The sequence below is a fragment of the Cryptomeria japonica genome, chromosome 10 (assembly GCF_030272615.1).
Source record: "Cryptomeria japonica chromosome 10, Sugi_1.0, whole genome shotgun sequence".
In the NCBI taxonomy this organism is placed as follows: Eukaryota; Viridiplantae; Streptophyta; class Pinopsida; order Cupressales; family Cupressaceae; genus Cryptomeria; species Cryptomeria japonica.
The window spans coordinates 631919771-631991859 of record NC_081414.1 but is presented as its reverse complement, the minus strand read 5'-3'; positions in this window follow the sequence as shown (position 1 = coordinate 631991859).

Below are 72089 nucleotides of genomic sequence, written 5' to 3'. Positions count from 1 at the left end.
CGATTGAAGGGAATTTTCCAAAGATATATTGGAGAGAAGTTGTTAGCACTATTGTTTACACATTCAACCAAGTGCATATAAAAGGTGATACCAGTAAGACTCCTTATGAGCTATGGTTTGGTCATGTTCCTACTATGAGATTTTTCAGAATTTTTGGTAGCAAGTGTTATATCAAGAGAGATTAGAATATAGGAAAGTTTGATGCAACAAATGATGAAGCAATTTTCTTGGGATATTCAACAAAGAGAAAAGCCTACCAGTGCTACAATAAGAGACTGAGAAAGATAGTGGAAATTGCAAATGTGAAGGTTGATGACAACTATGGAAAAGAGATCAGAGCATGTGGATATGATGATGGTCAACATATTATTCTAACACAAAATTCAGACTGAATAATTGAAGCAAAATGATCCAGTAGAGATTGTTAATCCTGATATTGGTGTTGTCAGTGGAGAGGTGTAGGAACTTAAAAATCAGAATAATTAGAAGACTCCAAGATATGTAAAGATTGAATCATTCTAAAAAATTAGATTATCGGTGATAAAAATAAAGGTGTAATGACTAGAAGAAGGCTAGTTGTTGAAGAGGTGTGTTTGATTTCCAAAATTGAACCTAAACGTGTTGTTGAAGTTTGTAAAGATGACAACTGGATAAAGGTTATGGAAGAAGAATTAGATCAGATTGAAATGAACGACACATGGGAGCTTGTGCCTAGACCTAAAGATAAGAATGTGATTGGTACTAAATTGGTATTCGGGAACAAATTGAATGAAGCTAGTGAAGTTGTCAGAAATAAAGCTATTGATGACTGACACTGACTTGGGATCATGGTGTTGTCATTGATGGCAACACACATCATTCTGGGTTGGATACTTATATGGTATTCACCGATATTCAAGGATTGACATCTGACATTTAAGGAAACTTACATATTGAAGAGCAAGGAAAACTGACAAACTAGGTACCGATATATGGAGGCCGACATAGAAGAAAGATTTGGTAAAAGGATAAAGTGAAAACGGTCATAAAGATTAATGCTTATATTTTGTTTTGAGTCGACATGTATTTATCTTTTGTAATATGATTGTAAGATGACATAAGGCATTCATGTATGTAAGGGTATATAAGACAGTCTATTAGGTCATTTTGGGATATAGGTAATGCAAGATTTTATGAGCGAGATCTTGATCAACAATATGCGAATGTTATGATCTGTAGTCGGTCTTGGTTGTTTGTCAAGAATATTGAGAAATGAATTGATACCTATAAAGAAAGGTGACTGTGTTAACCGATACAGTCTGTTCTTAAAACCGGATCTCATCCAACATACCAGATGCACATTTAGAGTTTAGTTTTTTATTGTAATTCAGTAGTTTATCTGTAGTCAGTGAGGCTCCGTTGTGATGAGCAGTGCACTCAAGGAAGTGTACCTTCCTGCATGTTCAGCCCTCATTTATGTAATATTTATTCAACTGGCCAGTGGATAGATATTGTGGGTCACAAATCCCACCGTGGTTTTTCTTCTTTAAAGTTTTCCATGTATAAATCTCTGTGTTATGGTGTTGATCTTTGTTGTTGCATTATTATTACTTGTTATTTTATTTTATGCTTACCGGTTACTAAGTTGTTGTGTTAATAAGGTTAAAATTAATCATACTAGGAGAACAGTGATTCACCACCCCCCTCCCCTCTTTGTGTTCTTGGATTCCAAGAAAAGAAAGATTGGTATGCAAAGGATATTCACATAAAGAAGGAGTTGATTATGAGGAGACTTTTACTTTGGTAGCTAGACTTGAAGATGTTAGACTATTTCTTGCATATGTTGCTTATAAAGATTTCAAGGTATATCAGATGCATGTCAAGTCAGGTTTCCAGAATGGTGATCTTGAGGAAGAAGTCTACATTGAGAAACCTGATGGATTTTCATTATCAGATGATGGAGACATGGTATGCAAACTGAAGAAATCTCTTTATGGATTGAACCAAGCCCCTAGAGTCTGGTATGCTAGATTGGATAAGTATTTGCTGAAATTGAGATTTAATAAAGGTATTACTGATAGTAATCGATATTTTAAGATATCGAGAATGATAACATCCTAATTGTTGAATTCTGTAGATGATATTATCTTTGGAAGAGATGATAACTTGAGTATGAATTTTTCTGGTGATATGCAGAAAGAATTTGAGATGTCTATGATAGGAGAGATGAAATTTTTCTTAGGATTGCAAATTTCACAAATTGGAAAAGGTATTTTTATATCTCAAACTAAGTATGTGAATGAATTGTTGAAGAAGTTTGGGTTAGGTGACTCCAAACTGGTTGGAACTCCTATGATGACTGACTGCAAATTATCTAAAAATGATGAATCTCTGAAAGCTAATCAATCTTTATATAGATCTATGGTCGGTGGACTACTATATCTTACTTAGACTAGACCAAATATTATGCATGCTATGTGCATAGCTTCTAGAGATCAAGTTGATTTGAAAGAGAGCCATGCCACTATTGTAAAAAGGATATTTACTCACTTGAAAGGAATTATGGATTATGGTTTGTGGTATCCAAGGAATGATGATTTCATGTTATGTGCTTATGCTGATGTTGATTAGGCTGGTGATGTTGATGACCGGAAGAGTACCTTCGGTGGTACTTTCTTTTTGGGTAAGAAATTGGTTTCTTGGGTGAGTAAGAAACAATTTTCAGTGTCCCTATCTACTACTGAAGTCAAGTACATCATTGTTGCTAGTAACTACACTCAAGTAACTTGGATGAAGTAAATATTTAAGGATACCAGAATTATCTATGATGAGCTTACTATCACATATTGTGATAATTCCAGTGCTATTAATATGCCAAAGAACCCAGTGCAACATTCAAAGACTAAACATGTGTCAATCAAGTATCATTTCTCAAGAGAAAAAGTCAATGAAGAGGAAGTGAAGCTAGAGTATGTGTCTATAAAGGGACAACTTGCTAAAAATTTTACTAAGCCTTTCCCTATAGATACATTTATTTACTTGAGAGACAAGTTAGGGGTATCTACCCCTCCTGATAGGAACTAGATGCATTGAGTTGCATCAATCTAATGTACCTCACAGTCTTATCTCACAATCTTAACTCAGAAGCTGCGACATTATATACTGACCCATTCTATGAAGCTAATAACAAAGATAGATCCACTAAAGTATTTGCTAAATAAGTCAACTTTGACAGGCAGATTAGCCAAATGGGTTATGATACTGAGTGAATTTGATATAGAGTGTGTTGATCGAAAAGCTATCAAAGGACGGGTCATTGCTAATCAATTAGCCAAAGCACCTTTACAAAATGACATACCATTGCACATTGAATTTCCTGATGCAGACATTCTGATAATAAGTGCAAAATTTTGGGAATTGTACGTTGATGGTTCCTATACATAATATGGATTAGGCGCAAGAATTTTGTTCATCACACCTCATGGACACACAATTCCAAAATCCTATAGACTATGGTTTCCATGCAAAAACAATATTGCAAAATATGAAGCATTGACTATTGGGCTCCAAATGGATATTGAATGGAATATCAAGGAATTACATATTTATGGTGATTCATAGCTTATCATTGTTAGGTCCCGGAGACAACTGAGAGTGGGGGGTGCATCAGTTGTCAAATAAGTTCAAACCAAAAACAACTTAACCAACTTAATGCTTAATACCAGTAAACATGTTCAATATGTCGATAGACAGTTTTAATAGTTAATTGCTATACCAGTTAGGATTAGTGCATGAAACATAGACACAAAGTCATCCACAACACATAACACCAATATTTGTACGTGGAAACCGTTGGCATATGCACACTCCAATGAGACATTGTAGGTGATTGAAGGTTTTGTCATTGATGGAAACCTTACAATCCTATGTCATTGACAAGGCAGTTCACTAGCACTAGCAAGATCAGACTCTACACTAGCACTCAGATCACCGGCACCGGCAGTGAAAGGTAGCATAATGGCACAGAGGCCGACGGGATTTTTGTTGTAATATATTTTGTTTATTATTTGTAAAATCATTGTAAGCCAACTTGGCAAGTTGTAAAATAACTCTTATATAAGAGAGATTATTGTAGAACATTTGTAAGTAAGAAAAAGGAATGTAATTAGGCGGAATAAGGTAGACCTATAATGTGAATTATAGGTTAAGGGTTTATGTAAGAAGCAAAGCAGAAACCAATACTAGATCTAGCATTATAGATGCTATTTTGAAGCAGTACAAGACACTGGATTTATATAATCCATTTTGTAAGTCAGTGAGACTTCCTATTTTGTATTTGAGTAGTGAGCTCTAGGCAGTTGGCCTTCCTGCATGTGCAGGCCCCTCTTGTAGCAGTAATATTCTCTTATTGGCCAATAAGTGAATATTGTGGGTCACAAATCCCACCAAGGTTTTTCCCACACCGGGTTTCCTTGTTAGATCCTTGTGTTATGGTGTGTTTTTCATGTGGTTATTTTTATCTCTGATTATTGCATTACTTTCTGCTTACAAGTACACAATATTAATATGCTCTACATGTTTTAAGTTAAGAAAATATATTTACCAGTTAGATACTGATTAACCCCCCCTCTCAGTATCTGTGGGAATCCTAACAAAAACCCTATAAGGGGAAAAACCATGGTGGGAAACCTTACCCACAATTAGATGATACTACTGCAGATAGTAAGTGTACATAAATGGGGTCTGCACATGCAAAAAGGCCAAGTGCCTAGAGCTCACTGCTCAAACACAAAATGGGAGTCACACTGACTATAGTTGGATGGTTAAATCCAATAAGAATGTACTACACAAAATAGCATCTTCATATGCTGAATTCAGTATCGGTGTAGTTCTGATTGTCTTCATAAAACCCTCCTTCAGTATTCAAATGATTTCTGCGTGTATAGCTCTGCTTATTCTCACATATACCTTTACACAATCCTTTTTCGCATTCCACATCTGATCTTACAAATAAGATCTTATATTTATACCATAACCTAAGACCAATTTTAGTAGGTCGGCTCTACAAGATATTACAATAAAAACATTTTATAAACAATACAATATTCGATGCAATAACCGATTGAACATGTCGGCTTAATGCATTTACAACAATAATTAATCATCTCCATAGCGTGCCATGCTGATCTAGAAAAGATAAACCCGCTGGTGTAACTCTGGACCTATTTGCCGGTAACAACAAATATGCAAATATGAATATACCAATAAACAAAATTCCAGGACAAAATGCCCAAACGATGTCTTCGACATTACCAAGTATTTTCCATATCATTCCAAGTGTCGGTGATCATTATATCTTGCTAGTGTACTAGATACCGGTGACTGTGCATGAGTCACTTGCTTGCCGGTGAATGTTGCTGATTCTCCAAAGTGCCAGAGTTGGTAGGTGTTTAGTAGGTGTTGACATCAATGACAAAACTATACCAAAATACCAACAATCTCCCCCTTTGGCATTGATGGCAACACAAGATGGAAAAACCATCAAAGTGCCAAAACAGAAATGCCAAATACCCAAAATGAACAATCTCCAAAAATGTCATAACCAGAAATCAAAATACAGATACAGAGAGTAATAATCTCTCCCAAACAACAATCTCTCCCCCTGGGAGAAACATGTTTTTTCCTTGTGTTTTTCCATACCAATCTCTCCCCCTTTGACATCAAATGCCAAAGTTACAACAATACATCTTACCAAACCAAGTTCATATACAAAATACCAATCAATTCAATATGCCAACTACTCCCCCTTAGAAGTATCTTCCCATCAAGGACCAGAATAAAAGATTTCTTTGTTAATTCTACCGGTTGATGTCAATCATCAACTTCGTAAGTCTCTACCAGTGGGGGTATGACTCCAAGCTGATCTCTGAGATATTCAAAAGTCTCCTTAGGCAAAGGTTTAGTGAAAATATTTGCAATCTGCTCTTTAGTATTCACATAAACCAGTTTTATCTCCTTTGCTTCAACATTTTCCTTTAAAAAATTTAGTTTGATAGAAACATGTTTGGTTTTAGAATGTAATACCGAATTCTTAGATATATCAATTGCTGCAGTGTTATCACAATATATAGTAATAGGTTCCTTGCATTTTACCTTTATGTCTTTCAACATTTTCTTAAGACATAGTACCTATGTACAGTTAGTTGCTGCTGCAACATATTTCGATTCTACTATTGATAGAGATGTACAACTTTGTTTCTTACTTAACCAAGAAACTAATCTGTTTACAAGAAAGAATGCTCCACCGGTGGTGCTTTTTCTATCATCCACATCTCCTGCCTAATTTGAATCTGTGTATGCACATAATTCAAAGTTTTCATCTCTAGGATACCATAATCCAAGATTTATAGTGCCTTGTAAGTACTGGAAAATCCTTTTTATTGCTGATTCATGATTTTCTCTAGGATTACTTTGAAATATTGAAACAACACATACTACATTCATAATATTAGGCCTAGTTTGTGTCAAATACAGTAAACCTCCTAGCATAGATTTGTATCTAGTTGGATTAACAAGTGTGGATATATATCCCTTAGTGATAATTTGTCATTTCTTGTCATAGGTGTGCTTACCGGTTTAGAGTTATCCATCCCAAATTTCTTTAGTAACTCTTTTAAGTATTTGGATTGACTCAAGAATATACCTTTATCAGTCTATGAAATCTACAATCCTAAAAAGAATTATATTTCTCCATTCATAGACATTCCAAATTCTTGCTGCATTTTAATAGAAAATTCTTTACATAATCCATCTTCTCCTCCAAAGATTATATCGTCAACAAATACTTATATAATCAAGATGTCATCATTAGTTATTTTGTAATATAAATTGTTGTTTGCATTTCCTTTAGTAAAACAAATCTTTAAAAGATACTTATCCAGTCTTGCATACCAAGCTCTTGGAGCTTGTTTCAATCCATAAAAAGCTTTTCTTAACTTGCAAACCATATCATTGTCATCTGTCAAAGAAAATCCATCAGGTTGTTCAATGTACACTTCCTCTTCAAGATATCCATTTAAAAATGCACATTTAATATCATTTGATAAACTTTTTAGTTCTTGTGTGCTACAAGAACCAAGAATAATCTGACTGCCTCAATTCTAGCTACCTGTGCAAAGGTTTCATTGTAATCAACTCCTTCCTTCTAAGAATATCACTTACACACTAGTCTTTCTTTATTTCTGACAACCTTATCATCTTCATTAAGTTTGTTTCTAAATACCCATTTGGTTCCAATTACATTTTTATCTTTAGGCCGGGGAACTAATGTCCAAGTGTTGTTTTTCTCAATTTGTTCTAATTCTTCTTCCATAGCTTTAATCCAAAATTTATCTTCCCATTCCTCATTAACAGATGATGGTTCAATTTGAGAAATAAGACATACCTCTTCATTTGCCAATCTTCCTCGTGTCATAACTCCTTTAAACTTGTTTCCAATTATCTGATCTTCAGAATGATCCAGTCTTACATACTGAGGTGTCTTTGTTTGTTGTTGTTCCTCAGTTACTGTAGAATCCTTAGATGATACTGGGACAACTGGATCTTCATTATGTATCGATGGATTCAGTGTAGTTTCATTTGTCAAAATTTCTATTGCCAGTTCAACATCTATATACATTGAAGTTCCTTTGACTTATTCATCAATCTTTACATTTGTACTTTCAACAATTTTCTGCAATCTTTTGTTAAAATATCTATATGCCTTGCTCTTAGATGAATAACCAAGAAATATTCCTTCATCACTTCTAGGATCAAATTTTCCAATATACTCATCTCTTCTGATATAACATTTACTTCCAAAAATTCTGAAATACTTAAGAGTAGGAGTATTACCAAACCATAGTTCATGAGGGGTCTTACCGGTTTCACCTTTGATGTGAACTTTGTTGAATGTATACAGTGTATTGACTACCTCTCTCCAATATACATGTGGTAGGTTTGCTTCTGATAACATACTTCTTGCTGCATCCAAGATAGTTCTATTTTTTCTTTCAACAACTCCATTCTGTTGTGGTGTCCAAGGTGCTAATAGTTGTCTTCTGATTCCATTCACTTCACAAAATGTATTAAATTCCTTAGATGTAAATTCTCCTCCTTGATCTGATCTTAGACCTTTGATTTTCTTACCAGTTTCATTTTCTACCATTGCTTTGAACAGTTTGAACTTTCCAAGTGCTTCTAATTTTTCTCTGAGAAAAGTAATCCAACACATTCTAGAATAGTCATCAATGGTTAGCATAAAATATCTATCACCTTGTAAGCTTTTAGTTCTATCTAGACCACATAACTCAGTGTAAATCAAATCAAGAGCATTATTGGATTTTTCTAAAATACTTTTGAAACTAGCTCTAACTTGTTTTCCAAATTGACATTCCTTACATACTGTATTATGAGGTTTGACAAATTTAGGTAAATCTCTAACTGCCTTAGTAGTATTGATCTTCACCATGCAATCAAAGTTTACATGATAGAGTCTCTTATGCCATAACCAACTTTCATCTATATGTGCAATTAAGCATGTCTTTTCACTGTTATTCAAATGAAAGATATTAACTCTAATTTGATTATAGATTGCAATTTCCAAACCAGTTCTATTCATGATTTTGCATTTTCCATTTTTGAATTGTAACTGAAATTCTTTCTCAACTAATTGACCAACACTCAAAAGATTATGCTTTAATCCTTCAACATAGCAAACATTATCAATGTTATGCTTACCATCAAGAGATATTGTACCCTTACCTTTGATTAAACAAGCTTTGTCATCTCCAAGTCTCACTAAGCCTCCATTGTATTCTTGAAAGTTAAGGAATTTACCTTTGTCTCCTGTCATATGATGTAAGCATCCTGAATCAATGATTCATTCATCCTTTACTTCAACTTTAGCTACCAAGGCCTATTCTACTGGTTGAGCTGTAGGTGTCAGTTGATCTTCTATTATAGCAACAAAAACCCATCCATTGTTTGCTGGATCCTCATCAGAATCATCAGTCACACCTTCATGAGCAATGTAACAAGATTTGTCTTTATTCTTCTTAAATCTGTATCTCTGATATTCAAGGTTAGGCTTATATGTTCTTCTAGCTTCTTCTCTTAGTCTAGCATGTCTATCAAGGCATCTTGAAGCCATATGACTAATATTATTGCAGTTAAAACATTTAAAGGGTGCTTTACCTTCATACTTCCTTCCAACTGGACCTTTAGGCATTTTCCTTGCAAATAATGCTTCAAGTTCTTCAAGTTCTTCATTTTCTTTCTTGCTTTCTTCATGTTCTCTTGCATAAAAGGCTTTCCAATTAGATTTTCAAATGATGGAGCAGATGATGTTGATGCTTTGAAGGCCAAATCTATCTTTATAGGAGCAACAGGACCAAATTCTTCAATTTCAAAAGCTGAAAGTTTCCCAATTAATGTATCCCTAGTAACTGATGTATTAGGCATTGTTCTTAACTCATTTATAGCAGTGACTTTCATTTTATATGTCGGTGGCAATCCTCTTAAAACTTTTGAACCAATTTCATCCTCACTTAAGGTTCCTCCACAACATTTAATACCCAAAACAATTTCATTTACTCTTTCCATAAAAGTAGAAATCCTTTCATCTTCTTCCATTTTTAGATGTTCATACCTGACCCGGAAGCTTTCAAGTTTTGCAATTTTGATTGTGGAATCTCCTTCATTTAGTGTTTCCAAATGATCCCAAATAGCTTTAGCAGTAGACCTATCTGATAGTCCCATGATTTGTTCATCTGATAATGCACTCAAAAGTGCTTCTCTTACTTTGCAATCATTTTCCTCATCTTTAGTTAAGTCGGGTGGAGTGGGGTGACTCTGAGTAGGAGCAATATAACCATTCTTTGTAACATCCCATATGTCTTTTCCAATGCAATTTAGATGTGTCTCCATTCTGATCTTCCATATGCCATAGTTGGTTCCATCAAGTTTAAGACTGTCCTTCCTGAAATAATTAGTAGACATTGGATCTCATCAAGCTATTAAACTTCTGCAAAAGAGGACTAGACTCTGATACCAATTGTTGGGTCCCAGAGAAAATTGAGAGGGGGGGGGGGGGTGAATCATTTGTCAAATAAATTCAAACCAAAAACAACTTAACCAACTTAATGCTTAATACCGGTAAACCAGTTCAATATGTCGGTAGACAATTTTAACAGTTAATTGCTATACCGGTAAGGATTAGTTCATGAAACATAAACACAAAGTCATCCACAACACATAACACCAATATTTGTACGTGGAAACCCTATACGGGGAAAAACCACGATGGGAAACCTTACCCATAATCAGATGATACTACTATAGATAGTAAGTGTACATAAATGGGGTCTGCACATGCAGAAAGGCCAAGCGCCTAGAGCTCACTGCTCAAACACAAAATGGGAGTCATACTGACTATAGTTGGATGGTTAAATCCAATAAGAATGTACTGCACAAAATAGCATCTTCATATGCTGAATTCAGTACCGGTGTAGTTCTGATTGTCTTCACAAAAACCCTCCTTCAATCTTCAAATGATGTCTGTGTGTATAGCTCTTCTTATTCTCGCATATACCTTTACACAATCCTTTTTCACATTCCACATCTGATCTTACAAATAAGATCTTACATTTATACCATAACCTAAGACCAATTTTAGTAGGTCGACTCTACAAGATATTACAATAAAAACATTTTACAAACAATACAATATCTGATACAATAACCGATTGAACATGTCGACTTAATGCATTTACAACAATAAAATATCATCTCCATAGCATGCCATGTTGATCTGGAAAAGATAAACCTATCGGTGGAACCCTAGACCTATTTATCGGTAAACACAAATATGTAAATATGAATATACCAATAAAAGAAACTCCAGGACAAGATGTCCAAATGATGTCTTTGATATTACCAAGTGTTTTCCATATCATTCCAAGTGCTGGTGATCATTATATCTTGCCGGTGTACCAGATACCGGTGACTATGCATGAGTCACTTGCTTGCCGGTGAATGTTGCTGATTCTCCAAAGTGCCAGATTTGGTAGGTGTTTAGTTGGTGTTGACATCAATGACAAAACCATACCAAAATACCAACAATCATCAACCAAATAAATGATGATTATGAAACTAAGGATGACAAGCTCATGCTCTACAAAAAGTTGGTAGAAGAGTTTAAAGAACACTTTGCAGAAATATCATTTACTCAAATCCCAAGAAATGAGAATAAAGCAGCAGATGCAATGGCTACAATAGCATCTCTCTTGCAGAATTGAGAGAATCAATAGCATTATGAATTCCTCGTAGAAGATATCTTAACTTCTACCATTCAATTCCAACATACCTACATGATTTGTCATATATCAGGGATCAATCAATCCTTATACGGCCAAACCTATCAGTACTTAAAAGAGAATATCCTTCCTCCTGACCTATCCCACAATCAAAGAAGAAATTTTATCCATCAATCATCCCATTGTACTATTATTGCTGATACCTTATATAGGTGAGCTCTAGATAGTACTTTATTGAGATGTCTTGAACAAGAAGAATTTGAAAAATTTCTTAATGAAGTTCACACAGGTATTTGTGGCACACACTCAAGTGGATTAACATTGGCTAAGAAACTTCTTCGTATGGGTTACTATTGGCCTATTATGGAATGAGATTCATTCACATATGCCAAAAAATGCAAACAATGTCATATCCATGGGAATCTCATTCATGCAACAGCATAAGAATTGTATCCTATGGCCAGATCATTGCCATTTTCTCACTGGGGCCTTGATTTGGTAGGAAAGATAAATCCTTCATCTTCTAATGGACATATGTTCATTCTGACTGCTATTGAATATTTCACTAAATGGATTGAAGTAGTACCTCTGATAAAAGTGACAGGAAAACAAATATCATCATTCATCTTGAATTATATAATCTATCACTATGGAGTTCCTATGACCATTATCACTAACAATGGACGACCATTTAAGAATCCAAATATGAAGGAACTATGTGAGCAGTTTCATATCCAACATAGGTTTTCTACTTTGTATTATCCACAAGGAAATGGTCAAGTTGAGGCATCAAACAAGACTATCTTGAAAATCTTGAAGAAAACAATCAATGAAATTGTAAGAGACTGACACATTCAGCTAAATCCTGGTCTTTGGGCATACCAAACCAACATCCACAGAGCAATGGGGCAACTCCATATTGCGTAGTCTATGGATCAGAAGCCATCTTACCCGTAGAAGTAGAGATACCTTCTCTACGGGTTTCCTTGAAAGGTCTTATACCAGAGGAAGAACATCGAGTCTCTAGACTCCAAGAACTTGAACTAATCCAGGAATGTTGCCAAAATGCAATAGATCATTTGAAAGTATATCAACAAAGAATGGCAAGAAGTTATAATCACAGAGTCAAACCACACATTTTTTAGATTGGAGATATATTTCCAAGAGAGAATCCAATAAATCAGCAAGACTGAGAAAAGAAGGGTAAATTTAAACCAAATTGGCTAGGACCTTTTATCACAGTAGCAACATATGGCTTAGGAGAATACAAGTTATCTACCCCTGAAGGTGATTGGTTTGATGAACTTATCAATTCCATCCATCTCAAGAAATTCTATGCTTGAGATATAAAGTCTTGAAAAAAATCAATAAAAAACATATGAAGTCCTGAAGAAATCAATAAAAATTAGAAAAGCTAGAAAATCTCTAAAAGGGCATAAAATAGTAAAAATCAAGAAAAAAAAGAAAAAAAGGAAAAAAATGATATAAATTTAGATGGTGAAAACCTGGTAAATAGGAGCTATCTAAAAAATGATTTTCTCCATCTATGAGATCGTTTTGTGCACCTATCCACTCCATCCTATCGCATCTATCATTTCCATCTATCCTAGCTTATCCATTTCATCTTCCACATCCATTGCTTTGAACCATTTAGCAGGAAATATGTAGCTTACCAAAAATTATCAATCTTTGACAGACTTGTCGTAGTCACTGTCTTAGATATTATCAGAATCAATCAATCTATATTTGTATCCCGCCATGGTTTGGATCTTTATCAATTCATACATCCATAATAAATTTTTTGTCTCTGCTGGGGGCAAAATCCTAATTCCTTTTGCTAAGGTGATCTTTTGAATCTTCGAAAATCCAAAACATTCGAAAAACTTAGAAAATCCAAAAACACCTAGGGTTTTGAAACAGATAACAAGCAACAAAGTAGTGAATATCAAGACATTTCATAACAACTGAATCGTGACACTTAGAAAATGAAGAATTAACCAACAAGTAATAAAGGATTATCAAAGATCATTTATCAAGATGATTATATTAGTTAATGACCATTAGAACATGTGAATGACATGCGAGATTCAGTGTTTATATCTTGATTTTATTACTAATCATGTACTTTATGGGACTCAAGGATGTCCATGACTAGAGAAGCTATGATGGGGCATGATTATTTTTCTTTGATTGATGTCTATGGTTTATCTCTTACTAAAATATGTACCTGTCTAAGGATATGATCCGTAAAAGATCAAGGAGGACATTCCAAGTCATGAATGAAAGGAGATAATCCTTGTCTGTTCTACAAGACATGCTCAGGTCAACTTGATTCATTATATTAAGTTGCTTGTATTAACTTGCTATATCAAAATCCATGTAAGAAAAAATCAGGTCATCTTGGATCATTATGTCAAGTTTCTTGTATTTTCTTACAACATTTTAAAGCTAATGATGAAATCAAGCACTATTACAAGACAAGCATATGAAGAATGGTAGTATCATTTTTAGTTAGATCATTTTTAGATTAGCTCATTATCTATCTGCATTATAAGCATTCATTGTCAGTTGCATTATAAGCATCTCATTTTCATTCACAGATCAGTGGTCACAAATAAAGATTGAGTATACTTGGACAAACAAAAACAATTTGCATTTGATCATTGTAGGTGCATTCATTTTTTGAATCATTTTTATTCATCATCCATTCCATTTTTAGTTGCATTCAATTAAGTGCATTTCATTAATCATGTAGTGTATCGTCATTATTATTTACATTATCATTAAAGTTTATTAAAGATCATTTAGTTGCATCTTTGCACTTAGATTCATTATAATCATAAGCATTACATATACAAAAATCATCATTCATTTGCATTCCCATATATATCATTGCATTTGCATCATTTGAGTTAATAATCATTTTCATTTGCATTTTCAAAATTAAAAGCATTTATCATTGCATCATCATATAAAGCATCATAATAATGAAGAGAAAATATCATCACATCATGCATATAATCCATGCATATGGATCATCATCATAAAATAGAGTGAAATGCACAATAAAATATCATCATCATATAGAGTCCATGTTGGCATATAGATCATCATAAAACAAATAAAAGTCCAAGTATACAATGATATCGGATAAAAACTAATCAATAATGTACAAAGTCTCATCAATACAAATCAAGTCAAGAATCATGACTACATCTCGAGCCTATGGGCCTAACACTTGGATCACCCATGACACTTGCACTAGCATCATCATCTAATGGAATCATTCTTCATCATCATTTAATATCTTCATCATTCATTCAATTATCATCTATCATGTCTTATACAAGATGTATATTTCCTGAAACCAGACGTTTTGATCATCTATCAAGTCTTATACAGGATGTATATTTCCTGAAACCAAACGTTTTGATCATCTATCTTGTCTTATACAAGATGTATCTTTCCTGAAACTAGATGTTTTGATAATCTTTTGTCTTATACAGGATGTGTCCTTCTTAGAACTAGACTTGATCTTAATCTAATTAATCTTATCAATCTAACTCATCCAATCAATCTTATCAATCTAGTCCATCTGATCAATCTACAATCTATTCACTCATCCATCTTTTAGATAACATTCTTCTTCTATCGAGAGATCATTCATGCCTTTAATTCATAAACAATCTCTCGAGGGGGCATCACCATCAAATCAATATCCAAAAATCAATATCTGGGACACATAATCAAGATTTTTATCTCCATCATGCATATTATCGAGACTTGATTTAATATTTGAAACAATGTTGTCTCGACATCATTTCAAAGAGGCAAAATTTTTACACATAAAAATGGCTATGAGCAATTAAATAATATTTAATATTTATTCTTCTATTAAATAGTTAATTTGAAAAGATTAATTTATTTAATTAATTTCATGTCTTTTTATTAATTAATTTAATTGAAATATATTAATTAATTCATTTATCATATTCCTCTAATTAATTAAATATATAAATATTTAATTATTTCCTCCAATTATTTGAATATCTAATATCTAATGATTATTCTTCTATCCTATAGTCTCGAATGTTAAATAATTTCTAAATTATTTAATCCCTCATCCAACTCACCTTCCATCTCCACTTCATCTTCCCTTTGCCAACTCATCAACATGTGGCTAAAGATATTAATATTTCTTAAATATTAATTCATCATTTATCTCTAAACTCCAAATTTAATGAAATATTGTGTACGTACACATATTTCTTAAATTTCCTTCTATATTCCCTCCAACATCCCTACATATTAGGAAGGACTTGAGTCCACTTGTCCTCTCATGCCTAAATCTTCTCCAACCATCCCTAGATTCCCTCAGTCAGCAACCCAGTCAAGTTGAGATGAGTGACACTTGTCTTCTCCTTCCTCCTTTCTCTAAACCTTCACCTTTGCTCACAACCATCCAAATCTATAGATCTGATCATGACCATTGATCTAGGCTACATCATCTTATCCTCTCAAAGTCTATCAAATCAAGAGTTTGATTTGAGAGAGAGTTAGTCTTCAAGTGAGTTTTCAAAGCTAATCATTTGTGAAAACTTATGCATCCGTGAGTTTTAATCTTGAAGCAATTAGTATAATCATTTAGCATAATCATTTAGCATAGTCATTTAACATTGCATATCATAGTATCAATTAACTATCAGTTATCAGTCCATTCTTCATATTCCATCTTGGAAGCTATTAGTGCTTGTTTGAGAGCACACCATCTGCAACTAGGAACTGTGGAGTTAGGACACAATGAGACATAAATCATGAAGGTAATAATAGTGTTTTTATTTTATATCAGTTCCATGTAGTTTCATTGGTTGAGTTTGGATTTCTTGTAGCAATTTCCTTTGTATTTTGTGAAACTAACATGTTGCAGGTAGTATTCTAATGATGAAATTCAAGTCGACACACCTACTATATTGGGAATACCATGGCTAGCTACTGCAGATGCTTATATATGATGTAGGTTTGGAGATATGACCATTTCGAATTGCAATACCACCAAGAAGCTTGTTCTTTTTCCTCCAACCAAGCCCAATGAAGAGAATGATACTGTAGTTTGGCTTGACTTGGGTGATGATGTTGAGGAGATTAATTCTCTATAATCGTTGATCATAATTGGTAGGATTTATATCTTACACTTTCAAGATGATGATGAAATTTTATCCCAAATTATTCAGAATAATTATGAATTGGGAGCTGAAACAAAGAATCGCCTTTCATGTCCTTTGCAAATGTTGTTACCATCACCCTCTACTCCTGAATTCCAAGACCAGTCACACCTGCAACACACATTACTACCACATGAAGTGAGTACCCCCACTATTATTCCAACATCAATGATAGAACTAGCTGAGCAATTAGAGGTTTCTCTAGGAAGATTCGTAAATATTAACAATAAGTTGACTAGAACCCAACATGACTCTTTGACAACCCTTCTAAAATCCCACCAACATGCTTTTTCTTGCGACTATCATGATATTAAGGGGTTGGATCCTATTATTTGTATGCATAAAATTTATATCAACAAAGATTGTAAACCAATCTGACAACCATAGAGGAGAGTGAACCCTACAGTCAAAGAAATTGTTAAATAAGAATTGCAAAAATTGTTAGATGCAAGCTTCATCTATCCTATCTTGGATAGCCAGTGGGTATCTCCTTTGGTCATTGCACCAAAGAAAGGAGGAAAGTGGAGAGTATGTGTTGACTATAGAGAATTGAATGCAACCACTAAAAAGGATCACTTCCTATTACCTTTTGTTGATTTGGTATTGGATAATCTATTAGGGTACATGCATTTTTCCTTTATGGACGGGTTTAGTGGATATAACCAAATTAAAATTGCTCCTGAGGATTAGGAGAAACTACCTTCACATGTCCTAGGGGTACGCAATCTTATTTAGTTCTTCCTTTTGGCTTGTGCAATACCCTTGCAACATTTCAAAGGGCAGTCATCAGTATCTTCTCTAATATTTCTCTTAACAATATGAAAATATACATGGATGATTTTACAACCTATGAAAAAATATTTCATGGAGCCCTTTCCAATTTGAAGAAGGTTTTGTATAGATGTGAAGATCATCATTTATCCCTCAATAGTGAGAATTTTTTCATGATGATGATAGAAGGTATAGTTCTAGGCCACTACATATCTCAACTAGGTATTAAAGTGGACCCTACTAAAATAGATGTTATTAAAAATATAGCAATACCTACAAAGAAAAAAGATGTAAGAAACTTCAAGGGTCATGTAGGCTATTATAGTAGATTTATCCAAGAATTTAGCAAAATAGTTGGACCATTGTATGGACTCTTAACAAAAGATGTTGAATTCAACTGGACAAATTCTTGTGATCAAGCATTCTCCACACCCAATAATGCTTTAACTAAAACACCTGTTCTCTGAGGACCCAACTGGGAACTTCCATTTCATGTTCATATAGATTCCTCTAACTGTGCAGTTGGATATGTCTTGGGTCAAAAGGAAGGAGCCAGGGAACATGCCATATATTTCATCAGTAAGAACCTGTCGGGAGTTGAGTTAAACTAAATAGTGACACAAAAGAATATGCTATCTGTAGTTTATGCATTAAACAAATTTAGACATTATATCATTGGTTATCTAGTGTTTTTCCATACTAATCATGTAGCCATCAAATATCTCATGAACAAACTTGTGGTAGCAAGCATGTTAGCTAGGAAGTTATTATTACTGCAAAATTTTGACATTACAATAGTGGACAAGCCAAGAAAGGCCAATGTGGTAGCAGATTTTCTTTCAAGGCTTACAACATCTAGCTCTAAACTTGTCTTTGATGATTCATTTTTGAATGAGAACCTATTTAGTATCAACACTTATACTCCATGGTGTGCAAACATAACAAACTATCTGGTTTCAGGAAAAGTTCCCCCAATTTTTCCCCAAAAGAGAAAAGGTTGCTAGTTGAAAAGAGTTTTCCATATTCTTGTATTGTAGGATGTCTATAATATACTAGATTAGACCATGTGATGTGCAAATGTGTTAGAGAAGATGAAACCTATGACATTCTGCATGTCTGTCATGATGGGCCTTATGGAGGACATTTTGCTACTAAGCGAACCTTTATGAAGATCCTCAATATTGGTTATTATTGGCCAACCCTTCACAAGGATGCCATCAAATATTCCAAAAAGTATGACTGTTGTCAACATATGGGGAGACCAACTAAATCTGATGAGATGCCTCTATAATCACAAGAAGTTTTCACTCCATTTGATAAGTGGGGAATGGACTTTATTCATCCTATTGATCCTCCATATAATGGTAAATATTATATCCTTGTTTGTACTGATTATGTTACCAAATGGGTGGAAGTTAGAGCTATGAAACATGCTAGGGATAATAAAGTTCTAGAGTTCCTTTATGAAGAAAGTTTTAATAGGTATGGAGGCCCCAAAGAGCTAGTAACTGATCAAGGGCCACAATTTACTTATAATTTAATAACAACCCTAATGAATGACTATAAAATTTGTCAAAAAAAGTCAATTCCATACCATCCCCAAGTCAATGGCCAAGCAGAGGTCACAAACAGGGAGATTGAGGCCATTCTCACAAAAACAATAGGTCTCCATAAGGACTTGGTATTTAGGTTACCTGAGGTAGTTTGAGCTTATAGAATAACATGGAAGACAACTATTGGCTTCACACCATTTGAGCTGCTTTATAAAAAAATAGTTGTTCTTCCAATAGAATTTGAATATAAGACTTTGCGGATAACCCTTGATCTAGATATAGATATTACTAAAATACAAAAGGAACGTATTATGCAGCTTAATTCCCTTGATGAATATAGAAGGCAAGCTCTCCATCATACAAAACTCATCTAGTAGTAGCAGGCTCGATGACATGATAAGCATATTAGAAATAAGAAATTTGCCCCTAGAGATTGGGCACTGTTATATGACTCCAAATATCAAGATACCCAGGGCAAGTTGCAGACACGTTGGTTGGGACCATATGAAGTTGCTGAGGTCTATGACAATGGTGTTGTATGGATCACCACTTTAGATATAGTCTATTTCAAGTTGTTAGTAGATGACCATAGGATTTTCCTTTATCACGGACCTAGTTCAAAACATGAGTTGTAGCACTCGCCAAAAAACCCCAGTGAAACTTACTACAAATAGTACAAAAGAGGGATGATTTTTCTTTTGTTTACTAATAAGGTTTACGTTTAACTCAACTAGACATTATATATTTTTTGTATTAAGTATCATAGAACAATTACAAACTTTCTGCAAATACGAGCTCCCTTCGAGCAATCTTATTACAAATACTAGCTCCTTTCAAGCATAAATACAAGATCCTTTCAAGCACCAAACTAGAAACAACAATTGGAAGACCAAGGGTCACAACTTAGAAATCCACTTTAAACAATGTGACAAATACAACCAATGGAAGACCAAGAGTCACAACTTAGAATTCCACAAAGATGTCCCTCTTGGGAGTTGAACTTGGGTCTCCACATTGAGAACTCAATGATTTAACCAACTAAGCTCAACCCCCTAGACTAGACATTACATTTAAGAATTGGCTCAATGGTTTTAATTTAATGTTAAGTGCTTGACCGCTATTACATACATTATATTACTAGCACAAGTGTAATCATATATATAAGGTTTAATTGTTTCCCTAGGGCATTGACACCACTACTGGTCTAACATCATTATGATTTATGATCAATACATTTAACTCACCATTATCATGATAATTCACTTTTATGTTCCTAATGATCTAACCTTATCATGGTACACAACTACAAATGCATGTATGTGTACTAACATATAATCTACACTTCACATGATATGCTCCTAATGTTGTTCTCAAATAATCCTAATGCACGCTATCATCAACATTTCTCGTTTACCACTAACTAGGTACAAAATATATCCTTAAGCCACTAGCTCCACTTGGGAACCCAATGCAAGCATTACTAAAAACTTACTTAACCATATGCATATCACAACCTATGTGCTAAAACCTTGCTAATGCATGGTACATATGAATACATATCCTTATCCCTAGCTTGAACATAATATCAAGACACCATAATGACCGATCTTGAACTTAGCTCTAAGCATATACTTTATTCCTTTTATCTATACCTTAACATGAAAACTATGAGCTACTATGGCTAAAATGAATATTTATATAATGTTGTCCAATTCATAATGCATCACACATCCACTAACTTATCCCACCCTATGACCAAAAGCATGCACATTAACCTTCTTATGAAACTATATGCTCATTGATACTATTTATGCAATTTTAGTTTTATTTCAGCCTTTACAAGATCATATGTATTCCCCTTTTAGTTCTTAATGGTATCTATTTAGTGAGTTTCAATATAATTTTCAGCCTTGGTGTTGATCTAGGTTCCAAGATCCCAAATATGTCATCAATTGATCTTGTGTTTCCATGATTTAACATTGATAGTCTAAGAGGGATTTTTATTTAATGTCATTGCTCTAATAATTTAATCACATAACAAGATACTAACATCTACTTGATTACATCTATATTCACATAAAATATTGAATGATCAAGCATTAGTTCATTTCATTGTCAAAGATATAACAAGAAGAAATCAATAAACATCCATGTTCTATCGTATTGAAATCACATCTGCACAATTACTATCCAACATATTAATACCACATAAATGATTGATTTTCTGATTTAACTATTTGTCTATAACCACATTGACATTACAATTAACTAATATACTTCACATATTATGCATGACAAATCCATTGATATTCTATGTATCCAATTTTAGGAAATACATGGCTAACAAATAATAAGGCATTACTAGCAAGAGTATACCCTTTTCTTCTTTCTTTCTATTTACATATTGGTAACTTATAACACTTCCATTTGAAGGTTTAATCTAAAGCATAGCCATGGATACAATGAAGGTTACTATTACATTGTATTACAATCGTAAGATTAACTCATTTCTTATACAACATTCTTAATCTAATACATGATAAAAGTATCTCAAGTCATGAAGTAATCAATACATAAATCTGTTCCAAAGATCCAAAATCAGAGTGATGAAAACTCCAAGTCCATGCACGAAGGAAACACCAAAGAAGAGGGAAAAACCCCAATGGAAAAAAGCTCCAACCACTCAACCAATGTGGAACCTACTAGGAACCACCCCCGTGATAGGAGATGTTGCTAGGTCCCACTCACACACTAGCCTAGGTTGATGCTTGACCAAATGACTAACCTCAATACTTCACATACACAAAAATAAAACCATACAACACAAGAAGCATCAAACTCCAGAGGCCAGTAAACGTAAAGAAAATCATGAAAATAACACAATGCACTCACATGTACAAGGGAGTGTCATCTCATGCCAAAAAAAAATGGGGCATTAGCCTATGGGCATGCAGAGCCATCTCAACCTTGGGAGAGAGACCAAGGGAGATTGACTTACCATCTCCATGACCTTCTCATGCTCATCCTAAAACATCCTCCCTAGGACTGAATCAAGAGGCACTGGAAAATTTATTATCTTTTTAAATTAACTAACTACCCATGCCCATTCATTAGTTAGTTATCACTTAATTATAATACAAAAACCTCCATTACTCTCATGAGGTCTAGACTTCACGTATCTTTATGAGAAACCTCATGATAGCCCATCTCTCTTGATCCCCGGTAATGTAAATGAGCCCACTCAATTGACATGGACCTATAAAAATAATACAAGAGGGTCCGCAAAAGATAAGGAAAGATGACATAAATAAAAAGCCATAACATAACCATGCACAAACACATCTTCAAGAAATTCTCGACATTAACAAAAAAGTTAGTGAGCCTCTTGCCAAAGAGTGCAAACCAAAACATAAGACTGCTGCAACAAAACTAAGCAACTCAGCAATGTCTCCACACTCACTATCCAATAATCAGTAGTGAACAAAATAAAACATCCTCATGGCATGAACCATCATGAGGGCATACAATAAAAGGATAAAACCCACATGTCAATAAAAGAACAAATTGAAATCTCAGCCATATCAAAATTGTGACAGTGGTTAAAATGGCCTCTGGAATCAAAATAACCAACTCTTGACATGTGACTAACACTAAAATAGATAAGTGAATGATTTGGGGTAGCGAGTGTTCCATGCTTAGTTTGTGCTAACACTCACGGGCTCCCAAATTGTAGACAAACTCCTTCAAACAAAACTCGGGAAGACTCAAGATCAAAACATTAACAATCATTACTACATATGTATCAGCTGAAATAAAAGAATAAAGATTATGATTTACAATAGGGTGTAATTGACATTTACAACTGGGTTAAATTGCCAATATATAAATATGCATATAGCAGAACGATTCATCTCAAATTGTATTGTTCTTTCGCACCACACCCATATCTTGGGTGGTTCTTGCACCTCCCAATGTATCGGGAGTGGCTATTGCACCACCCCCATATTATGGGTGGTGCTTCTACCACTCCAAGATATGGGGTGTGGGGCCATACCCAACCCCCCATGTCATGGCCCAAAATAATTAACAGCAATAGTAAAAAAAGTTTTTATTTATTTATTCTGAAAATAGAAAACATTAAAATTAAATTTAAAAATATTCCCCCACACCAAAACAAAGGGGGTTTCTGATCTAGCATCTTGACAGAGGTGCATTCTAGTTTATTTACCCTATCACATTAAAAAGGGCAGCAACAAATTTCAACTATAATAACAGTTGAATTCAAATTCAAGGGGCATTCAATACATAATTGCATTTCACCATTCAACCCCAACCAACAACAATTTATATTCACTAACACTAAACCCCCCCCCCAAATTCCCAAATTTCTTTCTATTAATCTTAACAGAGAACCCATGATTCAAGCAAGTTTGAAAGCAATATATTTTCTCCACAACAATAAAATTACAACCTACATTAAGATTTGAAGACAAAAATAGAGAAAGGAACAAAGATTTCCTTAAAAATATAACTTAAGAAAGGGAAAAGAAGGGGAACAACCCTACCTCTTCCTGTTTAAATGGTGAGGAAAATCTGGAGCAACAACAATTTCCAAATACAAGCTCCAATCTGCTCTAATTCAGAATTTCCAGCCAATCCAAACTATTGAATCCAAAATTCCTCAATGACAATCAAGAAGACAAGTAAGAAATTGTAGAAATTTCCCCAAACTATCCAAAGAGAAATTGCCAAAAAATGCATTCATTGGAAACTCTATTATTTCCCCCCCAAACAAGATGCCCTAGTTTCTATTAATAAAATATTCCTCAAGTCATGTTATATTATTGTTCATTTTACTTAAATTTGTTTTTCCCCAATTTCATTTCATAAAAATTCAAAAATAAAATCATAAAACACACATTGGTTATTTCAATTTAGAATTGTAACAAAAAATATAACAATTAAATAATAATGTAAAAGCAAATATAAAAGCGAATACATAGAGTAAATGTTTAAAAAGTAAATACAAACAAAATAAGTATGAAAGGAAAATTGTTTGACTATACACCCTTATCAATTTTATTATTCAGATTAAGTTGATTATTTCCAAAACCAAATAAATATTTGAGGCAAAATAATTTAAATAATTATTAATTGCCACAACTCAAAAATTGCTAAATCGTAATAATTTAAAATAACACTTAATTATACTCAAAGCGCAAATAACAAAGTAATCAAGGATTATTAAAATATCAAATGTCAACTTAGTAAATCAACATAGCATTATTAAATAGATCGAAGTAAACATTATTAAATAATTTAAAATAACCATTATTAAGGGAATCCAAAGGAACATAATCAAACACACAACTCACCATACACATACTCACATACCGAGGTGACATGACAAAATGACGAAACTCACCAAGACCGATGATAATACTAGTGAACAACTAGTCCTAGTGTGCAAGTGGGAGCCAATGACATCTTTGACCACATATTTCCATACGGAAGAGGCACGCTCACACCTATTAATCCAGGCGAGCACGCACTCGGTTGCCCGGGAGGAATGAATGCCTCAAGTACCTAAAACCCTACAACCACAAATGATATATATATATATATATATATATATATATATATATATATATATATATATATTTATTTAAAACATGCAAGTGGAGGAATGTTGCAACAACACATCCCACTCACAATGAGTGATGTGACGTTGATTCCTCCACATAAAAATCAAACAACATTCATACAATGAACATCACGTCATGAGTAAACTAGAATTGGGTTAGTATATCCATTACATAATAAAGCAAAAACAATGAAATCTATCCATCTATGCATCACCCATGACATAAATACATATAGCAAAGAAATCATCATTCAACATCTAAATCACATAGAATCACAACTAGGCATGGGCATAACCAATAATATCAAAGTCACGGAGCATATAGTATCCATCAATGATCATCAATAAAGCACATATAAAAGACAAAATACATCTATGCATCATGTGAATCCAAGAAAGTCGATCATATCCATCGCACAAAATGAATGTCTAATTGAGTCTATCAAAATGGAATAAGAGTCTGCTCATGTGTGGGTATTATAGGAGTTCCTGTAGAAATTCACGGATAATCCAAATTTCAAATTTGCTACAGGAAACTTTGACGAGCTTTCTAGTTTGCCATGTGCTGAATAAAGTTCTATTTTCTAACTTCCTAATAAATTTTTCATGTCCACGTGGAAACGCTTTCTTCTCTCTTCCATTGTCATTCCACCTCATCTATATCTTTTACTTTTTCATCTGTCGTCATTTTCTATCATTCTTTGGCTCTGTTGTTACATTGCATGTTTATCGACACCCACATCAATACCGATAATTATTACTTATTGTGCATCCCAACTATAGGTTCGTGTGCACATATTTTTTGTACTTATTACTCTTAATTGTGTTTAATTTGAGTTATTTCCTTATCATTACTTATTATCATTTATTTTCCGGCTTGCTTGTATTGATACCCCTTCCCATGTGAGGACCCCAATGAAATTTTGGCTAGGGGGAGGGGTTATTTGATGATTTGTTTTTTTTTTGTAAAGTGAAAAGTAGAAAAATGAAAATTCGCACATTAGTCACCTTTCAAAAAGATTCATCTTAAGCTATCCTAAGTTTAGAGTCATGCTTTTCCTTTGAAATATATTTCTTGTCACCATGTTGTATTTATTTTATACATGTGATAAATGAAGTGCTATAATTAGCTCTGTAATATGTAAAGATTAGGGGTATCTAGTTAAAGAAATTTTGTTCAGTTTCAGAAGGAAGGGAATCGCTTTGTGTTGAGAGAATATTGAGGCTACAAAAATGGGAGGACCACCAATCAGGCATGAACCGGTAGACCATGAAAATATTCTTTCAGATGCAGACTGTGCATCAATATTTCAAGCAAGTGGGTAGTTGGATTACTTTCTGAAGCTCGACAATCTTGACAAAACCATGGCCTATGAGTTTGCATCCATATTTCAAGATGGGGAAGCCATGGTATGAGGGGTCAAAGTAGTAGCCACAAAAGAACACATAGCTGAGATAACTAGACTACCTATAGCTAGAGAAAAATGCCTAGACACCTTTTATGCATAGACAAAAAGGGCTAACTTCACACTTACGGGAGATCCTCCATTGATGGTTACCAAGAAGGGTATAACTAGGAAATCCATGCCAGAAGATTGGGCTCCTAGATCAGTATACATTATTAAGTATCTTACCTGTGAGGGTGGTCAATCTCTCCTACTTGCTGTACATTTTAAGCTTCTCTCTCATCTTCGCCATGGAAGACACATGAGTGTTTTGTACCACATGTTGAAGAAGATGTCTATGAAAACACAAAAAGGTAGGGAAAACTCTATGTCCCACCATTGTTTGATTAAGTTATTAGTAGAGATAAGTGTACAAGAAACAAACCCTAGGTTATCTTGGGATAGTTTTCTTAGAATGGAATGAATTCAGAATTTAGAATCTATATCACAACCTGGGACTTGTAGATAGAAAAATTCAAGGAAATCAGTATCAAAAGCCTCCTCTTAAAAAGACCATAATGATCAATCTTTTATCTAAAAAATATGCAGAGAAAACAAAAACCCTAGCACCCTCACCCCCTTCTAAAAAGCAAAAGGAGTCTGTAAAAGTTAAAACACCATTAAAGGAAACATCTAAGGATTAGGAAGAAATTTTTATGCAAAGGATGTCTGATGTTGAAAAGGATAGCCCTCTGAGACCTAAAGTCAAGAGAACAAAACCCTCATCTGTAGTTTCTCTTGCAACCAAAGCAAAAATAATGCATCCCAAACCCTCTGATTCACCTTTAAGGTGTAGTAACAAAAATTTGGGAAAATTTAAAAGAAAAGTAAAGATAATTCCCCAACAAGTGGTTATATAAAGTTAAACTGAGTCAGATAACAATTCCATTGGAGAATTGGTAAGGATGATGTACAATAAACCACCATCCAGAGTTCCAACTCCTCTGTCTCCTCCTCATTATTTTACACCAGAAAATATAGGCATAGAGAAGAAAGAGGGGATAAACTTAAATGTTAATTTGAATGTGTCATTGCAAGATGATACTCAATTAGGAACTAAAGGGATGGTTGGTTTGGATAAGCTTGCAACCATTGCAGAGAAGATGGCTTTTGGAAGTCAAGTAGAAATAAGGATGCACTTACCAATTCCTCCAACATTCATGTTGCCAGAATTGTTGTTTCAGATGCACCAAACCATTCAAGAGGAACATGAAACCTGGAAACATGAGAAGGAAAAATTATAGAATGAAATAAAAAAGAAGGATAAGGAAATTTAAAAATTGAAAGACAATTTGGGAGAGGTCACGGAGTTAGTCCCTCAAATTGTGCAATGTCGGCCTCCACCCAGAGTATATTCTTTATACTTAAAAGAACTATATCTTTCCTATTAGTTATCAAGGGAGTTTTCTGGTTTATGTTCTTCTCTGCTAACCCCAAGAGAGTTTCGATGTGCATATGGGACTTCAATTTCTATTGACAATAACTTGCTTTATGAGTTATATTTGCATAATTATGCAAATCCAGTTGGCACTCGTTGGAAACATCTATTACACATTGGTGATGTTCATCTCAAGGCATTCATGTCTTACATCCAAAATTAGAATAGTTGGGGGCAACAATTTAGGAAATATAGGGATCTATAATTAAATTTTCCATTGGAATAAACAATTGAGACATCTGACTCAGACAATGTATTGTACCAATGGAATCAGATTGTAAGTGACAACAAGAACATAGACCTTGTTTTGACAAAAAGGGGATAGGTGTATAGAGAATATGATGCAATTGCTAAGACTTCAGCATAAATGGTGTTTGGATACCTTTCTCAGCAATCGAATGGGTTCCCAGATGAGTTAAAGCAGTGAGAACCATACTCTTTTTACAACTACCATGCAATGTTGAAAAGGGCAATCGGGTACATCCAATTGGGAAGATCATTGAAGGAAAGGTGGATTCCTCTCACATTTCACCCTCCAGTTTTACTATACCATGTTCCCAATTGGAATAACCTTTAGACATATGACAAAGAAGCTGAGGATACATGTTGGAAAGAAATAGAAGAAAATTAGGGTCTTTATTGGGATCCATAAGTTCAAGCTACAGGGGAGACAAGGTGACAAATTTTAGAAATGAAACATTTGAGGAACATGCAAATGCTTGAGGAAGAGAATTAGTTAGGTTGGGGGAAATGATGAGTCATATTTTTTAATATTTTATATGAACTTTATGTTATGTTAGAATTATCATTTTGTGACTCAGACATTACAATTGAGATAGATATAAGCCTTTTTATGTTTAACCTATGAACTTTTCTATCTATTAAACAACCTTATAAATGATATATTAAATCCATTTTAATGAAAGGGAATTCTCAATATTAAATATTAATAAAAGTAGTATTGTTCAAATTGTAAAGCGGAAAATTGAACCCTAGGTGTTCCCCCACTCCAAGGAGAGAGAAAGGAGGTCACTAGGATTGACGGTTTTCACTTAGGAGAGACTTTACATTCAAAAGAGGGGTTGAAACTCAAAAGATCCAATCCCACACAATGCAAGATTGAATTCTAAATGAGTTTCAAGGGTTGAGACAGCAAGGATACCCTCTTTTGTAAAGAATGTGGATAGAAGGATTGAACTAGGAGTGTATGTAAAAGTAAGAAAGATTCGCTTGTAGATGGAGATAGGGACATGGGATGAAGCTACAGACCTGAAATCAGCAGTAAAATGTCGAGATGATGTTGTCCTACAAGTTTGAGTGAAATCTGACGGGACAATGGCGCCTAGGGTGCACACGGTCCTCCGAAAAATCAGTGAAACGAAGGGGGATATGTTCGTCTCTGCACAAGGATTCCAGATCTTCAATTACAGCCGCGTACCTGCAACCTTGTTGTAAGAATGTTTGTATTCTTACATGCAAAGGTGTAATGATGCTATATGTTGTAGGTTGTAGGTGATCTCCTCTTCAATGGTTGAATCCTTGTCTTGAATGCAACACCTAGCCTTGAATGGAAACCTAGAATGCTCAATTGCTTGAAGGAATGCTTGAATGCTTGAATGTTTTAATGTTTGCCTATCGCTTCCACCTCTTACACACATATGTGTTTTTCGCCCCTTTTTGGGAGGGGAAATGTAGTTTATATACTTGTCAATTAGGGTTAGGAGACTGATTTTTTTGACCTTAGGCCGACCTAGGAGCATTATTTTCCAAATTGCAAACTTGAAAACCCGATGCCAAACAAGAGACCAAGCCCAAAATAGGGCCAGGGACCAGGGCACTGGGCACCATGGTCCTGAGGGACTAGGGTGCTAGGTTCCATTGTCCTGAAGGACCAGGGTGCTGGGCGCCATGGTCCCACCTCCCGGGACAGCAGGGTGCAAGGAGGATCAAGCCAAGGTTCAGAAAGATGCAGTTTTTGATGTCATAAATAGGTTTCAGGGTCTCCATTCAGGTTCAACATTGCGCCGCCATCGTGAAGACCCAAATGCAGTCGAAATTGCAAGTGTCACAATTTTACGATGCTAGATTTAGCCCCCACTTTAGTGGGAGTATAAGCGTACGCCCATACTTCTGGTAAAGTACAAGGAAACAACATTGAAAGACGTTCACCATGTCAAGGAGGCAAGATACACCAAGCCCCCAGTGGACTAAGGATCTTACGACTTCGATTGACAAAGTAAAAGGGAAGATCACGAGGGAGAAACATGACTGTCAGTAGTAAGGTTCCCTCACTATGAGTCATGCAAGAAAAATACCAAAAATTTTCAAGGCAAAGCTAAGTTTGCCAAGAAATTTTTAAGAATCTTGAAGAGATATGAACAGAGTGTATGCCCCCTACGTTAAAGCGATCGCACATGCCTCATCGGCGTGATTTCTTTAAGGTAGTGATACACATAAGAAATGAGAAGGGAAAGGAGCACGTTATCACAAAGATTTAGCCCCCAAGTGTGAGATAAACCCAAGGATAATAGACACAAAACACAAATCACAAGGTGACTTTGCTTTCCTTGGGGTCAGTATGCTGTATGATAATTCATGTATATCATATGTATGTATGCATAATTGTTCTTCATTCCCCAATCAAGGAAGGTCACCTAGAAGAAGGGAACACATGTGTCTTTTGAGTCAACATGAGAGAGATCAAAAGAGATCTCAATGCTTTGCATCGTCCTCAAGTAGACAACACTAAGGACAACAAATAGAAGAATGAGAATAACACATAGAAGAAGTAACAAAAGAGATCAAGAGAGGAGGAGAGAGTCTGCTATGCTAAAGAACTAGTCTAGCACGTCATCCACCCCCCGATCTTGCTGATCAATATTTCGGGAAGGCAGGAAACACGCTAGAGGAGGAACATCCAACACAGCGGATGGAGCTATCACAAGATCCAAACAAGGGCTATGTTCATGTTCCACGCCACGTTGTTCTTGTCTAGGAGCTAGGATAAGTGCTTTAGAAAATTCGTTAGATAAATGGTTATCAATATCAACATATTCATATTCACTATCAGAAGAAAGAGGAGTAACATTTTCATCATGAATAACATTTTAAGATTTATAAAAATAGGATCTTTAACTCACACAGGATCGAAACCATCATGCATCTTATGTTTAGGAGATTTTGGCTCAATTTTTGGCTGAGGAGAAAATGGAATAATACTAGCTGAAGGTGTTTTTGGGGATTGCAAAGTTTGGGAAACAGCTGCATGAGCTCTAAGATGATTCTTTCATCAGCGTTCATGCACAGAACGATTTCGTCTAGTCTTAGTAGGAAGTTGAGAAGATTGAGGAGGAGGAATGTTCTCATCCTTATCATTTGGGTGTCTAGGTTGTGGTCTCTTAGGTTGAATAATAGGAGAAGAGGAAGGTCTCTTCTCTCTATAAGAGGAAGGAGGAGGAACTGCTCCATATAAAGGAGGAATATCTGGTTTAGGAAGGAGACCAAGTCCATCATGACGAGGAGGTATAGGTCTACCTTTAGAAATTTTATTAGACATAGACATAGTCACATCCATAGGGATGGGTTGAGAATCTTCTTGAGGAAAGACATTAGTTTTATCTTTCAAAGGAAGAACTTCCTTCTCAAGAATGATAGGAATATCAAGTTTGGGTGTTCTAGGTTCACTTAGAGATAGGATCATATCTTTTTCCCACTTTTGATAAGATTTGAAAAGATGATCACTTCGCGGTGGAAGAGATTGAAATTGTTTAGACCAAAAATAATCAATAGGAATGCTAGAGGTTCTTTCAGCTGGTTTAAAGAGACTATGATTGACAGTAACAACTTCACCATTATGGGGAAATTTCAAACACTTGTGAATAGGAGAAGCAATAGCTTTCATGGAAGATAGCCAAGGATAGCCTAGCTTCACACGAAATTGTTCGGATGATGGAATAATAGAAAATCTCACATCAAGGGATTTGTTATGGACCTCAATAGGTAATGTAATAGAACCAATTGCAGGAGAAGAAAATGCATCAAATAGTTTCACAACCACATTTGTTTTGTCATAGATCACTTGATTCAATTTCAAAGTAAAAAGAAATTCTTTAGTAATGACATTAACCATGCAAGAAGGATCAATAAGCACTCCACGGCAAGGTGTATTCTTGACTTTTGCAACTATATATAAAGGACCATCAGGTGCCCTGATAGTTTCACTGTAATCAAATGTGATGGAAGGTTTTTTAGGGATTTTCTGTTGCTCCACAAAGTTAATCACATTCGGAGTCATAGACACATGACAATCAGGTGAGAAAGAGGAATCATTAGTCTCAATCGCATTAGAGGTATGAGAAGGTAATGGATCAGTAAAAATCTTAAGATTTTGGTTAGGAGGAGCTACAGATGTGTTGCCTTTATCATTCACACCTAAAATAGAGATAGTATTATTATCAATCAAATCTTGAATTTTACCCTTTAAAGCAAAACATTTTTTAGTATCATGCCTAGGTTGACGATGAAATTGACAAAAAGATTTGTTATCAAAATAGGGTTAATTAATCTTTGCAGGATCTATTCACTTTATAGGAGGGAGAGTAAGCACATTTCGTTCCAATAACTTATTCATAATACTATGCAATGATTCATTCAAAGGAGTAAACTCTCTTTCTTTCTTGGAAAACTTAGAAATAGGAGGCACACCTGATGCTGCATTCACACTGTTGTTGGTGATGTTTTCATTGAACTTAATGAACCCTCTGTTTGGTTTAAACTTCCCAAATGGTTGTTCACTACTATCACCCTTATCACTCGGAGCCATAGGATTTTCTTGTTCCATTTGACTCACAGTCAGTTCATAATTGTGAAGAGTTGCACACGACTGTTGGAAAGAAGTAAACTCAGAAAACAAAAGTTTTTCTCTAATATCTTTTTGTAAGTTAGAAATAAAAATTATTTGAATATCATTGTCAGGTACTGGAAAAGAAATTTGAGCACATAAATGCTTATATCTACCAATGAAATCAGTCACTTTTTCTTTAACACCTTGTTTAAAATGCATTAAATCAATCAAAGTAACTTTAGGACTTATATTGTTTTGAAATTGTTGAATAAAAGCATTTGCAAGTTGTTGGAAAGAAGTAATAGAATAGGAAGGCAACGAGCAATACCATTGTAGAGCCTTATCTCTTAATGTTCTAGTAAATAGTTTTGCAAGCAACCTTTGGTCATGAGCAAAATCGGTACATATTGTTTGAAAGGTCTTAACATGTGTTAGAGGATCACCTTTACCATTATAAAGTTCCAACTGCAGGATTTCAACATGCTTAGGGGGGATATCTCGAACAATGTCAAGAGAAAGTGGGCTCGCAACATCAAATGTGGGCACACTAAACTTAGATTGATTCATAGAGGCAATTTGTTGCTGTAAAGAAGATACAGTTTGTGCAAGATTGTTAATGGTCGCTTCAGTCGAAGAGTTCATATTAGACATGTTAGATTGTGATGGAGGTATTATGTTATTGAAAGAAGGTATTGATTGAGAGTAAGGTGGCGGGACACTATGATAGTTAGTCATAGGAGATGATTGGAAAGAAGGAACACTACAGGGAGGAATGGAATGGTTAAATGAATTGCCCCCTTGTGTCATGTTCATTTGTGGATATGTAATAGGGACACTCATTGAAGGAATGAATGAAGAAGTCGGATTGAATGAAGGAAGAGGGTTGATTGAAGAAGAAGGATTGCCCCCATGACTGGTAATCATAGGTGGAATGTTTTGTATTGAAGTAGTCATTATGTTTGATGTAAAAGTAGGTATACAAGTCATTTATGAGATATGATCGAATCTCTCCAAGATCTTGATTTTGTGTCCAAAACCCTAGCTGCACAAGGTTATTCTCCAAATTGTTTTACAAAATAGCAATATAGGGTTAGAAAAATCTGCAAAAAACACAGATCTAAGAAAAATCCATGTCCCACGGGGCGTGCCAAAATGTGTATGGTGAAAATGGATAACAATAATAACAATATTGAAAGGCTAAATGAATTCAACCACCAAACCCTAGCCTAACAACAACAAAGATCCACCATAACATATGAAGATTACCTAAGACAATGCAAATCAAATGAAATCACAAAGATTATACCATCACATGTCCAATAGGGTTTTGATCTCCATTCTTCCTATCTCCATTGATCTTGCTTGATATATTTGCTCTCATATTTTTATATGCACAAGAGCTCAACAAAGAACAGAATGTGGTTGCAAGTAGGATCGTAGTGTAGCCAAGTCTTTCAAAATCAGTCATTAGAGTTTGACAATGAAGAAAGCATCTCCTTAAATAGAAGACACAATATGAAATGGAGGGATAAGATTGAGAGGTGTAAAAAGAGAGGTCGGCTAGGATTAGAGGGTAGGTAAAAGAAATACCAAAATAATAAAAGAGGTAGGTAGTGTAGAAAATAAGAGATGAATGACATGTGTCATGTGTAGAAAAAGATAATGAATTAATTAAATAAATAAAGATTTATTTAATTAATAGAAGAAATAGGACAATTAAATAAATAAAATATTTATTTAATTTAGGAAAGGGATAATTTAAATAAATAAATGTATTTATTTAAATGAGAAATAAGGCTAGAAGAGGATAAATGAATTAATTAAATAAATAAAAATTTATTTAATTAATAGAAGAATTAGGCTTAGATAATTAAATAAATAAAATATTTATTTAATTAGACATGACAATTTTGAGTGTCTACACTAGCAATAGAAGTTGTCAAAGGGGTAGAATGATTGACTTGAGTAGGAGGTTGTGTATAACCTAAAGTTTTGGCACAACTCTTCATAGGCGTCACATTCGAATCCACAATGTGTGCAATACTACGCAAAATATCAATTCCATTCTTATCACTTTGAACCATACATTTTAGACCCTCAATTAATGAAAGAGCTTGACTATTGGGGTATTCTTGAGACATCCATTGCTGAAAATCATCAAATTGGTTATCCAATTTCAAAAGTTGTTCTATAGAAACCTCATGGAGAGCTTCTTCATCATTAAGAGGATTAGAGGAATTACCCATGTCCTCGTTAAAAAGGCCATTCAAATTAGGTTCTATCTCCTCAGAAATTAAACCTTGGAAAGACTTAATTCTAAGGCTTCGTCTAACGGGAATAGTGTAAGTAGGGCTTATTATTGTAAAACTCATACACTAGAGAGAAAGAGAAGATTTTGAATTTTGAATTTATTTTCGAATTTAGAGGTCGCAAATTTCAATAAAATCAGCCAATCTCCTAGATTTAAGCTGTTAAATGCAATCATGACAATCTCCCGAAGTTTCAAAAAAAATGTCGGGGACCGTGGCGAACGGAGTGCACACAATCCTTGCAACTTTTTTGAAAATTTTCAGGGATGAAAGTTATGATGATTTTAAAACTAATCTGAAAAAATTGAGTGATTTTATGATCTGTAGATAGGCCAAATTAAAGTTACAATCTCAAAATTGAACCCTACCAAGATTGTTAAAAAATGCAGAATTTGAATCTTGAAAAAGAGAGGGAAACTGAAATTTTGAATTTTAAGATTTTAGAAGGAATACTAAAAGCAATGCAAGCTTTGAAATTTAAAAGTTGACTCAATTTCACGCAAAATTCAATTTTGAAAGTGGAAATCAAGGTTGTTGCAATTAAACACTTAATTTCAAAAAGTCACAAACTGCAAGAATTTGAATAAAGCACTGAAATTTTGAATGAATGCCAACACACTTTTCAGATCTAGGACAGTAAGAAATACAATTTTAACACAAAATTTCAATTTCAACAATTTTTGAATGATTATAAGCCTAAATCCAAGCAATCACTAGACCAACTTTGACTTTAATTTTGAAAGTGTTAGAATTGATGAAATCAGCCAAGATTCTGGATTCTAGCAGAAAAATATAGTAAGATCTAACTCCCGAAATTTCAGAAAAAATGTCGAGGACGATGGCGCTCGGGGTGCACATGGTCCTCGCAACTTTTTTCAAAATTTTCAGGGATGAGAGATATTGTGATTTTGTTGCGGAATCCAAAGTTACAGCCAATTTGGAGGTGTTTTGATAAGTGAAATCATCGGTCAAAGGTTGAATCAAGAGGGTTTTAAAAATTAGGGTTTTGACACTTAACCACTTAATTTTCAGAATTAAAGCAAAAATATGAATTGACAGGTTGCAATAGAAGGGTAGATCTGAAACAAGCATTAACCACTAAACATTTCACAAGCTCAATTACTAAAAAGAAAATTTAGGGTTTTTATGCAATTAACCTCTAAAATTTGCAAAAGATCAAACATGGAAATGTAATTAAGGAAGCAAAAGAAATTTCAGATCTAACCATGAATAATCAGAATTAGGATGTTCACGTCGGGTTCACCAAAATGTAAAGCGGAAAATCGAACCCTAAGTGTTCCCCCACTCCAAGGAGAGAGAAAGGAGGTCACTAGGATTGACGGTTTTCACTTAGGAGAGACTTTACATTCAAAAGAGGGGTTGAAACTCACAAGATCCAATCCCACACAATGCAAGATTGAAATCTAAATGAGTTTCAAGGGTTGAGACAACAAGGATACCCTCTTTTGTAAAGAATGTGGATAGAAGGATTGAACTAGGAGTGTATGTAAAAGTAAGAAAGATTCGCTTGTAGACGGAGATAGGGACACGGGATGAAGCTACGGAACTGAAATTAGCAGTAAAATGTTGAGATGATGTTGTCCTACAAGTTTGAGTGAACGTTGACAGGACAATGGCGCCCAGAGTGCACACGGTCCTCCGAAAAATCTGCGAAACGAAGGGGGATCTGTTCGTCTCTGCACAAGCATTCCAGATCTTCAATTACAGCCATGTACCTGCAACCTTGTTGTAAGAATGTTTGTATTCTTACATGCGAAGGTGTAATGATGCTATATGTTGTATGTTGTAGGTTGTAGGTGATCTCCTCTTCAATGGTTGAATCCTTGTCTTGAATGCAACACCTAGCCTTGAATGGAGACCTAGAATGCTCAATTGCTTGAAGGAATGCTTGAATGCTTGAATGTTTGAATGTTTGCCTATCGCTTCCGCCTCTTGCACACATATGTTTTTCCACCCCTTTCTGGGAGGGGAAATGTAGTTTATATACTTGTCAATTAGGGTTTACAGACTGATTTTTCTGACCTTAGGCCGACCTAGGAGCATTATTTTCCAAATTGCAAACTCGAAAACCCGATGCCAAACAAGACACTAGGCCCAAAATAGGGCTAGGGACCAGGGTGCTAGGCACCATGGTCCCACCTCCCGGGACAGCAGGGTGCAAGGAGGATCAAGCCAAGGTGCAAAAAGATGCAGTTTTTTATGTCATAAACAGGTTTTGGGGTCTCCATTCAGGTTCAACGTTGTGCCACCATCATGAAGACCCAAATGCAGTCGAAATTGCAAGTGTCGCAATTTTACAATGCTACACAAATATATGTTCTGCATGTTAAATTTTGTGTATACAATTGGAGGAAAGACTAAGTCAACGAAGGACATTTTTTGCTGATTCAAATAATTGCAGTCCTAATCAAATAGAACTACTGAATCAGTAAAGCCAACAACTATTAACTATCACAAAACTCCTAGTTGTGGTTGATGTAGTTGTTGCTTCTGAACATGTGTCAGTTTGCGAGGAAATCTTGGCCTATATTTCTGTGTGAGACTGAGTCCTAGAATGATTCATTATTCTATGCTTTTATTTCTAATAAAAGCTATCCTCCTAGTTTGTTGGGAGTGGATCGGCTGTGTAGTTAGTTAGTTGTAGAATCTCTTATAAATCCATCAGTTAGAGATGGAGAATGTAATGCAATTTTATCTTACTTGAGCATTGAGTGTACTTTGTTTCATAGTTGAAAATAATAAAGAGATTTCAGTTCTGTCATATTCACTATGAAAAAAGTATCAATGTGTTTATGATGCTTTTATAATCTTTAGATTTGGTTTAGATTTTGGAGAGTCATCCAAGGGGGCCCACTTGGAGAGCATCCACATTCAATTTAATTTCATTTTCTTCTATGTGCGTTCATTAGCAAGCTTATGTTCATTGGTTAGAATCTTTCAATTGATTGTCCTGTAGCCACAAAAACTCCACTCTATGACTATTCCTGCAGTCGAAGGAAAGTAGAGTTTTATGATTGCCAGCTAGTTAGTTCATTTTCTACATAAAGTTATAAGTTTTATATTAAGTAGATTAAGTTGATATCAGTGGAACCAACTCTAGAATTCAGTGCTTTTGATCAATTTTTTATTTGGTTCTTCAAGTTTAAGCTAAGTATTCCCTATGAGTTTCTTAGTGCACATATAATGCAAACCTATTTCAAGTGTATGTTCTTGGGTTGACAAGTGAATGCATTTCTGATTAATGAATTAGTAGTTAAATGATGTAGAGAATTAAACCTTTCAGTCAATAAAATGTGTCTTAATTACTAGGGCATTATTAGGAACCAACAATGCATATCTGTTTAGTTCTCCCTACAAAAATAGGCAAATCAATCGTTTTGAGCATTCCAATGGTCCCCACATTCTTTTTTGTCATAAAAATTCATGATATTTTATTTTATTAGACAAAATTCACCTTTTGGACCACTTGTTTAAACAAAAATCAAGATTTAAACCATTTTTTGATTCCTTTTGGGAAGTGTAATGGGACGAGAGTCATGGGAAACAAAAATGCAAGATAAAATCTGTAATATTAGAAGAAATTAAAGCTTATAGAGAAAAAGAGAGTGAAAGATAGAGGAAGAAAAGACAAGGCATATCAAATACTCATCAAGGTGCTAAATATTCCTCCTTACTCATAAATTTTATTTCAAGTGAAGATGAAATTGAATTTGAAAATGTGGAGCACGATATTCAAATTGGAAATGAAAATGCTGAAATTAGTTTTGGAAATGTTGATATTGAAAATTAAAATGTTGAATTTGTTAATGAAAATGTTGACATTAAAAATGAAAATGTTGAAATTGTTAATGAAATTTTTGATATTGAAAGTGAAAATGTTGAGATTGATATTCAAAATGTTGATATTGAAAATGAAAATGTTGAAATTGTTAAGGAAAATATTGATAATAAAAATGAAAATGTTGAACATTATGCATCACTGAATTACATGAGAAGAGAATATATTTGTGTGGAAGAAAGAGAAATTGAAAACCGGACACATTCAAGAGCCCCAAAATGGCTAGTTGAAATTGATGAGAATATAATTAAAAATCTTGAAGGAAAAAGGTCAACTCGAACCATTCAATTGTGGGCTACAAAATTTTTTTGATGAACACTTTAGTATTAAAACATTGACTAAACAATGCCAATCAATTGCTAAAGAAGAACAAAATGAGACCTTTTCTAGACAATTAGAAGATTCACGTAAAATTGCTTTTTAGAAAAAATGGTATTATTGTAAAAAAAAATTTCAATGTCCTTGATTCTATTCAAAATACTATTAAGGATAAAGATAAGAGAGCTTCATGAAGAGTAATCACAACCTCATTAGTAAGACATCATTTGAGTAAGGCTCGTTTATTGAGGCAAACTTATCTTGATATGAACCTAAACCATAAAACATTGTTTAGAGAACTTGGAAGAAGAACAAGACTAGATAGTCCTCTTCAAAATGATACATGTACTTTTAGTTAGAGGCTTGCACATGTTGATAAGAATCTAACCAAGGATGTAAATGATGAAATTCAATAATTTTGGCACTCTAATTCAAGAGTAGATCACCCAATGTAAAGTGTTTTAAAGTTAAAAATTGGTAAGAAAGACTGCACACCACATTCTAAACATTCCTTGGAATGTAGCCAACAATTTTATAAAAACAATTTTGTGAAAAGCACCCAACCTTCAAATCTCTCAAAGGGCTTTCGAATCTTGTAGGCCATTTTATTGTGTACCTCTTAAAATTCGCAATACATATTATTGCAAATGCCATGTAGATTTTTTAATATATCATGATCTATTATACTATATTCGTTCTACTTTACACACTAACAAAATCTTATAGGAGAGTGGTGCAATGCAACTCCCTAAGTGATCTCGGGACTTGTTAGATTTATTTTTATGTGTTAGAGATGATGGTTGTTTTTTTTTATAAAATTGATTTTTTAAATGAGAAGTATTTACAATATGGTGAGTTGTCAAAGTTTGCATCATATTTTCATGAGGGCAGTGAAAATGAATTTGGAAATCAAATGGTTCAAAAAAAGAGGTATGAGATAGGGAAACACAATTTGAAGAGTAGAGGTGAAGGTTCTCGATGTGAGTTGGTAACAAGAGAAATCAATGCTTTTGGTTTTATGTTAGATTTAACATTTTTTTTTGTACAAGTATGCAAGATATTGTCATAGGTCTTTGTGGCTGGATGAGAAATATAGAATGTATAAGGATACTTTTTTGATTGGTACTATTATATATATGGTGAATTTTTCTGAAAACTACATATGTTACTACCACAAAATGAGGTATAGTCTCAATATTACAATTCTACATAGGTTTCTATTTTTGTACACATGTCACATATAGACATGCCCATGTTAGTACAAAAGAGGACATGAAGATAATCAAGGAGTACCATTGTTACATTAGTAATGATACATCTCATTCATCAGAGTATGTGCAATATTGTTTTCAAATTTTTTAAAGTTCTTGTAGGAAAAAGATATTGTTCTAGGTCCACATCTCATTTAGTTAGATAGCTATTGAGAATCATCTCATATTTTACTAGTTGTGTAGAATGCATGTAGAGAGGGGTGTACCTCATATATGGAGATTTTTTTAACCTGGGAATGGAAAGGGGAGCATGATGGACCAAATGCATGTGTGAAGAGATATCTGGTTAAGGAATAATTGAAGATTATAGGTAGTGCTACATTTAAATATGCATATTAAACTGTTGACTAGTGTAACCATGCTATATCACAAGAAGGAGAAATTGATTCAAAATTGCATAGGTTCTTTTGGTTGGTTGATGAATCCAGTATAGTGGGAGATAGAATGAATTGTCGGACAATTAGAGAATCTTCAAAGATGAATTCATTTCAAAGCTCAATGCAATTAAATGGACCATTTAGTGTGAGTGGGATTAATGCAAGTCAAGTGAGTGGGTAGGTACATGGATTCCATTGTATCTAAATCCTTTATCTCAAGCAAAATCTCTTTACATGATGAAATGGAGTGTTCACTTGACTATCAATGTCTTTCAGATTTTGTACAATTAGGACATGTTTATGAAGTTGTTGCATTGTAAGGGACTGGATAGAGATTAGAATATTGGTTGGAACATCTTGTGCAAGGAAAGCATAAGCTAACTAAATCAATGACATGATGATAGCTTCATTGTTCCTATAGGTTCAGTTGTTGTTGTTGCAACATTGTTGTGAAGGTATACAATTAGGAAGAATGGCATACTTGCATTTAAAGATTGAGAGACACAAAACCATTCTCATATATTCACACCTTATTATAGCAATAAATGTTAAGTTATTGAAGCATCATGCCAAATAAAGAACAAAAGAACAAACATTTACTAGTGTCGAGCATGAAGCAATATTGGATATGCTAAGGGTAAGAGATGATCCTTTAGGCACTTGAGAAGCATATGTAGCTCTTACCATACAAGACAGGTATGATAATTATGATGACTATGAATTGTAAAGCTTAAGAAGATTCATATTAATGAACTCATGTTTAATTTTAACCATTGTTGAGTGAAATGTATGTTGGATTTTATGTTTTATTAACAATTCTTAACAAACATAGGTCTTTTTAGTGGACAATACTATTGTGTCAACATTTTACTTCAACATTGTGGTTACATTTAATGTAATTCATAAGGAGGTATATTCATGGTATACTCCTACCTCTTGATTTATTATCATAAATTTTATTTCAAATAATGATAATAAAATTTTTTTGTTCACATTGTTTATGTCTCTTAATAATTCTTAAAAATTGTAGGTCTTTTTGATGGACAATACTATTCCATCAAATTTTCCTTGAACATTGTAGGTACAAGTTTGGACTAGGACATCAAATTATGATGGTTTTACTAGGCTCATTAGTTTCATTATTCTTATTTAGATATTTTCATTTGTATGAATAATAAAGATTAAGAAGATTCTACTAAATTAATGCAATCTAATTATCTTGGTTAAGAAAATTAGTTTTTTTCATGGCTTGGGAATGCAGGGGTTAGGAAAATCATGGAAATTTTTGATTCAACTACTTAATCAAATAAGTGAGGTTTTTCTTTTGGTTGGAGACTCTAAGGAACATAAGGTACAATACATTATTAATAATAAAATCCTAGTGGTTCATAATGCGAAGGTGTAATAATGCTATATGTTGTATGTTGTAGGTTGTAGGTGATCTCCTCTTCAATGGTTGAATCCTTGTCTTGAATGCAACTCCTAGCCTTGAATGGAGACCTAGAATGCTCAATTGCTTGAAGGAATGCTTTAATGCTCGAATGTTTGAATGTTTGCCTATCGCTTCCGCCTCTTGCACACATATGTTTTTCCACCCCTTTCTGGGAGGGGAAATGTAGTTTATATACTTGTCAATTAGGGTTAGGAGACTGATTTTTCTGACCTTAGGCTGACCTAGGAGCATTATTTTCCAAATTGCAAACTTGAAAACCCAATGCCAAACAAGAGATTGGGCCCAAAATAGGGCCAGGGACCAGGGTGCTGGGCGCCATGGTCCCACCTCCCGGGATAGCAGGGTGCAAGGAGGATCAAGCCAAGATGCAAAAAGATGCAGTTTTTGATGTCGTAAACAAGTTTTGGGGTCTCCATTAAGGTTCAACATTGCACCGCCATCGTGAAGACCCAAATGCAGTCGAAATTGCAACTATCACAATTTTACAACGCTACACAAATATATGTTCTGCATGTTAAATTTTGTGTATACAATTGGAGGAAAGACTAAGTCAACAAAGGACATTTTTTGCTGATTCAAATAATTGCAGTCCTAATCAAATAGAACTACTGAATCAGTAAAGCCAACAACTATTAACTATCACAAAAATCCTAGTTGTGGTTGATGTAGTTGTTGCTTCTGAAGATGTGTCGATTTGCGAGGAAATCTTGGCCTATATTTGTGTGTGAGACTGAGTCCTAGAATGATTCATTATTCTATGCTTTTACTTCTAATAAAAGCTATCCTCCTAGTTTGTTGGGAGTGGATCGGCTGTGTAGTTAGTTAGTTGTAGAATCTCTTATAAATCCATCAGTTAGAGATGGAGAATGTAATGCAATTTTATCTTACTTGAGCATTGAGTGTACTTTGTTTCATAGTTGAAAATAATAAAGAGATTTCAGTTCTGTCATATTCACTATGAAAAAAGTATCAATGTGTTTATGATGCTTTTATAATCTTTAGATTTGGTTTAGATTTTGGAGGGTCATCCAAGGGGGCCCACTTGGAGAGCATCCACATTCAATTTAATTTCATTTTCAACTATGTGCATTCATTAGCAAGCTTATGTTCATTGGTTAGAATCTTTCAATTGATTGTCCTGTAGCCACAAAAACTCCACTCTATGACTATTCCTGCAGTCGAAGGAAAGTAGAGTTTTATGATTGCCAGCTAGTTAGTTCATTTTCTACATAAAGTTATAAGTTTTATATTAAGTAGATTAAGTTGATATCAGTGGAACCAACTCTAGAATTCAGTGCTTTTGATCAATTTTTTTTTTGGTTCTTCAAGTTTAAGTTAAGTATTCCCTATGAGTTTCTTAGTGCACATATAATGCAAACCTATTTCAAGTGTATGTTCTTGGGTTGACAAGTGAATGCATTTCTGATTAATGAATTAGTAGTTAAATGATGTAGACAATTAAACCTTTCAGTCAAGAAAATGTGTCTTAATTACTAGGGCATTATTAGGAACCAACAATGGATATCTGTTTAGTTCTCCCTACAAAAATAGGCAAATCAATCATTTTGAGCATTCCAATGGTCCCCACATTCTTTTTTGTCATAAAAATTCATGATATTTTATTTTATTAGACAAAATTCACCTTTTGGATGACTTGTTTAAACAAAAATCAAGATTTGAACCATTTTTTGATTCCTTTTGGGAAGTGTAATGGGACGAGAGTCATGGGAAACAAAAATGCAAGATAAAATCTGTAATATTAGAAGAAATTAAAGCTTATAGAGAAAAAGAGAGTGAAAGATAAAGGAAGAAAAGACAAGCCATATCAAATACTCATCAAGGTGCTAAATATTCCACCTTACTCATAAATTTTATTTCAAGTGAAGATGAAATTGAATTTGAAAATGTGGAGCATGATATTCAAATTGGAAATGAAAATGCTGAAATTAGTTTTGGAAATGTTGATATTGAAAATGAAAATGTTGAGTTTGTTAATGAAAATGTTGATATTAAAAATGAAAATGTTGAAATTGTTAATGAAAATTTTGATATTGAAAATGAAAATGTTGAGATTGATATTCAAAATGTTGATATTGAAAATGAAAATGTTGAAATTGTTAAGGAAAATATTGATAATAAAAATGAAAATGTTGAACATTATGCATCACTGAATTACATGAGAAGAGAATATATTTGTGTGGAAGAAAGAGAAATTGAAAACCGGACACATTCAAGAGCCCCAAAATGGCTAGTTGAAATTGATGAGAATATAATTAAAAATCTTGAAGGAAAAAGTTCAACTCAAACCATTCAATTGTGGGCTACAAATTTTTTTTGATGAACACTTTAGTATTAAAACATTGACTAAACAATGCCAATCAATTGCTAAAGAAGAACAAAATGAGACCTTTTCTAGACAATTAAAAGATTCACGTAAAATTGCTTTTTAGAAAAAATGGTATTATTGTAAAAAAAAATTTCAATGTCCTTGATTCTATTCAAAATACTATTAAGGATAAAGATAAGAGAGCTTCATGAAGAGTAATCACAACCTCATTAGTAAGACATCATTTGAGTAAGGCTCATTTATTGAGGCAAACTTATCTTGATATGAACCTAAACCATAAAACATTGTTTAGAGAACTTGGAAGAAGAACAAGACTAGATAGTCCTCTTCAAAATGATACATGTACTTTTAGTTAGAGGCTTGCACATTTTGATAAGAATCTAACCAAGGATGTAAATGATGAAATTCAATAATTTTGGCACTCTAATTCAAGAGTAGATCACCCAATGCAAAGTGTTTTAAAGTTAAAAATTGGTAAGAAAGACTGCACACCACATTCTAAACATTTCTTGGAATACAGCCAACAATTTTATAAAAACAATTTGGTGAAAAGCACCCAACCTTGCAAATCTCTCAAAGGGCTTTCGAATCTTGTAGGCCATTTTATTGTGTACCTCTTAAAATTCGCAATACATGTTGTTGCAAATGCCATGTAGATTTTTTAATGTATCATGATCTATTATACTATATTCGTTCTACTTTACACACTAACAAAATATTGTAGGAGAGTGGTGCAATGAAACTCCCTAAGTGATCTCAGGACTTGTTAGATTTATTTTTATGTGTTAGAGATGATGGTTGTTTTTTTTTATAAAATTGATTTTTTAAATGAGAAGTATTTACAATACGGTGAGTTGTCAAAGTTTGCATCATATTTTCATGAGGGTAGTGAAAATGAATTTGGAAATCAAATGGTTCCAAAAAAGAGGTATGAGATAGGGAAACACAATTTGAAGAGTAGAGGTGAAGGTTCTCGATGTGAGTTGGTAACAAGAGAAATCAATGTTTTTGGTTTTATGTTAGATTTAACATTTTTTTTGTACAAGTATGCAAGATATTGTCATAGGTCTTTGTGGCTGGATGAGAAATATAGAATGTATAAGGATACTTTTTTGATTGGTACTATTATATATATGGTGAATTTTGCTGAAAACTACATATGTTACTACCACAAAATGAGGTATAGTCTCAGTATTACAATTCTACATAGGTTTCTATTTTTGTGCACATGTCACATATAGACACGCCCATGTTAGTACAAAAGAGGACATGAAGATAATGAAGGAGTACCATTTTTACATTAGTAATGATACGTCTCATTCATCAAAGTATGTGCAATATTGTTTTCAAATTTTTTAAAGTTCTTGTAGGAAAAAGATATTGTTCTAGGTCCACATCTCATTTGGTTAGATAGCTATTGAGAATCATCTCATATTTTACTAGTTGTGTAGAATGCATGTAGAGAGGGGTGTACCTCATATATGGAGATTTTTTTAACCTGGGAATGGAAAGGGGAGCATGATGGAGCAAATGCATGTGTGAAGAGATATCTGGTTAAGGAATAATTGAAGATTATAGGTAGTGCTACATTTAAATATGCATATTAAACTGTTGACTGGTGTAACCATGCTATACCACAAGAAGGGGAACTTGATTCAAAATTGCATAGGTTCTTTTGGTTGGTTGATGAATCGAGTATAGTGGGATATAGAATGGATTGTCGGACAATTAGAGAATCTTCAAAGATGAATTCATTTCGAAGCTCAATGCAATTAAATGGACCATTTAGTGTGAGTGGGATTAATGCAAGTCAAGTGAGTGGGTAGGTACATGGATTCCATGGTATCTAAATCCTTTATCTCAAGCAAAATCTCTTTACATGATGAAATGGAGTGTTCACTTGACTATCAATGTCTTTCAGATTTTGTACAATTAGGACATGTTTATGAAGTTGTTGCATTGTAAGGGACTGGATAGAGATTAGAATATTGGTTGGAACATCTTGTGCAAGGAAAGCATAAGCTAACTAAATCAATGACATGATGATAGCTTCATTGTTCCTATAGGTTCAGTTGTTTTTGTTGCAACATTGTTGTGAAGGTATACAATTAGGAAGAATGGCATACTTGCATTTAAAGATTGAGAGACACAAAACCATTCTCATATATTCACACCTTATTATAGCAATAAATGTTAAGTTATTGAAGCATCATGCCAAATAAAGAACAAAAGAACAAACAGTTACTAGTGTCGATCATGAAGCAATATTGGATATGCTAAGGGTAAGAGATGATCCTTTAGGCACTTGAGAAGCATATGTAGCTCTTAGCATGCAAGACAGGTATGATAATTATGATGACTATGAATTGTAAAGCTTAAGAAGATTCATATTAATGAACTCATGTTTAATTTTAACCATTGTTGAGTGAAATGTATGTTGGATTTTATGTTTTATTAACAATTCTTAACAAACATAGGTCTTTTTAGTGGACAAAACTATTGTGTCAACATTTTACTTCAACATTGTGGGTACATTTAATGTAATTCATAGGGAGGTATATTAGTGGTATACTCCTACCTCTTGATTTATTATCATAAATTTTATTTCAAATAATGTTATAAAAAAATTTTGTTCACATTGTTTATGTCTCTTAATAATTCTTAAAAATTGTAGGTCTTTTTGATGGACAATACTATTCCATCAAATTTTCCTTGAACATTGTAGGTACAAGTTTGGACTAGGACATCAAATTATGATGGTTTTACTAGGCTCATTAGTTTCATTATTCTTATTTAGATATTTTCATTTGTATGAATAATAAAGATTAAGAAGATTCTACTAAATTAATGCAATCTAATTATCTTGGTTAAGAAAATTAGTTTTTTTCATGGCTTGGGAATGCAGGGGTTAGGAAAATCATGGAAATTTTTGATTCAACTACTTAATCAAATAAGTGAGGTTTTTCTTTTGGTTGGAGACTCTAAGGAACATAAGGTACAATACATTATTAATAATAAAATCCTAGTGGTTCATTAGGGCTGTCCTATTCTCATTATGGTTGTCTTATTTTTATTAGTGTTTCCCTAGGTTCATTAGAATTTGCCTATTTTCATTTCAAATAATGATCATAACACTATGGTGTTCATGTTGCTTATGTCGATCTTCATTTATAGGTAGGCATTTTCCTACACAAGCTTGGAGTAGGATGTGAGGATATTAGAAGCACATGTATTAGTTGTTTATCTAGGATAGCTTGATAGTAGGATGCATTGATACATACTTATATATGATGACATTCATGTAGTTGTATTGATGATATATGATGTATTTGTACATTATTACAATGATGTATTGATGATATATGTAATGTATTTATACATGAGTATAGTGATGTAGTTGTATTGATGATATATATAATTTATTTGTACATGAGTATATTGATGTAGTTGTATTGATGATATATACAATGTATTTGTATATGATCATGGAAATATAGTTGTATTGATGATATACACAATGTATAATTTGCACATGAATAAATTGATGTAGTTATGCATGGTCATGGATGTTAATATATGTGTAATGGTAATTATGTTTCTAGAATGTATGCAACTTTGATGAAAAGGATGCATGGACTAAGAACTAAAAAAATATGTTTACGATCATTTGTATTGATCTATATATATCTTTTCCATCCTTATTGCCATTTTATTGCCTGGATTCCCTACATTCATTAGGGTTGTCCTACGTTCATTATGGCTTAATATATTAGTCTATACTTATCCTTTTCATCCTCATTATCATTTCATTACTTGGCTGCCCTATATTCATTAGGGTTGTCCTAGGTTCATTATGGATTATTATAGGCTTGTTAGTATATATTTATTATTTTCATCTTCATTATCATTTCATTACTTGGCTTTCCTATATTCACTAGGGCTCTCCTAGGTTAATTATGGCTTAATGTAGGCTTGCTAGTCTATATTTCTCACTTTTATCCTTGTTATCATTTTGTTAAATGGATACCCTAAATTCATTAGTGTTGTCCTCAGTTCATTAGGGATGTCCTTAATTATTTAGAACTAACATCTAGGTGCCATGCTTAATAGAACAAAAAATAGTCTGCCTTTCAACTTTGCATTGCATGCATCTAACAATTTTTGCATCAACAAAAAAATTGCTACTCTAGGAAAATGGTTTCAAGTCTCATAAATCCGAGATAGGTTATTGTAGATGCTCCGCACTAACCTCATAGTTTCAAACATATTGTTTGTATGTGACCTAGATTCTGAGAAACAAACCATCAAAGCACATCTTGAGATCTCATGATTATTTATAAATGGAAACATATTACCTTGCCTTTTAAGTGAATTCATCTCAACAATGTTCCCAAGAAAACCAATAAGAAGGAAACTAAATGGAAACCTCTAGATTAGGATTTTCTCAAACTAAATTTTTATGGGGCTTTAAAAGGGAATCCAAGTATTTATGAAGTGATTTCTAATATGAGGGACCATAAGGTTTTGGTAATTGATACAGTAGCCTCTAAAAGTCCTATTAATACAAATAAAATAGTTGAAGTAAGAGATTTATTTGTAAGACTCAAATTAGAATTTAGATTTAAAGTAAAACACATAATAATTGAACTGAGATTCTCAAAACATAATCTTTGCATTTAAGAAAATTGAAGCCCCAAAGTAGAAGATCAAATAAATTCTCCACAAGGCTGGGGACATCTTGCCACTCTTCAATAATTATTGGATCCTTCATTTCTTTAGAGAAGCAAATAAATTGGTGGATTGGCTGACAAATAAAAGTTGGAAACTTGGAGCTAACAAAGAACTCTTCAACAATGATGACATAAAGGATGATTTATTATTGGCCTTGATTTTGGATAACGATGAAAGTTAGATATAAAGTACTATAACATATTTTATTTGTGAAAATATAAAGTACATTTCCAACTCTTCAAACTTTTTTAAATGATTAATCCCTTATCTGGTAGACTATTTCTCATGCGACATATCTTTTTGATCATTCTATCTTATTATGTTTAGAGACAACACGAAAATGAAAAGGTTCAAACACATAAATCATGAATTTGTGAGATTCGTCACAAGAACCTTCATTTGAATCTCATTTGAAATCTAATTGTGTGGATCTATGTGACTATCTGGCTTTCTTATGATGAATTTAGATGGTTTTAGGAGAAGCCAACGATTATAAATGATTGACCCTATTTTATTTTTTCAACCATATTTCTCTATAAATTATCAGAGGTGTTTTACGCACTTTCTCACCTCCTCATTCAAATATCTCACAATACAAAAGAACTGTTTCTTCAACCAAGGGTGATAGAATCTCCTCAGAATCCAAGGATGGAATCGACTTCTCAATTTTGCAGGTATGATAAACTTGGCAATGAAGTTGTTAATGAAGAAATTGAGGAAGATATTCCCAATATCTAAAAAAATGTATGGTTGTATGGTTTGTGTCCTCTAAACTATTTTTGGTTTTCTTAAGGTTTCGATGTTTTATTTAAGTTTATAGCCTTTGGTGCTCAATATATCCTATAAATTATTTTATCAGGATTTCTAGCATCTATAATAAATGTCCTCAGTATATTTTCCTAGTTTGTAACATGTGGTATTTGGGGTGGTATTGTAATTAATCTATCTATTACATTGGTGGGAATGAAACACCAACATATCCAAATTTAGGCCAATGTTAGGGAAAAAGGATGCCTAAATACCTTTATCTAGGATGAGGGCACCCAAACACCCTTGTCTACCCAAACCAAGGTGAAACAAGTTCAAAGAAGGTGCATTTGGTCCAAGGACAAGGGTTCAAATCACCATATAATCATATGACTCTCTTTTTTTGGTATAAAGGCTAGAAATACATTTGGAGAGAGATATGAAGAAACACACTAAATAAAGGGCACAAAAAGCAGTGTAAATTTGTAAAGGGTTACAAATTATGATTCTTTATTTAGCCCACATTTTAGCAGGAGTTTCAACCTACACACATACTCACGGTAAAGGAGAAGAAAAGAGGGGGAGATACAAGCAATTGGGAGCAAGGTTACAAAAATACAAGAAATCACTAATTTTGAGGGAAAAAGCCCACATGCTTAGGATCTTAACCCACACAATCACATACAAGGAAAAGATAAAATAAAACAAAACAAAAACAAGAAAGGCCAAAGACACACAAGAAGGGGTTAGTACTAAAAAACAAAGTCTCCATGTCAACTAATTGAAAACACCTTGATAATCAAAATATCTCAACTGCTAATATCATTCTCAAAATTCTATTACAAGAGAAAAAGTGATCAAATAGAAAGAGAAAGAGAATACATCAAGTGATAAGACAATAAACCATGTTATAATGACTATAAAATTATTTTATGCTATGGGTTCATGGGGAAGGAGAAAGGAAACATGGTTTCTATGGGTTATAAAGTTGTATTATTCTAGGTGATTGATAAAATATAGAGGGAAGGAACATAAATTATTTAAGCAATAAAAAGGCCACATATATGCCCCATTAAGATGCAAACATAACCCTATGTTGATGTCTTCAGGTAAAAATAAAACACAAGGATAGACACCTTCATCACCAAGGAGATACCCTTTTAGGCAATAATGCACATAAACTCCAAGCTAAAGAGGGCACACTCTAAAAAATGAAGAGATAGTTGTAAAATAGATATATTGCAACTAATATAAAGTTATCCTTTTGAGGGATGCATAATGAAAGGAGGAAGAGATATTTGGTCAAATACATCTACTTCTAAGAGGAGATATTTTAATGAAAATAACATCTTTGACTAAGGAGAAGAAATAAAAACAAGGATAGACTAAGAGAGATCATTAATAGAATAATTTTTAGCAGGAAATATAGCCTAAATGAAAGAGAGATGCCTCTAAGAAATGGTAAAATCCATGTAAAGGGCAAACAATTCTATGCAAGAAAGAATATTTCTATAAAAGATGTTACTCACTAAAACAAAAGTAAATCCTTAGAAGAGAGAAAATTGATATATTGTCCCTACACCCAAATAATGGAGGAAAGAAAGAGATATTATGTTTCTAGCCAAGAATGATTTCACATGAAATTGTACCACCATGAATGACAGAGAGCCCCCAACGTCACATAGTGAGGATCAACATAATAGAGAAAGGGACTGCTAATGCACTGCTTCTTGGATAGTACCATGATCAATAAGTCACTAATACCATTCTTGAATTCATGATATTTATTGCTAAAATGGTAAAGGATTCAATGAGATGTGGAAAAAGTAGTATTATCTTGATTTAGTTAATGTTTCTTTCTTCATTTTCCTAAAGAAAGAAAGATTAATTGAGCTCTAAGGGGGTCATGATAAATGTGGACTCTTTTTTTTGATGAATGGTATCCTATATCTTCTCAAGTGTATTTTAAATTAGGTCTTATAGCGACTTTAATTCCTTGTAACATCTTTCCAAGACCTTGTTCACTATAATCTCATTTGGTAATACTGTAGTGGCCAAACTTATTATATGTTTTCAATTGTGAAGGTGAAGGACTTTTATTATGGACCTCTTTGAATTTTATTATGTAAGTACATCTTCAAGGTTCACCAAGATGAATATATGAAGGGGGAATATCTTAATATGGAGATTATTATTCCTATTATCATTATTCATGTCTACTTTGTTAGGTTTGGAAGAAGTAGTCTCATCATCTAAAGCTTCATCCTTGATATTATTTCAGAAGACATATAATTAATAAAATGAATAACATCATCTTGTGTAAAAATATGTTGATTATTAGGATAATCTCTTGGAGAATAAGAAGGATCTAGATGTGATAGATGTACCAAGATTAACACGTTTACCTTGTCCCTCTTAGACCAACATATCTTTGTGAGAAGATGATTCATCATTACTCTTAAATGTTGCATCTCTATTGGATATATCATTGATAGGAACACTAAATATTTCCTCATGAACAAAAGACACTCTAGGAGAGGTACAAGTAAGATTCATTTCAATATCATCTCTATGATTGGAAAGAGTATATTTTGAAACATCTATCAAATTTTCTATGAAATTCAAGTACTCCATCAATCAAAGGCACTCTAGGAAGGTACAAGTAAGATTCATTTCAATATCATCTCTATGATTGGAAAGAGTATATTTTAAAACATCTATCGAATTTTCTATGAAATTCAAATACTTCATTAACTTATTTAAAAATATCATCATATAGAAACATGAAATATGTATAGAATCTTTGAGAAACAAATTAAATATAGGAAAAAAATTTGAAACCCTCATAATGCATTACATTAGAGTTGTATGAATGAATGCAAGAAACATGAAGTGAAAGAAGATATTATCCAACATATGATTTTGTTAAATATAGGTAATAAGTAATGTAATCACATGTAAAATAGAAAACCAATCAAATTTTGTAAATTTCATTATTAAAAATCATATTTGTGAACACACAATCATAAATATGAAAAATGTTAGAAGTGTCAAGTTCGCCAAAATGTAATTGTTTTGAAATAGGTTCATTAGTTTAGATATGTAAATGAAGAATCAACCCACCTCCCATTACCATTACATCATAGAGGAATGAACGCAATATATTTAACCTCAATTATATGAAAAGGGTTGAATGCTCATTACATTATATTACTTCTTTGTTTGAGTTGAAAACGAGATATGGAATTTGAATGCAAGATCTAGAATTAAGAATTTTGAATTTGACAATAGTGAGCATGCATAGACAATCTCAGATTAGATATACAAACATATTATAGAAATATTGAAATACAAAGTAGAGAGGAACCTAGGTCTGAAATCTAGTCTCAAAAGTGTGGGGAAAATGGTGTTTGGGCAACATTGTTTAGGAGCTCAGATGTGAACAACTCATATACTTTTGGGATCAGGGCGTTGCACAAAATATTTCCCTAATTTTTCATTAGTAAAGTGTCAAACAATGGAGCTTGGGTGACCTTGTCCTCAACTTTCTACCTCCGCAAAAGATGGCTCTATGTGCCTCTGTCTATTTTGTTTGAATTTGCATATCTTGCCTCTAGATCCTACCATATTTAAATACAAAAGAGGAAAATAGTGTTAATTTATGGGGGTTTTCCTAGGTCGAACCTCAGGTTGGAATCAACCCTTGAATGAAATTGATAAATTAAAAAGAAATGTCTAAAGTAGAATTTTATATATTATACCTCAAGCCTGATGTAATTGATTATGGTTGATGATGCAAATTCTCTTTGAATATGATAACAAGTGTTTATGTAGTAACATGGAAAAATCAATCATAAGCACATGCTTACATGAAGATTGTTGTAACTTGGTACTCCATGATGCTTAGAATTAAAGAATAGTTGAAGGATATGGTGGGATAAAATGTCACCTTGATGCTTGTAGGTTGATGCTTGAAGATAGAATGATTTTGGATGTGAAAATGAATTGATAGGGCGCTCTTATATAGGGTTATCAAAGTATTATATAAATTAGGTCAAACTCTAAAAATCATATTGAATTATTGGGATTTGTAACTAACTAGTAGGAATTGGGCATTGGCATATCTAAATTTAGGCCCAAATTAGGGGCAAAAGGACACTCAAATGCCCTTCTGCACCCCAAAAAAGGTGAAACAACTGTGAAGTAGGTGCATTTAGTCCTAGGATTTGTTGGCATATGCACACTCCAATTAGACATTGTATGTGATTGAAGGTTTTGTCATTGATGGCAACCTTACAATCCTATGAAACCAGTAAGGCATTACACTGGCAAGATAGTTCACCGGCATTAGCAGAACACATTCTACACCAGCACTCAGAACACTGACACCGACACATAGAAAGGAAGCATATTGGCACAGAGGCCGACAAGATTTTTGTTATATTATATTTTGTTTATTATTTGAAAAACTTTGTAAGCCAACTTGATATCACTGTAAAATGACTCTTATATATAAAAGAGATCATTGTAGACATTTTGTAAGCGATTAATGGATGTAAGCAAAAAAGTAAGGAGAAAAAGATTAGGCAGACCTATTATGCGAAATATAGGTTAAGGGGTATATGTACAGAACAGAGCAGCAACCAGTACTGAATCTGGCATTGAAGATGCTATTGTAAAGTAGTACAGGTTATTGGATTTGTATAATCCACATTGTAAGTCAGTGAGACTTCCCATTTGAGCAGTGAGCTCTAGGCACTTGGCCTTCATGCATGTGTAGGCCCCTATTGTAAGTAATATTCTCTTATTGGCTAATAAGTGAATATTGTGGGTCACAAATCCCACTGAGGTTTTTCTCACACTGGGTTTCCCTATTAAAACATTGTGTTATGGTGTGATTTTCATGTGGTTTCTTTCATTTCTGTTTATTGCATTGTAGTACCCCTACCATAATCGATCTCTAACCTTGGTTTAATCTTGATCAGTTTATCGTAATATTATGTGATAGTCAGATGTTGATTTTACGCGTAGCTATTGATGTGGTTTCTCTCTAGTTGTATGCAAGTTGTTTTGTGTACCTATTTTGTGGTATTAATATTGAGCTGATGCTTTCATTAAATTCTATATATGTATGCATGTATGATCTTTGGTTGCAGGAGAGTTCAGGTACGAAGTCGCATGAGTGCGAGGTTCGTCTTCTGTAATGCCCCGTCAGGAACCCTAAAGGATAGCAACACAACAAGGCAACTAAAAGGCGCAATAAATTTTTTTTTTAAGATTAAAAGAAATAATCATAACTTTGCTCAATAATTAACATAAGCGGAAGACTAACATTACATCCTAAAGGGTTACCAACGAAGATTACTTCAAAATAAAACCACATCACAATATTAATCCAATCTTCCATTTAAATTAAGGAAAGCCAATAACGATTAAATAATTCATATTCATAAATTGATCTCCAAAAGATAGGCTTAAAGAATTACAACATACATTCTTCCAAATATTCATTTATACAAAATAGGAAAGATAATTGAAACAATATACATCCCATGACTTAAATTACAATATTCCATAAATTACATGGCTTCCATAGGACAATAAATTACAAAGGTTACAAGTTGATGATACAATGACCACACGGGCCTCAAGGTACAAAATCAAGAATATAAGTGCTACGTGAAGCAAGAACCAAGATGCACCGGCGAAGCCAATTCTCGCGTGAAGGTAGGAACAAGGTATCCGATGGGAAGTGGCACTACCACCCGACCATGTGATCCCATAATGGAACCACCCCACCGTGCTAGGAGATAGCAGACGACCCTCAAGCAAGCAAGAAAAGTACAACAGTACACATGACTCCGCAGTACACAAGTGACTCGACTCACAAACACTAGCGACCCTAGAGAGAGAGTGTCATCACATGGCTTAACATGGTTACCCTAGGTAGGCCTCCATAGGTCCCGGCCCCCATCATGGGTTATCCTGGTAACCTCTCCCGAACCCCCGGCTCCATCTAAGCATCATGCGGACCCTACCATCCTTTCGTGAGGACAAGGTGGTAGGTTTGCCATTCCAGGCCTTCCCAAACACCTTGAGCCTATACAAGCACTCAACCGTGTACGGGGTGCATTATCTTAATTAAATTAATAACTACCCACCCCCTAAACAAATTATTAGGTTATCACTTAATAGCTGACTTTCGAGGGGTTATCCTGCCATCCACTTTGGGTGCGGCCCCCGCCCGAAAGCCACTCTCTCTACTAGGTCACTAACTGGATAAGACTATCTATGAGAACTCTATGGTGGACTAACAACCATAAATTATCCAGACATAACACAGGTGTAGGACTCCAGTCACAAACCCAGGGTTGACCATTAGGGACATAACACATAACAGCCCACTTCCTCAAGGTTTGAACAACGACACCTGACCAAGGGTAAACATCAACAACATAATGACCATTTTAAACATAATGCGACGACATTAAAACAACTAGACTGCAATTATTAAAACGTAAGATCCTACACAAGCAATCTTTCTTTGAGCAGTCAACATTTAAATCAAATTAAACAATTGTAAATATCGGCTAATAAAAATAATTCCAAATAACAACTATTTGTCGAATACAACATCATACGATTTTTTTTCAAAACTGGATAACAACACTAATATCAAATTTAACCTAAACTTTCTTTAATTCCAACATTAATACTAACCTCTAAATCGTTTAATTTATTTACACAATACCAGGCAAATATCCTCATTACTAAAATCGAAAAATTATTAAATAAGCTCAACATCATTACAAACTACAATTAACACATTATTATTATTATTTAATATTAAATAACAACATATTGTTATTATTGTTTAAATAACAATATATTCTTACTTAATATTAAACACCAAACACTTATTGATTTAATTCAAACCACGATATATATATAACATTATTTTCGTTTGTTTTATAAAACTTAAAAAAAAATATTAAAAAAAACAATATTAAAATGACAATGTGGGGCCCCCACGCACCCACTGCAGCATGCGCTGCCTTTCCGAAACTGGGGAATGCAGCGAGCTGCATCCCCAGCTTGGGGAAAGCAGCGCTGCTGCTACCCCACGCTGGGTGTTGCAGCGAACGCAGGGAAGGGAAGGGGGGTGCGTGGCTGGGTCGAGCCCAGCTCCCCGCCACCGCCCCCAATGCAATTGGTTTTAAATTTAATCAATTTAATTTTATTTAAATTAACAATTTAAAACTTGTTTTAAATAAAAATGACAGAGGCTAAAAAAAACTCAAGACATAGACAGAGGTGAAAACCTCTGTCAAACAAATTTAAAAATTAATCTCCTAGCCATCGTATTTTATCAAACATACAAACAAAAAAAAAAAAAAAAAAAAAATTAAAAGGAGTCACTGGTAATGCCAATTTTACCAGCAATAACCAATCTTCTGAGACAAAATAGGGGCATTAATATTTCATTCAAATCAGCCCAGTTTGCTCTAAAAATTTAATTAAATGGGAATAAACTAAATCCCCAAACCCCAATTGAATTTATCTGCTCCCAATCAAGCATGAACAAGGAAATTTAGCTCATGACCAACATTTTTAAAACTGGAAATTATCAGGGGGGAGGTATTTTATGAATGCTTGGCAAATTTTGCCAGCATAACACTACTAAAACCCAACAAATTTCCAAATACAAACAGCAAAACAAACTAAGATATTTCTTGCAAAACAAAGATGAAACAATACAAATTTAGTAAGAAACTACATGGAGAGAAATTAAGTTTGAATTTGATAACAATTTGGTAGAATTCTTCTTCCACAACCCATGACAAACAAACACCCAACACCCAAAATTCACCATTCAAGATTTTAAACAAATAACAGCAAATGGGAAGAAAGCAAGGATTTTTTTGTTGCAATAAGCAAGGATTCAACCAACCTCTATGATTTCCAAGCAAGAATGGTATGCTTCAGCAGGAATCCCAGCTAGTTCACACCCAAATCCACCCTTCAAGCAATTTTTCCAAAATTTCTTTCTCCTCCTCCAAAATAAGCATAACCCCCAAAATCTCCTCCAAAAAGATTTAGTAAGAAAATCTCTTTAACCTAATTTTCTGGGTTGCCAAAATTTCTATTTTAAAAAAAACATTAAAATCTCCCATTTGACTTTCTTTTCTTTTTCTATTTTTCTTTTTCATATTTCTCAAAACAAATAAATGAAAATTTCCTCTTTTTGAAAATTACATTTTCATAAATAGCAATTAAATCAATTTTTCTACTAAATAGGAAAACAATGAGTTAACTTTATTTGCATATATTAAAAACAATTAACTAATCTATTCTATTTCTTTCGTTGGATCTAAACACGATTACTTTGCCAATATAAGCAACTAAAAATTAAAATCTAATAAACTAATCAATTACGCTTGATTCAAGACATAAGGCATAATAAGGAATGAATCGCTCAAGTCAACAATAATGACAACTTAAACTTCAAATAAATAACCGAACCACCAAAGCACGCAAATCGAGGAAAAGTAAAAAGACTCGAAATTCAAACAAAAGGGATGAATGACCGACTGACGGCACTCACAATAATAGACGGAGGTAAGGACTAGGGTCAAAAGCTATCTCCTCCACTCCCATCGGACATATAAGGCACGCTCAGACCTGTGAAGCCAGGTGGAGACGATACCCCGTACCTACCCGGTACTTGTACCTGCAATATCCTGCATCACCGAAGCACACACATACATGCATATAGATATAGAATACACAGCACGCACACCGATGAAGGAGAATCGCGACGTTCCCTGTCTCATCGAAACGAGTGAAGGAAAATCGTCCCCTTGCATCCAATACAATAGCAAACACGCAACATATATATAACACATCACCTAGATAAAGTAAGATGTCAGTACGAGCAATAATCCATGAAATACTAGAAATCACCAATACTGAAATACTGAAAATAACTCATGCATCCAATATCCAGATAAACATGAAATAGTATCAAATACGTCTGCAAAAATGACGAGCAATAAAGTGTCACTGAATAGTAAACTACAACACAAAGATAGTCTAATAAGTCCGATCAAAACGGGGTACTACATCTTCACCTGGATGTGCAGGTTTGAATGTACCTCTGTTAATCCTTAGAGTTGGATTAGCTGGTCGTAAGACCCTAGTCGACCTTTGTCGTGCTCAAGTGAGCATCGCCAGTCGTCGTCGGTAATCCCCTTCCTGTTTGGATTTGCGAGTCGTCTGTTTGGTTGGCTTTCTCGATTTGCGTGCCTGGTGTGTTTGGTTAAATGATTAATTAGTCTTTAGTAATTTTCTTTATTAAATATATGCGTTTGTGCATTGAAGATTATGGGCTAGATTTATCGGGATTCCGTTAAGTGATTTTCATTGATATTGGATTTCTCGTTTTTAATTTGGAAGTAAATCTGATGAAATGTTTGTTTTCGAATATTTAATGCATTTTATATATGTTGTTGAAAAGGAATTTTTGTATTTTATCGCAATAGACGTAGTTGCATTCTGTTGGATTCTGAAATTTGAAAGGTTAAATTTAATTGATTGAGGAAATCGATTTTTAATTGAAAAAAAACAAGTTATATTGTTGATATAGTTGAATAGAATTAAATTTTGTGAATTATTTTTAAATAAGAAATTTAAATTCCAAAAATGGAATTTTTGGGTCAACTCTTCCATATAACCCAATTTGGGGAAAATTGGAGGGGATGGACATTTTTGGAGGAGATTTTGGGTGGAAAGATTTTTGGGGGTTTTGGAGAAGAGGCAGTTTGCTAAATATGGCAGGTGGGCTCTCCCTCAGCTATACCAGGATTGCGAATGAAGGTAGGAATTCTGAACTGCCTTTCTTGTTGCCAATTCCAATCCTTGATTGCTTTCAGTTTTAAATTGGATTTGTGAGTTTAAATCCATGTTTTAGTTGTGTTCTTCAAGAAGATTTTATGGCTGTATCATTGAGCTTATATGATTCTTTTTGCCATACCTGGTTTGTTATTAAAAATCAATAGAATTAATGGAGGTGGGTTATTCCTCACAGTTGTTTGAATGTTGAAACCCTTTGGTATTTGGGATGAATGGATATCATCAACAATGTGACACCAAACCCAGTTCGTTTAAACCGAACTGTTATTAAACCGAATTTTTTATCATATTGGGTGTTGGGCATTTGTGTTTAATTCCGAACTGTGTGTTGAATCAAAATACATATATCTTATGTTTTATTTTTCGAGCTGGGCGCTGTTTTTGGCTCGGCCTGGGCATTGTTTGTTTCAGCCCGTGCGAGTTTTTTTTAAACAAAACGCTGGGTTTTGGGTTTGGAGGGCGGGGAGCGGAGCTCCATCGCTCCTCCTCCCCTCTCCACCCCGCTCGCCCCTTATCTCCCGCTCAGCAGACCAATGTGGTTGCGGCTGTGGCCCACGGCGGTGGCCGCAGGGGCCGCGGTGGCCGCAAGGCGCCGCGGCACCTGCGGGCACCACCGCGAGCACCGCCCGCGAGCCTTCACCGCTTACGGCTAGGGCTTGGGCGCCCAGCCTTCCCAGTTGGGAGGTGGGCCCCACCCTCATCTCTTCCTTTTTTTTTATGCGTTGTTTTAAACATAGTTTTAAAAGGATTTTTTTTTAATGTTTTTTTTATTATTCAAAAACAAAGCAAATAATATTGTAAATATTATTTTAATGTTAAGATTTAATTAGTTCTTATTTAGGATTAGGATAGTAATATCATTTTGAGGAAAGTTATTTTAATGTTAAGTGTTATTTAGTTGCTTAATTATGATTGAAGTGGCATCTCCTGATTAATGTTGAATTGGTATTGAGTAAATTTGTAACGGAGCTTATAAGTTGATTATTATTCCATGTCCATTTTGTGGCTTATGCACTTGTCTAATTAAGTTCTAATATTGATAATTTCGTCATTGAAAGTTAATTGGCTATACTTTGGTCCAATCTTGGATTAATAAGTTTATATCATGTGCGTTTGGAAATGAGTATCTACAATTGAATTTCCTTTATATTTATATTTCCGTGATCCGTATGGTACATCTGGGATTGAAAATTATGAATCTATAGAGATTGATTTTAAACCAGTATGGTAATGATGTTTTGTTGGAGATTAAATATCTTAATTATTGATTAATGGTTGTCTGAATTTTATTAATATAAATTGGTTTAAAAACTCTTTATGGCCTTACATGTCTGTTGATGCTTTGAACCTTAAGAGTTAGAAAACCAAGATCAACCTATTCCTAGTTGAGGTAGATAACTATAATCTGATTGGATCTTGTAGAAAACTTGATCGATTTTAATGTCTAAATCAATTTGAGGAAATATTGTCTTTTCTGATTATTGCCTTGCGAGTTTAATTTCTGTATTCGCCTTTAATTATGAAATGGCAAGAGTGCTTTGTTTGATAGGACCCTGTCGTATGAAATGATTTGGTGTACCTGTTTCAGTCCTCGATTTCGAGTTGACTGTTGTATTGTGGTAGTGTCGTTTTGATCATATCCTCCTTGTGTGTGAGTCGATTGATGATCGTGGTTAACCTTAGTTGTCAGGTCTCTAGTTAGAGTACCGTCAGTAAGTGATTACTTTTGAGTCATGTTTGACCTGATGATTGCGTCTCTCTTCTTGAACTCCGTTCGTCTGACCATGTGTATTCCTTGGTTTTGAGTTCGTCTGAGTATAGTCTAGTGTCATATGGGAAAGTGGCTTTCGATTGGGGGCCGTGCCCAAAGTGGCTACTGGGTAACCCGTCGAAAGTGAGTCTAATAAGTGATAACCTAACAGTAGATTAGAATGTAATCTCTAAATAAGATAATGTGCCTCACACATGGGACGAGTGCTATCATAGATTCGACATGCTGTGAGAAGGCCTGAAATGGCAAACCATCTTCCTTGTCTTTGCGAGAGGATGTGTGGGTCCACATGAGACTTGGATGGGCCGGAAGCTCAGATTAGGTTGCCAGGGTGACCCAGTGTATGGGGCCGGGACCTATGAAGACTTGCCAGGGTATCCATACCAGGTTGTGTGATGACACTTGTCCCTACGTTCACTAGTGTGTTGTTGTTTGGTCCTGTTAAGAGTACCTTTGTGAGTCGTCCTTTTGTCTCTACCCTTGTGAGTGTCAGTTTCATGTTAGACCTTGGGTGGCGGTTGGCTCAGTTTTATGGATGCTCTCCTGGACTCTTGTTTTAGCTTTGATTATGTTCAGCTGGATCCTGTTCTTTTTAAGGATCGTTTATGTATTAATCGACCGGTGCGGTCACTTGTATATTGTTTATGTATCGCCTTGATGGCTGGATCGTATGGTGTAACCTCTTGTATTCTTAACTTTATTATTTATCATAGGGGTCTTGCAGTTGCGCAGACCCGGAGATGTAGCCCTTTAGGGGTGAACTCCGAGATCATTATGGTGTTATGTGATGTATTCTCTTATGTTTCCTTTATTCAGCTTTATCATGTATGTTTAGCTTATGTTAAAATGGTTAAGTGGATAAATGGGAATTAACTATAAATGCTTATATTCAGTTCTTTCTTGAATGCCATGATGATCGAATGTGTAAGTGGTTTAGATGAGATTTATCGTAAATGCATGTGTGTAATCATCCTTTAAATGCAATAAGTTGGAATATGGAATAATGTATCTTAGAGTAATGAATTATATTCAGTTGTTGCTAAGGAAATTTAGTATGCTTGAAAAGATCTCTTATGTTATGATGAAATCCTAGTGTATTAGAATGTTAGATGTATGGTTTGTATTTTTTTTTAAATGAAAAGCTTGAATGAGAATTATGAATGGATTTTAATGGATGAATCTTTGTTGTGATTTATATTTCCGTCCTTTGAAAGGAATTATCCTGATTATGAATTATCTCGTTATTAAGATATTCAGCTTTGGGATTAATTGTGTGAGTTAAGTGAATTGTGAATTTAAGTAATCTCGTTGGGAAACTCTTTAGGAGTTAGTTGAAGTCTTCCGCTATGTAATCTGAATCTTTGATATCTAGTTGCATCTTATATGTTGTAACCTTAAAAAAAAAAATATTGCACTCTATTCTTGTGTTATAGCTTAATCCCTTCGGGGTTTCCTGGCGGGGCATTACATGCATTATTTATTGCATATTAGAACACTGTTACAATATGTTCTGCATGTTTTAAGTTGAGAAATTCTAATTACTAGTCAGATACTGATTCACCCCCCCCTCTCAGTATCTATGAGTTTCCTAACAGGATTGGAATCTAGATCATCATATAATTAGAAAATTTCAATTTTGCAATATAAAGCCTAGAACTACACTTGGAGAGAGCAAGGAGTAAACACTCTAAGAAAAGATCACACAAAATAGTGTAAAATTGTAAAGGGTTACAATTTATGATGGTACGATTAGTCCAGTAAAATCAATATTCTTGCACAAAAGCTAACTGACATGCAACAAGACAGTTCAATAGTTATTTAAATGGTGTATAATGTCATCATTTGTTTTGAATGACTAGTGAAGTGTTTTAGAATCCTTTTTAGTTTTTCATACTTCCATGGGAATTTAATGTATTAAGATGTCACTGTTTGCCCCAAAGAAATGGCCTAAAGTCTAAAGGAAGAAAAATGAATTACTATTATAAATTTAACAAAAGAAAATTCCTTCAAACCTATTGAACAATAGGGTTAGTGCAGCTGATAACAAGTTGTTACAAGTACATGGAGTATTAGATTCATTTATAGAGTTGGTGTTTCTAATTCCATCTTTCTTTTCTATGAAAATTGTACTCCTTCATTATCAGTGCCATAAATATTCTTGCAAGATTTATGTCATTTACAAGATAGAGTGGTTGTATATGTAAAAATATTTGAGGTAATGTAAATACATGTACAACTATGGATTACTATATTGAAGAGTATTACTCACTTTTATTTAAGTTTTATTCTCATTTGAGAGTTTCTCTATATTTAACCTTGTTTCTATAATTGTTATTGTAATTATTGTAGTACCCCTACCGTAATCTACTTCTAACCTTGGTTTAATCTGGATTAGTTTATCGTAATATTATGATTAGTGTCAGATGTTTGATTTTACGCATAGCTATTGATGTGGTTCTCACACTAGTTGTATGCAGGTTATTCAGTGTACCTATTTCGTGATTTTAGTATCGGACTAACGCTTTCATTAGATTTTATAAATGTATGCATGTATGATCTTTTGTTGCAGGAGATTTCAGGTACGAAGTCGCATGAGTGCGAGGTTCGTCATCACCTGGTTTTGCAGGTTTGAGTGTACCCTTTTTAATCCTTAGAGTTGGATTAGGTGGTCGTAAGACCCTAGTCGGCCTTAGGCGTGCTCTAGTGAGCATCGCCAGTCGTCGTCGGTAATCCCTTCTTGTTTGGGTTTGCGAGTCGTCTGTTTGGTTGACTTCCTCGGTTTGCGTGCCTGGTGTGTTGGTAAATTGATTAATTAGTCCTTAGCATTATTTTGAGTATTTATGCGTTTGTGCAGTGAAGATTAATGGATTAAATTGATTGAGAATCCGTTATGCGTTTTTCGTTGTTATTGAATTGCCTATTTTAAATTGGAAGTAAATTTGAATTAATGACTGTTTTGAATATTAAATGCATTATTTATATATGCTGTCGAAAAAGAAAGTTTGTTTTTATTATCGCAATAGATTGATTGTATTCTGTTGGATTATTAAATTTGAACGGCTAAATTTGATTAATTGAGAAAATCGAATTTTGTATTGATAAAGCAAGTTATATTGTTGCTAGTAGAAAAGGATAAAATTTTGAGGAATTAATTGTAAATAAAGTTTTAAATTCCAAAAATAGAAATTTTTGGGTCAACTCTTCCATATAACCCAATTTGGGAAATTTGGAGAGGATGGACAATTTTGGTAGAGATTTTGGTTGGGAATGGAAATTGGAGGATTTTGGGATCTGGCAGGTGGGCTCTCCCTCAGGCATTCCAGGATTGCGTATTCAGGTAGGATTCCGAATTTGTTATTGGAAAACCAATTGATTGTCCATTTGAATTTGGCTGGAAACTTTCTTGTTCCTCATTGTTGTATGGTGTTGAAAACCCCTGATTGTGTTAGGAATGGATGAATTCCATCAAGAATCTTGATGCCCAAAACTGAGTTCATTGAAAACAGATTTATATTAAATCGAATTTATGTTTTTAAATCGAAATTCATTACCAATTTCGTGATGGACGTTTGATGAAATCCGAACTGTGTTTTTATAAAGAAATTTTATTAGTTCTTTTCCGAACTGTGTTTTAATGGAAAACGAAAACTTTTATTTTACTTCGAGCCTGTGCGTTGGATTTACCACGCTGGGTATTTCATTTTCGTAGCGAGCCGGGCGTTGTTTTTTGTTTAAACTCGTGGGTTGGGGTTGGAGGCGGGGAGCGGAGCTCCCCCGCTCCTCCTCCCCTCCCCCCCCCCCCCCCCCCCCCGCTCGTCCCTCGCGCTTGCGCCCCCTGTTTCCTTTCCGCTCCCTTGCTGGTATGTAGGGCTACGGCCGCGACGCTACGGTGGCCGCAGGGCGTCGCGGGCCTGCGGGCACCGCAGCGGCGCCGCCGCCTGCGGGTTACCCTGCGTAGGGTTAGGGCACGGCCCTAACCCTCGCCTCGCTATATCTTTTTCCATGCGTTTTTTTTTTTAAAAAAGAAAGGGCATAGATTGTTTTAAATGCATTTTCATGGTTTTCAACGTAGTTTAAAATGCGTTTCTATTTGATAAGAACGTAGTTTTTAACAAGTGTTTTTATGTATTTTTTTTATCAATCAAAAAAAAATGCATTGGATTATAATATCATTTTTATGTAAGAGATCCTTAATGTTAAGTTAAAGTGCTCTTAATTATGATTAAGAGGCAATATCTTGATCAATGTAAATTTGGTTAGTAAGTAATTCTAATGGAATTTTATAAGCTAGTTATTATGCAATTTCATTTTGTGGCTTATGTACTTTCCTAGTTAAGATCTAAGATTGATAATTTCATCATTGTATATTATTTGGCTGTTCTTTGGATCAATCTGGGATCAATAAGTTTATATCTTCCCTTCTAGCTGATTAGGGAAGATGGCTGTTTGATGTAGTATCGTTTAAAATAATAGAGAATAATATTTTATTGGAAATCGTTGGAATACGATGTAAATTCTATTTGATGATGTTTTGCTGGAGACTTAATATCTTATTTTAGTCGATTAATGGACGTCTGAATTTTATTAATATGAATTGGTTAAACTCATTATGGCTTAAATTGCTTGTTCGATGCTTTGAACCATAGGAGTTAGAAAACCAAGAACATCTTATCCCTTGACAAGGTAGATAACTGTAATATGTTTTTTTAGATCATGTAGAAAACTTGATCGTTTTTAATGTTTAAATCAACTTGAGGGAATAATGTCTTTTCTGATTATTGCCTTGCGAGTTTAATTACTGTATTCGCTTTAATTTATGAAATGGCATGTTTTGCTTTGTAAGTAGGACCCTGTCGTATGGATGATTTGGTGTTCCTGTTTTAGTCCTCGATTTCCGAGTTGACTGTTGTATTGTGATGTTGTCATAATCGGTCATATCCTCTTTGAGTGAATCGAATAATGATTCGTGGTTAACCTTAGTTGTCAGGTCTCTAGTTAGAGTGCCGTCAGTAAGTGATTACCGTTGAATTGTGTTTGACCTGATGATTGTATCTTCTTGAACTCCGTTCGTCTTACCATGTGTATTCCGTGGTTTGAGTTCGTCTGAGTTAGTCTAGTGTCGTATGGGAAAGTGGCTTTCGATTGGGGGCCGCGCCCAAAGTGGCTGCTGGGTAACCCGTCGAAAGTGAGTCTAACAAGTGATAACCTAAGTAGATTAGAAAATAATCTCTAAATAAGATAATGTGCCTCACACATGAGACGAGTGCTATCATAGATTCGACATGCTGTGAGAAGGCCTGAAATGGCAAACTACCTTCCTTGTCATCACGAGAGGATGTGTGGGTCCACATGAGGCTTGGATGGGCCGGAAGTTCGGATTAGGTTGCCAGGGTTACCAGTGTATGGGCCGGGACCTATGAAGACTTGCCATGGTATCCATACCAGGTTGTGTGATGACACTTGTCCCTACGTTCGCTAGTGTGTTGTTGTTTTGTCCTGTTTTGAGTTCCTTTGTGAGTCGTCCTTTATCTCTGCCCTTGTGAGTGTCGGTTTCATGTTAGACCTTGGGTGGTGATGGTTCAGTTTTACGGATGCTCTCTTGGATCTCTTTGTGTTAGCTTTGATTATGTTCAGCTGGATCCTGTTCCTTGTAAGGATCGTTTATGTATTTATCGACCGGTGTGGTCGTCTGTATATTATTTATGTATCGCCTTGATGGCTGGATTGTATGGTGTAACCTTTTTGTACTCTTAACCTTATTATTTATCCGAGGGGGTCTTGCAGTTGAGCAGACCCGGAGATGTAGCCCATTAGGGGTGAACTCCGAGATCATTATGGTGTTATGTGGTGTATTCTCTTATGTTCCTTTATTCATCTTTGTCATGTATGATTAATTTATGTTAGAATGGTTAAGTGGATAATTGGAATTAACTATTAATGCTTATTTTCAGTCTATCTTGAATGCCATGTGGATCGAATGCATAATTGATTGAGATGCGATTTATCGTAATGCATGTGTGAATTCGTCCTTTTGATGCAATAAGTTGGAATATGGAATAATGTAACTTAGAGTAATGAATTATTCTTAGTTGTTGTTAAGGAATTTAAATATGCTTGGTAAGATCGCTTATGCTTGATGAAATCCTAATGTATTAGAATGTTATGTATGGGTTGTAATTTTAAATGAAAAGATTGAATGAAGTTCATGAATGGATCTTAATGATGAATTCTTGCTTGTGATTTATATTTCCATCTTTGAAATAAATTATCCTGATTATGAATTATCTCATTATTAAGATTTTCAGCGTTTTTGGATTAATTGTGTGAGTAAAGTGTATTGTGGAAATTTAAGTAATCTCGTTGGGAAACTCTTTAGGAGTTAGTTGAAGTCTTCCGCTATGTAATCTGAATCTTTGTTATCATGTTGCATCTTATGTGTTGTAACTTTAAAAAAAAAATTATTGCACTCTATTCTTGTGTTATGGCTTTATCCCTTCGGGGTTTCCTGGCGGGGCATTACAATTATAAAATATTATTTTATTTCTACATGTTTGAATTTCCCTAATTTTTTTCTCTTGATTTGCATACATCATATTTAATATCCATTTTAGGTGGTGTCAATGGATTTAAAAGTGGTTTTAGAGAGCTTCTCATTAAACTTATCCATTGTTAATTGAGAATGAAATATAGATAGCACAATTATGAGCCATACAAAAATGCAAACGCCAATTAGCTAATGCTTTTAATTGAATGCTATTATCATTCTCACCATTTTCATTTAAAAAAAAAAACTTCTTAGTTAATCAAATTCACTAAAAGATGAGAACTTATAAACTAATTTATACCTTTAATATTTATGCAATCAACTCAAAAACACTTTAAGATTTATGAAATCAAATCAAAAACACTTTTGTCAACAACTCAATAGAAATTGAAATCTTACCCCACACTAAATGTCAATAATAAAAATTTAGCACTCATCAATATAGGTTAATTCAAACTATATTGGCTCCAAATTTATATAATGTAAAATTTTCTATTTAAAAAAAATTATTGATAAATTGGCCTCAATTTTAAGGCATTTTGTCACACACATTTTGCACAACACATGAACTTGATATTTTCATGGGAAATAATGGATGAGTGGAAAATATTAATTTTCAATAAATATTTATTATTTTTTTCATTCAATGAAATAAGATTATAACTCTAAATTTAAATGTGCTTCTAACACATAACCTACCACAATATATAAGAACCACAAGACTAATGGTGAGGAACACAAGAAAAAACATGAAAACACAAAAAATAACAGATTAAACATCTATGTTCGTGCAATTCTCTAAGGAACAAATTAGCTACAAATAATAAAACAAATAGAATATCATTTTTCTCTTATTTAAAATTCTAAAATCTCTACCTAAGGCATGTAGACCCTTCCCACTCTTTGAAGCATTTAAAGTGTATGTTTCAAGCATGAGAACTCCAATCCTTTTAGGTCTCATATTTTAAGCTACAATTTTTTTTAAATTATGTAATTAATTTTAATTAAGATATTTTAATATGTTATCAAAAACATATTTTAAGTGTGTATGTGTGCGTGCACGCACGTGCATGTCTCTGTGCACACGAGTGCATGTGTGTAAAGAAGCAATAAATGAACATCGAGACATTTAATTCAAGAACAAAACTTGCAATGCCTTGAGGTTAAATATTTTAAAGGACAAAATTAATTTTAAGTTTTTTTACTTAACTCAAATTAAAATGTTAAAATTATTCTTGTAAGAAATGAACATACTTTTTTAGACATATGAACTAATATATTAACACTATGCAATCATATTTATAAATATGCACTTAAATCAATAAATAGATAGTGAATTTCCCTATCTTTTTTCTCTTGATTTGCATACATCATATTTAATATCCATTTTAGGTGGTGTCAATGGATTTAAAAGTGGTTTTAGAGAGCTTCTCATTAAACTTATCTATTTTTCATTGAGAATGAAATATAGATACCACAATTATGAGTCATGCAAAAAATGCAAACGCCAATTAGCTAATGCTTGTAGTTGAATGCTATTATCATTCTCATCATTTTCATTTAAAAAAAAATCCTCTTAGTTAATCAAATTCACTAAAAGATGAGAAGTTATAAACTAATTTATACCTTTAATATTTATGCAATCAACTCAAAAACACTTTAAGATTTACGAAATTAAATCAAAAAGACTTTTGTCAACAACTCAATAGAAATTACAATCTTACCCCACACTAAATGTCAATAATAAAAATTTAGGACTCATCAATATAGGTTAATTCAAACTATATTGGCTCCAAATTTATATAATGTAAAAGTTTCTATTTAAAAAAATTTATTGATAAATTGGCCTCAATTCTAAGGCATTTTGTCACACACATTTTGCACAACACGTGAACTTGATATTTTCATGGGAAATAATGGATGAGTGGAAAATATTAATTTTAAATAAATATTTATTATGTTTTTCATTCAATGAAATAAGATTATAACTCTAGAGTTAAATGTGCTTCTAACACATAAGCTACCACAATATATAAGAACCACAAGACTAATGGTGAGGAACACAAGCAAAAACATGAAAACACAAAAAATAACAAATTGAACATCTATGTTCGTGCAATTCTATAATGAACAAATTAGTTACAAATAATAAAACAAATAGAATATCATTTTTCTCTTATTTAAAATTCTAAAATCTCTACCTAAGGCATGTAGACCCTTTCCACTCTTTGAACCATTTAAAGTGTATGTTTCAAGCATAAGAACTCCAATCCTTTTAGGTCTCATATTTTAAGCTACAATTTTTTTAAAATTATGCAATTAATTTTAATTAAGATATTTTAATATGTTATCATAAACATATTTTAAGTGTGTATGTGTGCGCGCGCGCACGCGGGCATGCGTGCGTGTGTCTGTGTGCACACGGGTGTGTATGTGTAAAGAAGCAATAAATGAACATCGAGACATTTAATTCACGAATAAAACTTGCAATGCCTTGAGGTCAAATATTTTAAGGGACAAAATTAATTTTAAGTTTTTTTACTTAACTCAAATTAAAATGTTAAAATTATTGTTGTAAGAAATGAACATACTTTTTTAGATATATGAACTAATATAGTAACACTATGCACTCATATTTATAAATATGTACTTAAATCAATAAATAGTCGATGAATTTCCCTATATTTTTTCTCTTGATTTTCATACATCATATTTAATATCCATTTTAGGTGGTGTCAATGGATTTAAAAGTGGTTTTAGGGAGCTTCTCATTAAACTTATCTATTTTTAATTGAGAATGAAATATAGATACCACAATTATGAGTCATGCAAAAAATGCAAACGCCAATTAGCGAATGCTTGTAGTTGAATGCTACGATCATTCTCACCATTTTCATTTAAAAAAAAAACTTCTTAGTTAATTAAATTCACTAAAAGATGAGAAGTTATAAACTGATTTATACCTTTAATATTTATGCAATCAACTCAAAAACACTTTTGTCAACAACTCAATAGAAATTGCAATCTTACCCCACACTAAATGTCAATAATAAAGAAATGGTGGATAAGTGATCTATTTTGCAAAGGTACTATGATGTTTCAATTTTGTTCCAAACTAAAATTTGTAAAATCTCAAATTATGGCTTGGAATAAATTGGTCTTTAAGAATATTTTTCATGAAAAAGAGGCAGTTACCAATTATTTGAAGGTTGTTAATGAGGGGATTATTAGACATGGCACTAATTCCTCCACTAATGATGCTCAAAAGAAATTGCAAGCTTACTGGGAGATCCTTTGCTCCTGGGTTGAAATCTATTTGTAGCAAAAGTCTCATGAGGTTTGGCTTAAAGAAGGTGACAAGAATACTACCTTCTTTTAGGTTAGAACCAAGCTTAAAAGAGATGCTTCTACAATCTTTAGTATTAAGGATTCTAAGTCTGGTTATGTCCTTAATTCAGATCAGCAGATTAGAGAGGAGGGGGTGTCTTTTTTTCAGGAATTGTTATCTCCTTCTTTTTCTTCTACCTCTATGGATCATCATGTGGATTTGATTTTAGATTCTATCACCTCCCTTGTTTCTCATAAGGATAATGACTTTCTTATGAGTCCTTTTTCTTCAGATGAGCTTCATTCTATTGTTTTTTCCATGGCCCCTAACAAAGCTCTGGGTCCTGATGGGTTTACTATCTTGTTCATTTAGAAATGTTGGGATTTTATTGGTTTTGACTTATTAATGGCTTTGGAAGAGTCTAGGAGGGGTGGGTATATCCTTAAAAATTTTAACATCACTTATATTGCCCTTATCCCGAAATCTAAGAATCCCCAAACTTTTGTTGAATTTAGACCCTTTTCTTTGTGCAACTCTATTTACAAAATCTTCACCAAGGCTATTTATTTAAGGCCTAAAATTCTCCTTCCTCATATCATCTCTCCTCAACAAGGAGGTTTTGTTCTGGGTCGAGAAACTAAGGGAGCAATTGTTGCTCATGAAACTTTACATTCCATAAATTAGTCCAATATCCTAGCTTTTGTGGTCAAACTTGATATGATGAAGGCTTATGATAAAGTTTGCTGGGCTTTTTTGGTCAAAGTTTTGAGAAAATTTCATTTCTTTGAAAGCTAGTGTAAATGGATCAGGAGTTGTATTTCTACTACTTCATTTTCTGTCATCATTAATGGAGCTCCCTCTGAATACTTTTCT